Source organism: Halichoerus grypus, chromosome X (assembly GCF_964656455.1).
Source record: "Halichoerus grypus chromosome X, mHalGry1.hap1.1, whole genome shotgun sequence".
Taxonomy (NCBI): domain Eukaryota; kingdom Metazoa; phylum Chordata; class Mammalia; order Carnivora; family Phocidae; genus Halichoerus; species Halichoerus grypus.
Window position 1 is genome coordinate 100,290,439 of NC_135727.1, and position 72,089 is coordinate 100,362,527.

At 37.8% G+C, this 72,089-nt stretch overlaps 3 pseudogenes; 2 read left to right on the forward strand and 1 right to left on the reverse strand.

Annotated features, from left to right (window-relative positions):
- Positions 1-14,395: 14,395 nt before the first annotated feature.
- On the forward strand, positions 14,396-15,117 carry LOC144380433 (ferritin heavy chain pseudogene; annotated as a pseudogene).
- Positions 15,118-22,681: 7,564 nt separating this feature from the next.
- On the reverse strand, positions 22,682-24,904 carry LOC118531875 (protein SDA1 homolog pseudogene; annotated as a pseudogene).
- Positions 24,905-59,964: 35,060 nt separating this feature from the next.
- On the forward strand, positions 59,965-60,875 carry LOC118531874 (ferritin heavy chain pseudogene; annotated as a pseudogene).
- Positions 60,876-72,089: the final 11,214 nt, after the last annotated feature.

Genomic DNA, 72,089 nt, shown 5'->3' on the forward strand with positions numbered 1-72,089 from the left:
GGTCTCTGTGGATAGGTCTGATGTTATTCTGATGTTCCTCCCTCCATATGTAAGGAACCTCCTCTCCCTAGCTATTCTCAGGATAGTTTCTTTGGTTATAAGATTTGAAAGTTTCACTATTATATGTCGGGATGTTGAACTATTTTTATTGATTTTAGGGGTCCTCTCTGCCTCTTGGACATGAATGCTTGTTTCCTTCCCCAGATTAGGGAAGTTCTCAGCTATGATTTGCTCAAATATACCTTCTAGTCCTCTCTCCCCACCCCTTCAGGGATCACAATAATTCTGACATTGGAACGTTTCATGACATCATTAATCTCTCTAAGTCTATTTTCATGGGCTACTAGCTGCCTATCTCTGTTTTCCTCAACTTCCATCCTTTCCATCAGCTTATCTTCTAGATCACTGATTCTCTCTTCTGCCTCATTTACCCTGGCTGTTAGAGTATCCAGTTTAGACTGCATCTCATTCATAGCATTTTTAAGTTCGGCCTGATTATATCCCATTTCTGTCCTTGTCACTAATGCTTTTTTCAAGCCTATCTATTGACTTTATGATTGCCATCCTGAATTCTACCTCTGACATCTTGCTTGTATCCATACCCATTAGTTCTGTGGCAGAGGACATTGTCTCAGGTTCTTTTCTTTGTTGAGAGTTCTTCCTTCTAGTCATTCTGTTGAAGGATGGTTGAGCAAATGAACAGAGCCCAAAATATCAACCATGACCTAAGTAAAATGCACCCTAGAAAAAATCCGAAGCAGCCAGAGGCTACCACAGATAAACAAACAAAGCCAAGATGATCCAAAACAATAAAAAAAGGGGGGGAGAGATTATAATCTCTCAGGGTGGACAAAGCAGGGTGATCTGCCTGTTCCTGACTGATTTTTGATCTGTGTGTTAGAAGACACTATATCCCCAAATTGCAAGGAAATCAGAACGTATATATATATATATATATATATATATATATATATATATATATCAAGATAAAATTGAATAGAGTGAAAAAGAAGTTAAAAAGCAACTTAAAAACATAAGTTGGGAAATAAAACTCTATTTGAAATGGGAACAGGGTAAGGAAAAGAAAAAAAAAGAAAATAATCAAAAAAGAAATGTACAATTTTAGCCTGAAGTATAAACGAGTCATGAGGGAACACCTGGAGCTCCCTATATTATTTTCCCCTGGTGCTGGAGTTCTACAGTCCTGTGGGAAATAAGCTTATCATTCACCTGTTCTTCCAGTCTGTCTTCTGAGGGAGGGGTCTGCTGCTCGGCTTCTCAGGAATCTTTGCCTAGGTGGAGTTGCCCAGCCCCCCCTTGTCAGGGAGATGGGCTTAATGTGAGCTGGTCGTCTGTGTGGATTTTGTTCCCTGGTGGCTTTCTGCTTCTCTTTAGAGGATCAGAGCAAATATGGCTGTGCAGGAATCTCTGGCCCAGAGCCACAAGCTCACGGTTCCCTTTCTTCAATAACCCTCCAGGTCAAATCATCTCCACTTCTGTGCGAACCAAACACTACAGACTCGCACTATTCATGCCCACTGAAACTCTCCCGGGGGAGTTCCAGGGATCCACAAGCATCTCTGTGCTTTGTGACTTTGTAATTGCAAGCAGCCATGGGCTTGCACATGCACCCTCTTCCGCAGCTCCCAGGTCATGGCTGGGCGCTGCCCCAGTGTCCTTTCGTGGGCCACACCATTCTGAGAGCTGTTGCCCTGTCGTGGGTGCAAGCTGTTTTATATCTCCCCTGGGATGTTAAACAGCCTGCACCTTCTAGTCCTTTTGAGGGTGGTCAGGCAGAGAGCGGTCTCCCTACTGGCCCAGCTCATGGTTTATGGTGACTGGAGCTGAGAGTCCCTTCTGGGCTCGCAGACCATAACCAGTCTCCCTGCTCCAATGCCTGGGCACTCTATCGGTTCAGGCTCCCCCGTACTTTCTGAGCATTGTGGAATCCTGAGACCACAATGATCCACCTAGAATTCATCCCCTGTGCCCTTTTCAGAAAGGGATGTCTCTCACTGGAGCAGATTTCTAAGGGTCCCGATTTTTTGCTCCGGTGTTATATCACTTTCCGGTGGCCGGCTTATGGAGGCTCCCTCCCTCCTCCATTTATCTTCCAATATTTCCCCCGAAGATTCAATGTTTTGCACCTCCTACCTTGCAAAAAGTAGTCATTTTTCTGCTTGTAGAAATTCAGATAAATCTTCTTACATCTCAGGTTGAATTCGTGTGTATTCAGAATGGTTTGATAGATGTCCAGCTAAATTCGAGGGATCAGATGAAACAAGGTCCCCTACTCTACTGCCATCTTGCCCCCCTCTCAAGGTCTAAATTTTAGCTAACACTGACATTAACTAGCAAAGCCTAATATGCACGTACAAATGTATGCAGTCAATACACACATACACACCATGGTTTTCTAAGATGTTACTTACCATCACAAAATACAAATGGAATTATTGTTTTATAAAAATAGTTCTAATACTGTATTATTACATGTTTTCTCTTGTTCATTTGACCTAACAACACTCCTTTGCAAGAAGACAGTCAGAGATGCTCTACATCATTCATCTATGAAACAGTTTTATAAAACCAAGTGTCCTATACAGAGACTCACTCTGATGGACTGGTTTAATTTAGAATGTAATCTAACCAAATATATTTAACAGCATGGCTAGGACCATGGTTTATAAAACAGTGTCTCTAGGAGAAAAGAAAGTGGACTTTTGGTTCTGCAAAGAGTCTTATTATTCCTATTTCCATTTCCCCCTCCTACATTTGTAACAACTGAATAAACTGAATGTTTTTTCATCTTGTAGCTGTAACCTCTGTAGACAAAATGATTAACTGAAATACTCTGATATGATCAATATATTTACCAATCTGTAATGATATAGGAATTGATTTTCATAATTTGGAGAATAGTGAGTCTTGATAAATTTATAAACTTTTTTTTTCCTAAAAATTAGGAATTGCTAATGTGAAAAAAAAGAATTAAGGGGAAAGGGCCACATTGGGAAAACTGCATTTCTCTGCAGTGTAATTGAGGAATACATTTGATTAAGGACCAAATTAATGATTTAGGAGGGAATAAAAGCATTGATAATTGACAGAGACATGGTAAAATAGGGGAGGAAGCATTATCAGTACATTATTTTGGATATGGAACTGATACTTCCAGTTATCATTAATGTTTTTAGTCTTTGGTGGTTTGTTAGGATCTAAGGAATGCTAAGGAATGTATGAATAGCAGCAGGTAAAAGAAAATAATATTCCCTGCCACCAGAAGCTGCTCTCGGCCCAGCTTTCCCCTTCTACTCCAGGCCAAGGACTTTACCACACACAGAGTCAAAGTGATAGCCCTCAGGAATTCTTTTCAGCAGATTTCTCCCCGTCAATTTCCAGTTTCAACAGACTCATCCCTTTCAAGAGGGCTGTCTTTGGCCTTATCTTCCTTCCCAATCCACCAGTTACTCCACAGCACATCTTTAATTCATGTCCTGAAAAGTAATGCTGGTTTTGTCTTTGCACTCAACCCCTCTTCTAACACACACACACACACACACACACACACACACACACACGTGCTGTATAAATTTATATCACTTCCAACGGTTTCAAAGAATCAGCGCTTTTCTGGCAGGAGAAAATCAAGGGGTAACATTACTAATAGAAAATCAAGTCATACAGCTGACAGCATTATTAATGAGCCTTTCCTCATGGGTTGTTTGTCATGTAAGAAATCATAATTTAAGAGCACCACCTGCATTAGCAAAAGGAAAATGTTGATAATATTTTCTAGCTAAGTTATATATCTCAATCCACTAATGTACTTTATAATAAATGAAATTTAAGATCATTTTTGTAGAAAGCTACTAAATATCATATATTTCCTAGAAATCTGAAACTCTCTAAGTGGGTTTAACTGACCTTAAATACTCAAAGATATATTTGGAAAGTGTCAAAAGATTTTAAGAAAATAAGTCAAAAAGGTATTGTTTATTTTTCATGTATGAACAAGAACTGAAGAATGAAAATCCCAGAGTGAAGGTGATAAATGAGAATACAGAGGAAACACTTTACAGAACCATTATTTTGGAAATTGTGTCTTTCACTGAGTTTTAGTGCTGGCTGGTTGAGGTCATTATCATATTTTTATAAGAGGAAATAAGCAAATAAGCCATTGAGAATACAGAAAAAGTTTAGAAAACTAAAAAGTGAGAGCACATTACTTGTGTCAAATTATGAAGAATAATTATGACATTAAATATGTTTATTCTATAAACATACTGTGTTAATAATATAGTAAGGTATGGAATGATAAGGAAAGTTTTATAAGGTTTATGCTTTTTTTCCCCAAGCTGTTTGGAAAAACTTACACTTGGTTTTAGCAAAACAAAATATCTACAGCTTCATTCAAGACATTATGGCTCTTTAGGTTAACTAACATAATTCCATCAAATATATTTTCCCTAAACATAATCACTTTGTAGGGAAAAGTATGAGCAATTTCTATAGCAATTCTGTGGTAATTTCTATGTCCATGACAACAGAAGTAAAGATTTCCAATATTACTGAATACATATAAATGTTTCAAAATGAATATATTAATACATATACTATTGGCTATTAATTCATTAGCAACTAATTTTATATTGGTCATATGTACATTTTGTCAGTGAAAAAGTGAACAGAAACAGATACTTGAGCCATGAGATTAAAGTCAATGTCAGCTGCACATAGATCAATGGAACAGAATAGAGAGCCCAGAAATGGACCCTCAATACTATGGTCAACTAATTTTTGACAAAGCAGAAAAGAATATACAATAGAAAAAGTCTCTTCAACAAATGGTGTTGGGAAAATTGGACAGCCAAATGCAGAAGAATGAAACTGGACCATTTTCTTACACCATACCCAAAGATAAACTCAAAATGGATGAAAGACCGAAATGTGAGACAGGAATCCATCAAAATCCTAGAGGAGAACACGGGCAGCAACCTCTTTGACCTGAGCCATAGCAACTTCTTGCTAGGCACGTCTTCAAAGGTAAGGGAAACAAAAGCAAAAATGAACTATTGGGACTTCAACAAGATAAAAAGCTTTTGCACAGAAAAGGAAACAATCGACAAAACCAAAAGACAACCGACCAAATGGGAGAAGATGCTTGCAAATGACATTATCAGATAAAGGGCTAGTATCCAAAATCTATAAAGAACTTATCAAACTCAACACCCAAAAAATAAATAATCCAGTTAGAAAATAGGCAGAAGACATGAACAGACATTTCTCCAAAGAAGATATACAAATGGCTAACAGACACATGAAAAAATGCTCCACATGACTTGGCATCAGGGAAATTCAAATCAAAACCACAATGAGACACCACCTCACACCAGTCAGAATGGTTAAAATTAACAAGTCAGGAAACAACAGATGTTGGTGAGGATGCAGAGAAAGGGGAACCCTCTTACACTGCTGGTGGGAATGTAAGCTGGTACAACTACTCTGGAAAACAGTATGGAGTTTCCTCAAAAAGTTAAAAATAGAACTAACCTATGACCCAGCAATTGCACTACTAGGTATTTACCCCAAAGGATACAAACATAGTGATCCAAAGGGGCACCTGTACCCCGGTGTTTATAGCAGCAATGTCCACAATAGCCAAAATATGGAAAGAGCCCAGATGTCCATTGACAGATGAATGGATAAAGAAGAGGTGGTATATATATACAATGGAACATTACTCAGCCATCAAAAAGAAAGAAATCTTGCCATTTGCAACGATGTGGATGGAAATAGAGGGTATTATGCTGAGTGAAATAAGCCAATCAGAGAAAGACAATTATCATATGATTTCACTCATATATGGAATTTAAGAAACGAAACAGAGGATCATGGGGAAGGGGGGGAATAAAAGAAGACAAAATCAGAGAGGGAGACAAACCATGAGACACTGAACTCTAGGGAACACATTGAGGGTTGCTGGAGGGGTGGTGGGTGGGTGGATGGGGTAACTGGGTGTTGGGTATTAAAGAGGGCACTTGATGTAATGAGCACTGGGTGTTATATGCAAACTCTACCTCTGAAACTAATAATACAGTACATGTTCATTGAATTTTAAGAAAAAGTCAATGTCTGCTGCAATCATTCAGCATTTTGCACAAAGGTGGACATACAATAAGTCCTAAATACTTATACATTATATATATAGTGTGTTCATGCCATTCCAACTTGGTGTTCTCTAGGTGTATTTGAGAATTCCAGGGATCTGTTCTTGTGTTTACATCTAAATTAGAAATTCCAAAAGTATTTTCAAGATCATCTTGATTTCTTCCAAGTGCAATACAGCCACACAAACTCAGGGTCCACATTTGCATGTGTGCTCTGAATCATGTTGTGTGTGACTGCTGCTAGATCCATATGTCCTGGTGTAAAAAAGACAACTAACTGTCCCACATCCACCCTTATAGTCACATCAACTTATTTTATCAGCCACAAAGACTAAAATTTCCTTTTAAGGCAATGACTGGGAAATAAAAGGTAGTTTAATAGAATAAAACTTCAGCACCTGCAGTTATTGAAGTTATTGAGACTTTTAATGGTACTTCATAAAATCAACAAACTGTACCAGAATAAACTATCACCTTACTTTTTACAAGTTAATAAAAATTAACATAGACATATTTAAATGATGGCTTCCACTATCTGAAAGCAAAATTAAATTAAAAATACAGGAACCAAAGTGTGTCAGTTGTTTCAGTAAAGAAGAGTGGTTAAGAACTGAGATGGTCCATGAATATGAGGGTATATAGGCATGGTACTCAAAAGGGAACTTGAATCTCAGTATATGGAGAATAGACCTTAGATTGATTCTCAGTGAGACATGATAGTGTTTAAGAGAAAAAAGTATAATCTGAAGCATGACTGGAATTTCTTAATTTTAATTTTATTATTTCATAGTTTTATTTGTATATATTTATAAATTGTTAGTTTTACAGTTATAAAAGCATACCTTTAAGCATACAGATTTTTATACTTAGTTTTACGTTTATGCATATTAACGTAAAAGTATAAGAATAATTTGTCATCATTGGGTGTCTTTCATTTTTTTCCTTCTAAAGGAAATATAGTTTAAGCACATATTTAACATCTACTCCCACTCACTGTTTTAATTTGGATATAATGAGACTAAAGCTTTAAAAGTTTACTCAATCTTTAAATTCATACTTTTGAGTCCCTACTATGTGAAATTTAGCATTATAAAAGTCAGTCTTTGTCCTAAAGGAACTTATGGTCCAGCCAAGCTCTCCAAACCACTTAGAGAAGATCCAGTTCAGAGGGTCACTCTCTGCTATTTACAAGATGTGTGCTTGAGCATGTTAACATACTCTCTAATTCACAATTTCTTTATCTGTAAAATATGGGTGACAATAATAAAAATTAACTCAGAATATCTGTAATAATAAGATAATGTAAAGTGAACAGTCCAGAGACAGATAATATAGATTTTGGGTTGATACATCACTTTTCACTACCTCTCATGAAATTATTTGTTTATACATATGCATGTACACACACATACATATGAATACCCACATACACATATGCATTTATACACACATATGTATGCACACACATACACACACACATCCATATATATATATATATGGAGAGTGAGATAAACTACCAACCGATTCTACCTATGGTCAGTTTCTCTATGAATCATAGAGCCTACAGCATGTATTAATTTTTAAAGAAGAGATTACATAGAACACAGAATAGCACTTAGCTGTAAAACAGTGCAAATATGAGAAGTTTATAAAACAAGTATTTGTATTAGTACCTATAAAAATACCTGGCATAAAAAGATGCTCAATAGAAATACACAAATGAATAAATGAGAGCTAATCACAGACACTGAGTAAGAATTTATTGTCTAGACGTTCCTGGCTGGCTCAGTCAGAAGAGCGTGCAACTCCTGATCTTGGGGTTGTGAGTTTAAGCCCCACATTGGGTGTAGAGATTACTACAAAAATAAATAAACTTAAAAAAAAAAGAACTTATTGCCTACTATCAGTTGTGTAACTATTAGTTCTGCAACATTTTTTTAAAAGATTTTATTTATTTATTTGAGAGAGAGAGAGAGACCATGAGCAAGGGGAAGGGTAGAGGGAGAGGGAGAAGCAGACTCCCTGCTGGGCAGGGAGCCCAATGTGGGACTTGATCCCAAGACCCTGGAATCATGACCTGAACCGAAGGCAGATGCTTAACCGACTAAGCCACCCAGGTGCCCAGTTCTGTAACATTTTAAAGGATGACAGGAACTGAAACTCAAAACAAATAGTTTTCACAGATTATAATACTATAATACTAATTATTTGCTGACTCTGCATCTGCTATGAATAATACTGTGATGGTTAATTTTTTGTGTCAACTTGCCTGGTGCCCAGATATTTGGTCAAACATTCTGGGTGTACCTGTAAGGATGTTTTTGTTTTGTTTTGTTTTTGTTTTTTGTTTTGATGAGGTTAACATTTTAATTGAACAAGGATGCCCATTCTCACCACTTTTATTCAACAAAGTACTGGGAGTCTTAGCCAGAGTAATCAGTCAAGAAAAAGAAATAAACCATATCTAAATTGGAAGGAAGAAATAAAACTGTCTCTCTTTGCAGATAATATGATATTATATATAGAAAACTCTTAAAGACTCTACCTCAAAACTGTTAGAACTAATAAAAAAAATTCAGTAAAGCTGCAGGATACAAAATCAATATACAAAAGTCAGTTGCATTCCTATATATTAACAGTGACCTATCAGAAAGAGAAATTAAAAACAATCCCATTTATAATTACAACAAAATACTAGTAATAAATTTAACCAAGGAGGTGGAAAATTAGTACACTAAAAACCATAAGACATTGATGAAAGAAACTGAAGAAGACACAAATAATTGGACATTCTGTGCTCAGAGATTGAAAGAATTAATATTTTTAAAATGTACATACTACTCAAAGCAATGTAGACTCAGATTCAATGCAGTTCCTATCAAAATTCTAATGGTATCTTTCACAGAAGTAGAATAAACAATCCTAAAATTTGCATGGAGCTACAAAATAACCCAAATAGTCAAAGAAATCTTGAAAAAGAAGAACAAAGCTGGAGGTACCACACTTTCTGATTTCATACTGTATAACAAAGTTATAGTAATCAACACAATATAGTATTGACATAAAAAGACACATAAATCAATGGAATAGAATAGAGAGCCTAGAAATAACCCCACACAGAAATGGTCAATTAATTTATGACAAAAGGGGCATGAGTATACAATGGGGAAAGAAAAATCACTTTAATATATGGTGTTGGATAAACTAGAATTACACACAACACAATGGAGCTGGATCCCTATCTTAAACCATACACAAAAAATCAACTCAAATTGGGTCGAAAATTTAAATATAAGACCTGAAACCATGAAATTCCTAGAAGAAAACATAGGGGGTAAGCTGCTTGACATTAGTCTTGGTGATGACTTTTTGGATTTGACACCAAAAGCAAAGGCAACAAAATAAAAAACAAGAGGGAACATCAAGCTTAAAAGCTTCTGCACAGCAAAGGAAACAATTAACAAAATGAAAGGGCAACAGATGGAATGGGAGAAAATAGTTGCAAATCATATCTCTGACAAGGGGCTAATATCCAAAATATATAAAGAACTCATACAACTCAATAGCAAAAAACCAAACAATCTGATTTAAAAAATGACAGAGAAACTGAATGGACATTTTTTTCCAAAGACATCCAACTGTCCAACAGGTACATGAAAAGATGTTCAACATCACTCATCATAAGAGAAATGCAAATCAAAACCACAAGTTATCATCTCATACCTGTTAAAATGGCTATCATCAAAAAGACAAGAAATAACAAGTGGTGGTGAGGTTGTGGAAAATAGGGAACACTTGTGCACTGTTGACCACTATGGAAAATAGTATGGAGATTCCTCTATGGACAACAGTATGTTAATTCATCAAAAAATTACAAAGAGAACTACCATATGCTCATATAAATAGTACTATGAACTACTAAATACAATATGAACTACTATTCATATAAATAGAACTAGATCTAGTATTTCACTTCTGGGTATATATCCAAAGATAATGGAATCACTATCTCAAAAATGTATCTGCACCCTCATGAATCACAGCATTATTGCAATAGCCAAGGCATGGAAACAACCTAAGTATCCACTGATGGATGAATAAAGAAATTGTAACATATATACAATGGAATATTATTCAGCCACAAAAGGGGGGAATCCTGCCAATTGTGATAACATGGATGGACTTTGAGGGCATTATGCTAAGTGAGATAAGTCAGAGAGAAATACTGTATAATTTCACTTATAAGTGGAATCCAAAAAAAGCAAATTCACAGATACAGAGAACATACTGATGGTTGCCAGTAAGAGGGGGTGGGGAGTAGGGGAAATGGGTGAAGGTGGTCAAAAGATAAAAATGTCCAGTTGTAAGATAAATAAGTTTTGGGAATTTAATGTACAGCATTGTGCTTTGTTAACAGACTGTACTGTATATATGAAAGTTATTAAGAGAGTAAATCTTAAAAGTTCTCATAATTAGAGAAAAAATAACTATGTGAGGTAATTAATGTTAACTAAACTTACTGTGGTAATCATTTGGCAATATATATATATTATATATAATTGTAATATATATAAGTATAAATATATATGTATCAAATCATTATGTTGTACATCTTGGACTAATACAATGTCATATACCAATGTATCTCAGTAAAATTGGAAAAAACACTTTGCCTTAAAAAAATTTGAATTGGTAGATTGCCTTCCTTAATGTGGGTGAGACTTATCCAATCAGCTGAAGGCCTGAAAAGAACAAAACAGCTGACTATCCCTTGAGGGAACTCCTCCTGCCTGACTGCCTTCCATCTGGGACATTAGTATTTTCTTGCTTTCAAACTTAAACTGAAAATCAGTTCCTCCTGGTTCTTAATGCTGCTGGCCTTTGTACCTATACCATCATCTCTCCCGGGTCTCCAGTTTGCTGACTGTAGATCTTGGGACTTGTCAACCTCTGTAACTGCACGTGCCAATTTCCTTCTTTCCCCCAGAATTTATTTAGTTTTAATTTAAATTCCAGTTAGTTAACATACAGAGCAATATTAGTTTCAGGTGTACAATTTAGTGATTCAACACTTCCATCTAAGCCAATTTCTTTTAATAATAAGATATATATATTTTATTGGTTCTGTTGCCCTGGAGAACCCTAACACAAATACTGACCACAAACATTTCATTTTATGGTCCTATAATCCTATTTTTAAAAAACATAATCTGCTCTATACTGTTCCCATTCTATGTTTGTATTTAGTTTTATATTCCTCACTAAAGAAAAACTGGATGGAATGCTTTTGTTTATATATATGTATATTTCCTTTATGGAAATTTGAAGTCCCAGTCCATGCTTGTTTGTTGATTTTCTCTTAGAAGAGTTGGTTTTTATGTCTTAGGTTTCTCATAGTTGTAACATATCTTTTACTGTTATCTACTTCCCTAGGAGGTAATTATGAGGGATGAAATATCTGAGAAACACCATTGGCACCCCTTAGTATATGGTACACATAAAACTATTCAATAACATTATTTTAAATATTTATAGAGTAAAATTATAGGGATAAATTAATTACTAAATAATCTTGGGAATATAATGAGAAAATATTCTACAAAATCAAGACCTCTTTTATTTAAATAGATTCTTACACTGAAATCTACAATGGAATCTCCCAAGGAAATTTTTAAAGTCTACAATTATATTAAGATAAAGTACTTGTGGGGGCGCCTGGGTGGCACAGTGGGTTAAGCCTCCGACTCTTGGTTTTGGCTCAGGTCATGATCTCAGGGTCGTGAGATCAAGCCCTGCCTCCAGCTCGCGCTCAGCAATGAGTCTGCTTGGGGTTCCCTCTCCCTCTCCCTCCGCCCCTCCTGCTTCTCTCTCTCTCTCTCTCTCTCAAAATAAATAAATAAATCTCAAAAAAAGACAAAGCACTTGTGTTAAGCAAATATAGAATAAAATTTTATGTCATTGAGAACTTATCACATAGTTCTTTTCCATCTCTAGTGTGTGATTTTATCATTAAAATCAACTTATCAAGTAGACATTGTTATTATTCTATCTCCTTACAGAATCAACAATTATATACCCCTAAAACTGCTTAGAGAAATTTACATTGTGATATTTGATATTTGATCCTTTGCTTTCTTCATAAAAACTGATTATAAAATAGCATAAGCTTCCAAAGGGGAATAAAAAGACCAAAAAAAAAAAAAAAAAAGGTGCGTCAACTAGAGCCATGAGATTAAACCTTTCCATGAAAATAGGCATTTTAGGGCGCCTGGGTGGCTCAGTCTGTTAAGCATCTGCCTTTGGCTCAGGTCATGATCCCAGGGTCCTGGGATCCAGTCCTGCATCGGACTCCCTGCGCAGGGAGTCTGCTTCTCCCTCTGCCTGCCTCTCTCTCTCTCTCTGTCAAATGAATAAATAAAATCTTTAAAAAAAAAAAGTATTTTATCCTAACTTTATCTGAGAGCACTTATAATATTCTGTCACTCTATGTTGTATCTTGAGAACAGAGACCATGTTTGATTCTTCTGTATATCTCCAGCATCAAAGAGTGTCTGATATACATTTGGAGTATCTAAATGGTTGTTGAATTAATGCACAAATTGTTATAGATACCTAGATTGGTCTTATGTTCGCCACTATAAGATCCTTGAATTCTAAGAACATATAGTTTTTTATTTTTTTATTTTTATTTTTTAAAAATATTTTATTTATTTATTTGACAGAGAGACAGAGAGAGCACAAGTAGGCAGAGTGGCAGGCAGAGTGGCAGGCAGAGGGAGAGGGAGAAGCAGGCTCTCGCTGAGCAGGGAGTCCGACGAGGGGCTCTATCCCAGGACCCTGGGATCATGACCTGAGCCGAAGGCAGCCACTTAACAGACTGAGACACCCAGGCACCCCAGAACATATAGTTTTTTAGAATTTACATATACACATGTAATATGTTTTATGTATGCACTTGGGACAATAAGGGGTTGGGGGAAAGATGGTTGTTTAGTTTGGTCTGCTTCTCCACTAGAATGCAAACCCCAGTGGAACAGAAATTTGTCTCTTTGTTACTAATGTATGCCCAAATCACAGACCAGTGCCTGGGCAATATTAGGTAATCAATAAATATTTGCTGAATAAATGAATAAAAGGCAATTTGAGATCAGTGGTATTTCTTACCATTGTGGTTCATTCCACAGAATATAATTGAAGGAGTTTAAAAAAAAAAAAAAAAGGCTTGCTGAGTGGCAGTGAAAGTACAGGTGAGGTTGGAGGAATATATCCACATGGTTAGCAGTGCATTCTCTAAGAATGCACCTAAAACTTCTGTTTTCTGCGACAGAAAAGAGAAATCTGCATTTACCCAAGAGGAAGGGAATTGGCGAGCCAGGTGAGAGGGGGTGAGCAAATCTAGGATGTCAGTGAATAGATCACTGACGCTGTCCATACTGGGGTCCAGACAGGGCAGAAGGAATGTGTTACTAGGACTGCGCTGAAAGAGTAAGAGATGAGAGAGAATAAAGGGAGTGAAGAACAAGTGCAAAAAGAGTGGAAGACTGAGAGGTGGAAAGATTCGCTGAGACTTTGGAGGTGCTGCCCTGTTGGAAAAGACTGAACCTGATCATGAATAGGAGAGAAGTGGAGGTCCCTGAAACAATAAGGTCTAGGAACTGAGTGAGGAGGCTATCAGAAGTGTCATTAATATGGATGTTGAGTCACTGAGGATAGCTGCCATCCAAATAAAGCTTTGTGATACCAAATATTCCAATGGTTCCACACTGTATTTAATGAACAATCTCATCAGGACAATATTCCAGTACATTGCTCAAAGAAACCATGCATGTGACTAACTCAAAACGGTTGCACTTATATTCACGAGTAACATTTAAAAGTATTATATAGGCCACACGCTCAGCACAGAGTCGCACTGTCACCCAGCTCCTTGGAACCTGGAACAGCGCTCGCGCCCCGCCCCGCCCCAGCCCCGCCCCCTAGCCCCTCCAGAGCCCCCTCCAGAGCCCCCTTCCCACTGACCCCAACGACCTGCTAACGGATCCTCACCCCACGCCCCAACTCCCGGGTAACGGACCCACCTTCCGGTTCCAGCCCAGAGCTCGTGAGCCCCTAGCCCAGGAGCCTGCCCGCCTCCTGCCTCCCTCGTCGCCCACCCTGAAAAGGCGCCGAGGACCCGCCGCCACCGACTTTGGCCCCGCAGCCCTCGCTTGCGCACCGCCTTCGCCTTGATGCCCGGGCTGCCAGTCATGGCCACCGCGCCGCTCTCACAAGTGCGCCAGAACTACCACCCCGACTGCGAGGCCGCCATCAACAGCCAGATCAACCTGGAGCTCTACGCCTCCTACGTGTACCTGTCCATGGCTTTCTACTTCGACCGCGACGACGTGGCCTTGAAGCACTTCGCCCGGTTCTTCCTGCGCCAGTCCCGCGAGGAGACCGAGCATGCCGAGAAGCTGATGCAGCTGCAGAACCAGCGCGGCGGCCGCATCCGCCTCCGCGACATCAAGAAGCCAGACCGCGACGACTGGGAGAGCGGCCTGAAGGCCATGGAGTGCGCCCTGCACCTGGAGAAGAGCGTCAACCAGAGCCTGCTCGACCTGCACCAGCTGGCCACCGACAAGAACGACGCCCACCTGTGCGACTTCCTGGAGAGCCACTACCTGCACGAGCAAGTCAAGTCCATCAAAGAGCTGGGGGGCTATGTCACCAGCCTGCGCAAGATGCGGGCTCCCGAAGACGGCATGGCGGAGTACCTCTTTGACAAGCTCACCCTGGGCGACAGCGACAAAAAGAACTGAGTTGGGACTGTTTTCCCTATAGCCCAGGGTGCATGGTGACTTTCCCTGATCACCATGCCGAGCATGCATATTGCAGTATTGCCTTTGCAAAACGTTCCAGTTTTTTTCTTCCAGTTTTGCCATAAATAAATAAAGTTGTTTGGTTTCAATAAAGTTATTTGGCTCTTAAATAAATAAAGGTCTCTGATTGATTCATGTGTGCAAATGTCTCACCTTTTACGTTTTAAAGCAGGTATCTAGGCCACATGCAGCTCAGGATCTCCATGGATGGAGGGAGAAGGTATTCCACTGGACCCTGGAAAATACAAAATCAATCTTCCCCTTATAAATGATGTAGGCATGTGGGGGTGGGGTGGAATGGGGTGGGGTGGGGTCAGGTGGAGCCCTGGTGAATGTGGGAGCCAGTGCATGGTAAAAGTATAAAAACATGACCTGACAGTCACAGTTGGGGTTGCCTCTGGAGAAAGTGGAGGGAATGGGATCGGGCAGGCATTAAAATAAAGGGTTCTTAAATTTTACTTGAAAATTTTTAGTTTACTGATATATGCAAATGTTAAATTTTGTTAACTGGGTAGCATGATGGAGACACCAGAAGCCAGCTTGGCAGAGTATCTCTTTGACAAGCTACCCTGGGCGAAAGTGACAGTGTAACTGAGCTCACTTTCCCACAGACAGGGGAGTGAGTTCATAAGTCATCATGCTGGACATGCGTACTGCCCTTACAAAACATCTAAATATATTTTTTCCTTCAATTGTACCCTTTCTTCCAGTAAAGTAATGTGGTACCAGAAAACCAAAATTACCTTATTAGAAGAGCTGAAGAATACATGGTCAAGGCTGAAACTCAAATCTGTGATCCTGAACATGAAGTACAATAAATCCCCTTGAATGTTAAGTCAGTGAGTCTGGCTGCTTTGAAGAATGTAGGGGGTGGGGAAGAGTTGAAGCTGGAAGGCCAGTCAGGAGATACTATAGTTGGTCCAATGAGAGATATTGGTGGCTGAATTGGAGGGGAGGCTCACAAATGGAGGATGAGACACATTCTAGTTGGACTTGGATGAGTCAACAAGGTTTGCTCATGGACCAGAGGTGAAAAAGGAGAAATGAAAATAATCTGGGTTCTGATGTTTGGACTTGAACACCTGGGTTGACAGTAGTGCTATTTATTAATTTGGGGACTTTTGCCAGAGGCACATCTGGGTTGGAAGGGTGGGAAAGTCATATCATGTAAAATCTGAGATGCCTATTAGATATCCAAATAGAACTATCATGCAGGTAGCTGGAAAAAAATGAATCTGGAGCTCAGATAGGAAGTCAAGCTTGGGAATATACACATGGGAAGCATTGTGACTGGATAAATTCACTTAGAAAGAATGTAGAGAGAGTATGGAACAGCCCGCCCCAAGCCCAGGGCAGGTAACATTTAGAGAAGGGACTGAGGTGTTTGAACACCCAGACAGCTGCTGACCCCAACTTGACCATTATCTTATTCCAGACTGAATGGCCACTTATGTGCACTCCCACTGTATCCCCAAATCAGCCTGTTCCTGACCTCACTGTGGCCTCTGGATTGTTCCCTTCAGGATGTGGTGAAGATTTAGCCTTTTTTTTTTTTTTTTTTTTTTTTAATCTTCCTGGCTATGTGTAGAAAGAAATTACGTCCCAGTTAAAAAACCAAAAGATTTCCAAAGGAAAGGATAGATGTGTATTTGTATGATTTTCTTTTTTATGTTCCCCTTTCAAAACTGCCTCTTTCTCAGTCCATTCTCTATTTAACCAGATGAAATCATCACCCATGTAATCCCTAGTGCTATCTGAGAAAAACACTCAAAACATTGTGTTTCCTCTCTGCCATGTGTGGGTTACAAAGATAAAAGTTAAAAATTTACAGACTTTGTCTCTTATATTCAAAGACACATGGGTAGTTTTTTAAAGCCAGCAGATGGCTTTGAAGCATTTAGAAAAATATAACGAAGTTAAGGTAAGCAATAATTACATCCACGTTTCCCCATGGCTGTGCTTCAATACTTCCTTAAGAATGAGGATTATGGTTCTTTGAGTTCAGTTTACAGGAAACTAGCTATTGACCCTTTACTCTGTTTAGTCAAATTTAGTCTTTTTCCTTTATTTCCTTCTCTGCCTGTTTTGAGGACCTCTTCTCTTTCTGATTTGTCTCAGACCTTACAGGTGTGTGTGTACGTTGCTATTCTGTTACATACTGCTAATCTAACATATATACGAGGACTATAAGAAGTCCGTTTTTAGTCTCACTCAAAGTTAAATCCATCAGTTTTTCTCCTTTTTTGAACACCCAGTGTTATAAGTGCATGCTATATTTGAGGTACTATTTCAGATGCTTTCCAGATGTTGTGTTGTTGTCACATCAACCTTGTGAAGTATGGATCTTCCCTACTTTAAATATGAGAAATTGGGTTCAGAGTAGCGTCATTTTCTGGGACAGCACAGCTGGTAAGTGATAGGGCTAGAATCATCTGACTTTAGAAGGGGATAAACTCTGCATATTTTCTGCTCTGCTGTCATCTCAATTCCATGAGCTATGTAATCCACATTACATAGATTATTTCATTTAAGCAGTGGTACTGTGGGATGAATCTCTATCCCTATTTTATTAAAAAATGACAGGCTTATGGGTGGTGTTTGCATGTCCCTTGCAGGTGTTCAGACCCAGAGTTCATATTCTTCTCTGTTGCATCCAGCCCTGAATTACTTATTTCACACTTGGTGTTCACTAAACACACAGGTCCCTAATCCTCATACGTATCACAAACTGGCTGCTCTCTTTACTTTTATAGATCACAGTTAGGTTTCTTAAAAGGATCACTTGGGCTTTTTTACTTCCCTGAAAAAATGAATTTGTTTGCGTTAAGTTTTAGAAGCAGTAATACATCTGTAAGATTCAGAAATCAAAATATATCAAAAGATTTATGGTGACTCACTCATTCTGTCAATCTCCCCAGCCTCCCAAATATTTCAACCCAATGGGTGTTTCTGTGGAGGGATAAGCCCTTGGAGTTCTCTACTATGCTACTGACCCTGACATCACCCAATTCAATGATTTTAATATATTTACTGAGTTGTGCAACTAACATCACAATCTAATTTTAGAACAATTCATCACTACCCTCCCCCCAACTACAGTCACTCTGCAATACCACCCCCAGCCCCTGGCAAACATTGATCTATTCTACACATTTGCCTTTTCTAGACATTTAATATAAATGGAAGCATACAATGTGTACTCTTTTGTATTTCTTTCACTGGGCAAAATGTTTTTGAGGTTCATCCATGTTGCAACATATATTGGTACTTCGTTCTATTATTTATTGTTGAATAATATTCTACTGTATGGATATACCACTTCTCTTTATTTACCAGCTGAAAGACATTTGAGTTGTTTCTACTTTTAGCCTGTTGGGAATACTGCTGCTGTAAACAGTCACATACAAATTTAAAAGCATGTTTTCATTTCTCCTGGGCACATACGGGAGTGATATTGCTGTGGCATATGGTAAGCACATATTCAACTTTATAAGAAACTGCTAATCTAATCTGTTTTCTTTTCTTTAAAGATTTTATTTATTTATTTGACAGAGAGGAGAGAGAGAGAGAGCACAAGCAGGGGGAGTGGCAGGCAGAGGGAGAGGGAGAAGCAGGCTCCCTGCTCAGCAGGGAGCCTGATGCGGGGCTCGATCCCAGGACCCTGGGATCATGACCTGAGCCGAAGGCAGACGCTTAACGGACTGAGCCACCCAGGCACCCCTCTAATCTGTTTTCTAAAGTGTCTACATTATTTTATATTTCTATCAGCAATATGTGAGGGTCCAATTTCTCTACATAAAGATGTAATACATGAAAATGCCTTTTGGGGAGGAGTTAAGATAGTGGAGGAGTAGGGGACCCTAAGTTCGTCTGGTCCCTGGAATTCAGTAGGTAGTTATCAAATCATTCTGAACACCTGCAAAATCAATCAGAGATCTGAGAAAAGAAATGCTGCAATTTTACAAACAGAAAAGTGACCAGCTCTTGGAAGGGAGGAGGTGCAGAGACTTGAATCTGGAGATAGATAGATAGATAGATAGATAGATAGATAGATAGATAGATACTGCAGCGGGGAGGGAGCTGGCTTAAGGAGGCTACCGCAAAGTATTATAAGTAATGGAGTGAAAAATTGGAACTTGTAGAAATCTGCTACAGTGGGGGACGTCCCTGGCTTAAAGGTGCTCAGGTAGCTAAGTGGGGCAGAATCCCAGGTGGGACAGCGTGGTCTCAGTATCCCGTGGGGTCACAGGAAGAATGGAGATGCCTGAGTGGGGCAGAGTTCCCATGTATAAGAGCAGGGAAGCCGGCTGAAAAGAGCGAGTCTAGGTGCAGGCTTTCTGCTCTATGTTGCTATAAACTGTGAAGTGCTGCACGATTTTGCGACATCTCTCCTAGCAGGGGCCCAGCAAAAGGCAGAAGCAATGGTGAGACCCCCCTCCCTCCCCTGGGAGGAACAGTGTGGGTCTGCACTGCAAGAGTCCTTATAATTTGGAGTCTTGAAACTCAGTAGTGTGCCTGAGATAAAAACGCTTGGTCACAGCCTGGGCGAACACAGAGTTCCCATGGAAACCAGGGAGACAAGAGTGATTGACTGCTTTTCTGTGAGGGCTCACTGAAGAGTAGGGGGTACAAACTTTCAGCTCTGGGGCTAGAGAGTGGGGTGCCACCATTTTCATCCTGCCCATTGGTGCTTAAAGCCTTCAGGGAGCAAAAGAGCGCCACACAGTGGAATCTGGGGCCTCTTACACTGAGCCTGGCCCCCTGGCAAGGGAGGTGCTTTTCCACAAGGGTAAGGCACCTGAGAATCAGCCCAACAGGCTCCTCCCGCAGAAGACCAGCAGGAACAACTGGCTAGCACCAAGTTTACTGATCATAGAGAAATGCAAAGCTTCAGCTTTTGGGGAAAACAATATATAGCATTCCTGGGTTTTTTTTATTCTTTAGTCTTTCAGTATTATTTTTTCAGCTATTTTCTTATTTTTTAAATTCTTTCTTTATTCTTTTTAAGTTTTTATGTATATATTATATTATATATATTTTACTTTTGGTTTCCTTTCATTGTATTTTATTTTATTTTTGTATATATATAAGTTTTTTGTCCTTCCTATTTTGGGATCTGGTTTCTTTTAACAAGCAGACTAAAACACACCCAGGATCTAGTTTTTTGTTTTGTTCTGTTTTGTTTGTTGTTTGATTTTTTCTTATTTTGTTTTGTTTTTGTTTTTTCTTTTTTTTCTGTTGTTGTTGTTATTGTTGTCTTTTCTCTTTCTTCTATTCTTTTCTGGACAAAATGACGAGATGGAGAAATTCATCCCAAAAGAACGAACAGGAAGTAGTACTCACTGCCAGGGATTTAATCAATAAGGATATAAGTAAGATGTCTGAACTAGAATTTAAAACAATGATTATAAAGATACTAGCTGGGCTTAAAAAAAGCATAGAAGACACTAGAGAATCCCCTTCTGGAGAAATAAAAGAACTAAAATCTAGTCAGGACAAAATTAAAATGCTCTTACTGAGATGCAGTCCCAAATAGAAGCTCTAAAAGCAAGGATAAATGAGACAGAAGAGAGAGTCAGTAATATAGAAGATAAAATGATGGAAAATAAGGAAGCTGAAAAGAAGAGAGAAAGACAATTACTGGATCACGAAGGGAGACTTTGAGAACTCAGCAATTCCATAAAGCGAAATAATATCCAGATAATAGGGGTCCCAGAAGATGAAGAGAGGAAGAGATGGGCAGAAGGTTTATTTGAACAAATTATAGCTGAAGCTTCCCTAATCTGGGGAAGGAAACAGGCATTCAAGTCCAGGAGGCACAGAGATTCCCCCCCTCAAAATCAATAAAAATATGGCAACACCTTGACATATAATAGTGAAGCTTACACATTTCAAAGATAAAGAGAAAATCCTGAAAGCAGCTCAGGACAACAGGTCCTTAACTGACAAGGGCAGACACATAAGGCTGGCAGCCAACTTGTCCACAGAGACCTGGCAGGCCAGAAAGGACTGGAATGATACATTCAATGTGCTAAATGGGAAGAATATGCAGCCAAGAATACTTTATCCAGCAAGGCTGTCATTCAGAATAGGAGAGATAAAGAGTTTCCAGGACAAACAAAAACTAAAGGATTATAACAATTCCTTTTTTAAAAAAGATTTATTTATTTATTTTAGAGAAAGAGAGTGCATGCACATGAGTGGGGCGAGGGGCAGAGGGAGAGGAAGAGGGAGAGAAGCAGACTCCCTGCTAAGTGTGGAGCCCGCCCTTAAGATTATAACAATTATCAGTAATTAACAAAATAAGAAGGTAGAAAATTAGTAAATATATATAAGACCTGATCAAATCTATCAACAAATTTGACCTAATGGACATTTATAGACTACTCCCCCCAATAGCAGAATACATATTCTTTTCCAATGTACCTGGAACATTCACTAAGATAAGACTATATGCTAATGCATGAAAGGAATCTCAATTAATTTTGAAAAATATTAAATCATACACATATTCTCTGACTACAATGGAATTAAATTGAAGTCAACAACAAAAAGCTACCTGCAGTCCTCCAAAATTGGAAAGTTAAATAGCACACTTATAAATAAGCCATGGCTCAGAGAAAAATTTGCAGGGAAATTAGAAACTCTTTTGAACTCAATGACCAGCAACACACAAATATAAAAAATAATGTATAAAAATTTGTGGGGCACAACTAAAGCAGTGTTTAGAGGGAAATTTATAGCTATAAACAATAAAGAAAAGTAATGAAGCAAAACACTGGTTCTTTTAAAAATCAATCAAATTGATAAATCTCTAGATTAGACTGTTCAAGAAAAAGAGGAAAAAAACATAAATTATCAATATCAGGAATGAGAGATAGTATTATTACAGACCATACACTCCTTTACTGTATAATCAGGGAATATTACAATTCTATGCCAACATATTTTATAAATTTAGATGAAATGGATAAATTCCTTGAAAGACAAAATTACTCAAACACAAGAAGAAATATAAAATCTGAATAGATGTATATTGAATTTTAATTGAATTTGTTATTAAATTCCTTTCCACTAAGAAAATGCCAAGGACAATTTTCTTCACTGATGAATCCTATCACACATTTAAATAAGAATAATAATTCTGTGCCAAATCATTCAGAAAATAAGGAAATGTGACCACTTCCTAACTCATTTTATGAGTCCCACATTACCACGGTACTAAAACCAAGCAAAGTCATTATAGGAAGGAAAAATACTACAGAAAAAATCCCTCATGGACATTCAAGGAAAAATTCTTAACACTGTACGCCAAATCCATCAATATATAACAAAGAATAATACATTATGAACATTTATGGTTTAACCCAGGAATGCTAGATTGATTGATATAACATTCAATAATCAATCAGTTTAATTCAGGATAATAACAGTAATGGAGAAAAATGAGACCATCTCAATAGATACATAAAAGCATTTCACATAATTTAATATATATTTACAATAAAAACTTTCAGCAAACAGAAAATAGAAGGCAACACCATAAACTTGATAAATAGCTACACAAGCTAACATTATTATTATTATTATTTTTAAATTGCTACCAAGTTTACTATGTTTTTCACAATATAGTGCTTCAGGACTTTTTAATGTAAATAAATATTTTTGATTAACTAATTTTCAAAATAATGATACAAATTTAGCATTCTTCTTGGAATGGAAAATTTGCTTGGAGATTACTTCATTCTTTTTCTCTTTTTCAAAAGTGCATCTCGTAGTGCCAGCTGCTTTTCTTGGAAGGAACACTTGTTTTTTGACCGGACATTATGGCAAATCACATCATCATAAAGTTCTTCTGTTTTTTCTTCTCTTTATTTGTGGAACTGGAAAATGGGTTCATTTTGGTTTTCTTCCTCACAAATTCTTTTCGATCTGTCTTTCCAGCCATTGCCATTGCTAGTCTTGTCTCCTTGTCAGACTTTGGCTTCTTATGAAGGCGTTCAATGTCCCGAAGAGAAAGTAACTCACCCCTGGGATCCTCATCACTATCAATTTCAATATATTTCCTCTTTTGGGCTTTCCCTGGGGCAGCGTCAAGTTCTTTCCTCATTTGGGCCATGCGGATTTTCTGGAAGTCTTCCTGAGTTAAAACGTGGCTCGTGCTAATGGCTGCAGCTTTGGCTTTCCGCTCCTCCATGGGCATGCTGTTGAGCTTCTTGGATATTTCTTGCTGTTCTTCATCAGAAGAGCAGTGCACATCAACCCACTCACCATCGGCATCTGCCTCCTCACTGAGATTAGTACTTTCCCACCCATCTTCATCGTTTTCAGCATCCTCTTCTTTTTCAACTTCTAGAATTTCTGCTCCTGGAATGTAATTTTTAGCATCTAATTCTCCATATTCTTGCACTCTTGCTTCTATGGAGGCCCCTGTAGGCTTACCCCGGAATTTCTTCTGCAACATCTTAGGATTCAGTGTTCGGAAGAGTTGAATCAAAGTTCTAGCAGACATCATCACATTCTTATCTCTGTGTGTTTTATACTGAGCCAGGTCTTGGAGAAGTTCTTCAGTCACGGCTAGAGGACATCGAGCTCTTATCTCTTTTATAGCATTGATTCCTACTGTCATGACCTCCCCAGAGTTCTTGTCGGTGACAAAATTGTTGGCCACAGTCATGAGCACTGACTGAATGATCTCTGGGGGTACTAAGTGATGAGATGCTTGGGCAGCAAACAGAAGGATCTTTGTTACTTCTCTTTGGTGGGGCTGCAGAAACCTTTGCACAAATGGATAGAAGTTAAAGAGAAAAAGCTTGTGAACTCCCACCAATCTGGAGATGAGGTTCAGGAGCATCATTTTCACCTCAAACCTCTCCATAGAGCTCTCTAGCTGCTTTAGTAGTTTTTCTGCAAAATCTTGGGGATCATGAATCAAATGAATAGCTGAAAAGTTAAAGACCTCTGGTTTTTTCTTCTTTTTTTGTTTCTTGAGCACTTTCATAGCCTTTTCCAACATTTTCTTGTGTTTGGAGCTTTTCTTCCCTGTGGCATATTGCACTAGCAGGTCTCTTGCTGTTGGTCCTTCATCCTCAGATTCTGAGTCGCTGTCCTGTTTCTCCTCTTCATCTTTCCCAAGGAAAAATGTCAAAGCAGCAACTAATATCTTGGTGACCTTAGAGAAACATGCAGTTGTGATCACATTGACAGTTTTGGCATCATTCCAGATGTTTCTTCTGTAGAGTTCAATCATCACATCCAAAGATATCTTGGCTGCAGTTGCATTGCTGTCTCTTAACATGGTGTACATGAAATTCTGCAACACTATATTCACTTTATTGTTCTTGTGTTTTGCATTTATATTCTTGATATCAGTGACAATATGTGTGTATAAAGTCTTTCGCAGAAGCTTATCATGGCAACGCAGAAGCTCAAAGAAGAGTTCTAGCAAACTTGATGGATTGATGAGATTCTTATTTCTCAGCAAGATCAAAGCTTTGCAAAATGTCATTCGAAGATCTGAATCCAAGACAGTGTGATTATAGGAGAGAAGATCTTTCAGCTCTTGAGGAAAATTACTTAAATGTTCTGGATAGCAGTGACCAATCTGTGCCATAAACATCACCAGCTCTGCCAGTTCTTTGCTAGGTTTGTTTGGTTGTAATTTGAAAATCTCCACATTGGATTTGTAGTGATTATACTGCTGTAGAAACTCCTCGACGTAGGCTGGCAGATCTCGCTTGATCAGATTCTGTAGCTGCGGCAGGTTGCTGGGCAGCTTGTTATTGTTTCTGTTAGACATGTTGGCTGCTGACTGGCTCCGCAGGGAACAGTTTTAAGAAACCCCACACCGCCGGCAACCACCAACCGTGTCGGCTGCGTGTGTTAACATTATTTTTTATGGTGAAATATTGGGTACTTTCCCCCTAAGACTAGAAACAAGGAAAGCAAGCCTGCTCTCATCACTTCTAATCAATATTTTTAGGAGATACTAACCAGCTAAACAAGGTAACAGAAAGGGGGAAAAGGTATCCAGATTGGAAAGAAAGAAGTTAAACTCTCTTTATTGACAGACAACATGATTTATGTATAACTCTAAGGAATTAGTTCTAATAGCTACTAAATTATATCTACAACCAAAAGAGTTCAGTATATAAGATCAATACACAAAAATCAATTGTATTCTATGCTAGTAAACAATGAACAGTTGGAAAATTAAAAAATGGAAAAGTTATCACTTAAAATTGTATTAAAAACATGAAATAATATGGGATAAATTTTACAAAGTATATATAAGTCCTGTATACTAAAAATTATAAAACTCTGCTTAGTGAAATTAAAGAAGACTAAATAGATGAAGAGATATAGGATAAACAGATTGGAAGACTAAATATTATTTAAATGACAATCCTTCCTAAATTGGTCTATATATTCAACGTAGTTTCAATCAAAATCTCAGCAGGACTTTCCAAAGAAATTGATAACTTAATTCTAATATTTATATGGAAATTCAAAGGTGTCAGGGTAGCCAAAACAATTTTGGAAAAAAAAAAAAAAGCAAAGATGGAGGACCCATACTGCTTTACTTCAATACTTGCATGAAAGGAACATGAAAGCAACAATAATCAAAACATTGTGGTATTTGATGGTGTAAGAATATACATTTAGATGAATGGAACAGACTAGACCCACATACATATGGTTGGTTGGGTTTCAATGTCAATTCAGTGGGGAAAGGATAATCTTTTCATCAAAAGTTCTTGAACAATTGTCTATCAATATCAATAAAGATGAACCTCAACCCTTAACTCATCATATAAACAAAAATTAACTAAAAGTAGATTATAAAACTACTCATAAAATGTAAGCTATAAAACTTCTAGAAGAAGGTATAGCAGAAAATCTTTGCAAACACGGAGTAAACAAAAATTTATTACATAGGACACAAAACCCACAAACAGTAAAAGAAAAAGTTGGTCAAATGGATTTTAATTAAAATTAAAAGACAAGTTACAGACTGGAAAAGAATATTTATAATACATATATAGGACAAAGGACTTATGTGATGGTTAATTTTGTGTCAACTCGATAGGGCCAAGGAGTACCCAAGTATTTGGTCAAACATTCTGAATGTGTTTGTGAGGGTATTTCTGGATAAGCTGAACACTGATAGACCGAGTAAAGCAGATTCCTGCTCCCCCTCCTACCTGCCAATGTGGGTAAGCTTCATCCATTCAGTTGAAAGCCTGAATAGAACAAAAGGGCTGACCCTACGTTGAATAAGAGTGAATTTTTCTTGCTTTTGAATTCAAACTGAAACATTGGCTCTTCCTGGACATTAAGCCTGCTGGCCCTCTGACTGGAACTATATCATTGGCTCTCCTGGGTCTCCAGTTTGCCAACTGCAGACCTTGGGACTTGCCAATCTCCATAATTTCATGAGCCAAACATTACAATAACTAAATAAATATAAATACAAATATAAGTATAAATACAGACATACCTCATTTTATTGTGCTTTGTTTATTGTGCTTCACAGATAATTGTGTTTTTTACAACTGAAAGTTTGTGGCAATCCTTCATGGAGCAAGTCTATTGGTACCATTTTTTCCAATAGCATTTGCTCATTTTGTGTCTCCATGTCACATTTTTGGTAATTCTCATAATATTTCAAACTTGTTCATTACTGTTGAATTTGTTATGGTGATCTGTGGTCAGTGATCTTTGATGTTACTGTTGTAATTGTTTTGGGGCACCATGAACGATATAAGATGGAGAACTTAATCAATAAATGTGTGTTCTGACTGCTCCACGGACTGGCAGTTCTCCCATTTCTCTTCTCCATGGCCTCCCTATTCCCTAAGACACAACAGTATTGAAATTGGGCCAAATATAAAAAAGAATGAAATCTTTCCATTTGCAATAATGTGGATGGAGCTGGAGAGTATTATGCTAAAGTGAAAGTCAGAGAAAGACAAATTTAACTCATGATTTTACTCATGTGGAATTTAAGAAACAAAACAAACAAACATTAGAGGGAAAAAAAAGAGAGGAAAACCAAAAAACAGGTTCTTAACCATAAAGAACAAACTGATGGTTACCAGAGGGGAGGTAGCTGGGGATATGGGTTAAACAGGTGATGGGGATTAAGGAGTGCACTTGTGATGAGCACCAAGTATTTCATGTATAAGTCATGAATCACTAAATTCTACACCTGAAACTAATATTACACTGTATGTTAACTAACTGGAATTTAAATAAAAACTCGGAAGAAAAAAAAAGAAATTGGGCCAATTAATAACCCTACAATAGCCATTAAGTGTTCAACTGAAGGAAGAGTCATACATTTCTCTCTCTAAACCAAAAGCTAGAAATGATTAAGTTTAGTGAGGAAGGCCTACCAAAAGCCAAGACAGGCCAAAACCTAGGCCTTTTGTGCCAAACAGTCAAGATGTGAATGCAAAGGGAAAATTCTTGAAAAATTAAAAGTGCTCCTCCAGTGAATACATGAATAAGAAAGTGAAACAACCTTCTTGCTGATATGGAGAAAGTTTTAGTGGTCTGAATAGAAGATCAAACCAGCCGTAACATTCCCTTAAGCCAAAGCCTAATCCAGAGCAAGTCCCTAACTCTCTTCAGTTCTATGAAGGCTGAGAGGTGAGGAAGCTGCATAAGAAAAGTTGGAAGCTAGCAGAGGTTGGTTCATGAGGTTTAAGGAAAGAAGTCGTCTCCACAGCATAAAAGTACAAGGTGAAGCAGCAAGTGCTGATGGAGAAGCTGCAGCAAGTTATCCAGAAGATCTAGTTAAAATAATTAGAAAAGGTGGCTACACTAAACAACAGATTTTCAGCATATAAAAAACAACCTTATATTGGAAGAAGATGCCATCTAGGACTTTCATAGCTAGAGAGGAGAAGTCAATGCCTGGCTTCAAAGCTTTAAAAGACAGGCTATCTTGTTAGGGGCTAATGCAACTGGTGACCAAGTTGAAGCCAGTGCTCATTTACCATTCCAAAAATCCTAGGGCCCTTAAGAATTATGCTAACTCTACTCTGCGTGTGCTCTATAGATGGAACAAAGCACAGATGACAGCATATGTGTTTACAACATGGTTTACTGAATAAGCCCACTGTTGATACCTACTGCTCAGAAAAAAAGATTCAAAGTATTACTTCTCACTGATAATGCACTTGGTCACCCAAGAGCTCTGATGGAGATGTATAAGATTAATGTTTTCTCATGCCTGCTGACACAACATCCATTCTGCGGTCCATAGATCAAGGAGCAATTTTGACTTTCAAGCCTTATTATTTAAGAAATACATTTTGTAAGGCTATTATTTGCCATAAGATTATGATTCTTCTATTGGATTTTGGCAAAGTAAATCTTCTGTAAAGAATTTACCATTCTTAGAAACAACATTTGTGATTCATGGGAAGAGGTCAAATATCATCACTAACAGGAGTTTGGAAGAAGTTGATTCCAACCTTCATGGATGATTTTGAGGGGTTCAAGACTTCAGTGCAGGAAGTAACTGCAGATGTGGTGGAAAAAGCAAGAGAACTAGAAGTGGAGCCTGAAGATGGGACTGAATTGCTGTAATCTCATGATGAAACTTTAATGGATGAGGAGTTGCCTTTTTTTTTTTTTCTTTTTAAGTAGGCTCCATGCCCTGCATGAAGCCCAATATGGGGCTTGAATTCATGACCCTGAGACCAAGACCTGACCTAAAATCAAGACTCAGACACTCAACCAACTGAGCCACCCAGGCACCCCGAGGACTTGCTTCTTATGGATGAGCAAAGAAAGTGGTTTCTTGAGATGGAATCAAATCCTGGTGAAGATGCTGTGAAGATTGTTGAAATGAAAAAAAAATTAGAATATTACATAAACTTAGTTGATAAGACAGAAGCAGAATTTGAGAGGACTGACACCAATTTTGAAATAAGTTCTACCATGGGTAAAATGCTATTAAATAGCATCATATGCTACAGAGAAATCATTCATGAAAGGAAGATGAGGCAAACTTCATTGTCTTATTTTAAGAAATTGCCACAACCAACCCATCTTTGAGCAGCCACCACCCTGATCAGTCAGCAGCCATCAATATCGAGGACTAGCAAAAAGATAATAGCTCACTGAAAGCTCAGATGATGGTTAGCAATTTTTAGCAAAAAAGTATTTTTATTTTTATTTATTTCTTTAGCAATAAAGTATTTTTTTAAAGATTTTTACTTATTTATTTGACAGAGAGAGAGACAGCAAGAGAGGGAACACAAGCAGGGGGAGTGGGAGAGGGAAAAGCAGGCTTCCTGCTGAGCAGGGAGCCCGATGCGGCGCTCTATCCCAGGACCCTGGGATCATAACCTGAGCCGAAGGCAGACGCTTAACAACTGAGCCACCCAGGAACCCCAGCAATAAAGTATTTTAAAAATTAAAGTATATATATTGTGTTTTTAGACATAATGCTGTTGCACACTTTATAGACTATAGTATAATGTAAACATAAACGTTTACATGCACTGGGAAGCCAAAAAAATCATTCAACTCCATTAATTGCATACTTGCTTTATTGTAATGGTCTCGAACTGAACCTACAATATCTCTGAGGTATGCCTGTATACGACATTTTATTTCTCCATTCATCCATTAATAGATACTTAGGTTATTTCCATGTGTTGGCTATCATAAATAATAGCAACATGCTGGATCATATGGTAGTTTTATTTTTAATTTTTAGAGGAACCTCCATACTGTTTTCCATAGCAGCTGCACAATTTATATTCCTACCAACATTGAACAAATGTTCCCTTTTCTTTATACCTTCACCAACACCTGTTATTTCTTGTCTTTTTGATTCTAGCCGTTCTAACAGGTGCTAAGTGATATCTCATTGTGATTTCGATTTGCATTTCCCTGATGATGAGTGATGCTGAGCATCTTTTCATGTATCTGTTGGCCATCTGCATGTCTTTTTGGAAAAATGTCTATTCAGACCCTCCTCCCTTAATTTTTGTGAAGGATATAAGCCTCATGTGGTGTGGTTAACACACCACAATATTACACAGAGTATTCAGAATCTGCTTATATGATTACTTTTACCAGTGTGTTGTGTATTTTCATACATTTTCATGTAACTAATTAGCATCCTTTCATATCAGCTTGAAAAAGTCCTTTTAGCATTTCCTGTAAGGCAGGCTGAGTGGCGATAACTCCTTCAGCTTTTGTTTGTTTTGGGAAGTCTTTATCTCACCTTTGTTTCTGAAGGACAACTTTGCCATGTAAAGTATTCTTGGTTGGATATTTCTTTCTTTCAGCACTTTGAATATATTTCCCATTCTCTCCCTACCTGAAAGATTTCTGATGAAAACTCTGCTGATAGCCTTATAAGTGGTTCCCTTATATGAGATTTTGTTTTTTCTCTTGCTGCTTTAAAAATTCTCTTTTGCCTTTGATTTTAGACAACTGTATTATAGTATTTCTTAGAGAAAACAATTTTGGAAATTTTGGGGTTGATCTATTAGTTGCATGAAATTGGATATCTAAATCTCTCCCTAGTTTCGAAAGTTCTTAGCCATTATTTCTCCAAATAAGCTTTCTGCTCCTTTCTCTTTCTCTTCTCCTTCTGGAATTTCAGTGATGCATACATTGTTTCTCTTAATGGGATCCCATAAATCCTGTCTTCATTCCTTTTTATTCTTTTTTCCTTTTTGTTCTCTGACTATATAATTTCAAATATTCTGTTTTTGAGTTCACTGATTCCTTCTTCTGTTTAATACAGTCTGACGTTGAAGCTCTCTAGTAAATTCTTGAGTTCAGTTATTGTATTCTTCAGCCCCCAAATTTGTTTCTTTTTTATGTTTTCTCTCAGTGAAACTTCTCATTTTGTTTTTGTATTATTTTCCTGATTTTGTTGAATTGTTTATGTGTGTACTTTTGTAGATCTCTGAGCACTCCCAGAACTATTTTTTTCATGGATAGCTATATAATTGCTGATCTTTGTGAGAGGAGAGAGACTAGGGTCTCCTACTCCACCATCTTGGTGACATCACTTCTCCAAGTCATCTTTCAAATAACACTATACCACTTCATGGGTAGTGTGAGTATCTTATAACACAATAATCCTATTTCTTTCCTCCTGTCCTCTGTATCTTTGATGTCATTCCTTTCATTTATATATAAACAAACATAAACATGTATATGTTGGCTGATACACACACACACACACACACACACATATGTAAGCACCCACAACTGAATACATTGTTGTTATTATTTTAAACAGTTATCTGTTAGAGCAATTAAGAATAAAACAGAAGTTTTTATTTTACCTTCCCTTATTCCTTCTTCAATGCTCTTCCTTTAAACAGATCCAAGTTTCTAACCTATATTATTTTCTCTTTCTAAAGAATTTCTTTTACTATTTTTTGAAAGACAGGTCTACTGGCAACAAATTCTCTCAATTTTTGTCTAAGAAAGTCTTTATTTCTCCTTCTCTTTTGAAGGATAATTTCACAGGGTGTTTGTTTGTTGGGGTTTTTTTTTTCCTCTTTCAACATTTTATTTCTCTACATTTTCTTCTTTGCATAGTCTCTAAGAAGTCTGATGTGATTATTATCTTTGTTCCACTATTGGCAGGGAGCTGTTTTCCTTTGGCTTCTTTCAGGATTTTTTTTTTTATCTTGGATTTTCTGTAATTTGAAAATGATATGCCTAGGTCTACTTTTTCTTGGCATTAAGCTGCTTAGAGTCTTCTGAGCTCTCTGGATATGTGGTTTAGTGTCTGACTTTAATATGGGGCAAATTCTCAGTCATTATTGCTTCAAATATTTCTTTAGCTCCTTTCTCTTTTTCTTTTCCTTCTGGTACTCCTATTATACATGTTACAACTTTTGTAATTGTCCTTGTTCCTTGGATATTCTGTCCTGTTTTTGTTTTGTTTTCAGTCTTTTTTCTCTTTGCTTTCAGTTTTCTGCTTTTTTTTTTTTTTAGTCTTTGTTCTCTTTGCTTTTCAGTTTCATTTTTCAGCTAAGAGATTCTTTTTTCTGCAATGCTCAATGTAGTAATAAACCTTCCAAAGGCATTCTTCATTTCTGTTGCAATGTTTTTCATTGCTACCATTACTTTTTGGTCCTTTCTTAAGATTTTCATCTCTGCTTACATTACCCATCTGTTACTGCATGCTGTCTACTTTATTCATTAGAGCCCTTAGCATATTAATCGTGGTTATTTTAAATTCCCTGTCTGATAATTCCAACTCACCTGCCATTACTGGTTCTGATGCCTCCTTTGTCTCTTCAAATTGTATTTTTTGTCTTTTAGTGTACTTTGCAATTTTTTTTGATTGCCTGACATGATATACTGGATAAAAAGAACTGCTATAAATAGGCCTTCAGGGGGCGCCTGGGTGGCTCAGTCGTTAAGCATCTGCCTTCAGCCCAGGTCATGATCCCAGGGTCCTGGGATCGAGCCCCGCATCGGGCTCCCTGCTCAGCGGGAAGCCTGCTTCTCTCTCTCCCTCTCCCCCTGCTTGTGTTCCCTCTTTCGCTGTGTCTCTCTCTGTCAAATAAATGAATAAAATCTTTAAAAAAATAAATAAAATAAATAAATAAATAAATAAATAAATAGGCCTTCAGTAATACAGTGCTAAGGGGGGTGGGTAGGGGAAGCATTCTATAGTCTTACGGTTAGGTCTCAATCTTTTAGTGAGACTATGCCTCTGGATTGTAAACTTCACAAGTGTTTCTTAGTTTTTTCTCTCCCCTTAGGTGGGACAGGACCTCTACAGTGAGCTGGAGCTTAGTATTTCCCTTCTCCCACATGTCAGAAGATGTACATTCTCTACAAGATGGCAATTCAATTGGTAGGTATCTGGCAAAGAGAAACTCTCAAGTGCACATGGACACAAGGTCCTACAAGGATATACATGGCAAAATATTTCTGTAATAGCAAAATACGATGACAACAATAACAACAACAAATAATACCCAAACAAAACAATAGAAATCCATAAAAAATAGATGGTAAAACAGGCATAAAATTACTTTGTATAAAGGAGTCAAGATATTTGTAAGTAAGGGCTATATATACCTACATGGGTAAATTTTATAGCCCCAAAAGAGCAAGTTGCACAAATAACATCAAAACAACTTCTGTAAATATTAAATACACCCTAAACAACACCAACTACACAGATGGAAAAAGTGTGAAAACACAGACAGGAAACAAAAACTACACTTTAAGGTAATGGTTACCTCTCTGGAGGAAGAACTTAGAGAATGCCATTGAGGGGGCATGCAAAAGAAGCTTCTGACCCAAAAATATTTAATTTCTTTAAAAAAGAAAATGAACTGAAGCAAGCATGACAAAATGTTAACATTGAATGCATCTGGGTAGGGGATAGATGGGTAATTTTTATATTATTATCTATATTGCTTTTGCACATTAGAAGCAGTGCATAGAAAGACAAGAGAAGTCACATCATCCTTGCTCTGGAAGTGTGTCAGTTATGGACTGTACTACGAGGTGCTGTAAATATCAAAGTGGAGTCTATTTTATTGAAAATTCCCCAAAATACTTGACCTTGGGGTTATGTTTTCAAGGAAGGTCTTGTGGGGTGACAACTATCAGAACACATTTGAGAAGCACTGCCTTATTATTAGATGGCAGATACCATCAGGAAACATTAAATGTCATTATTAGTCACAACACACAAATGAAGACACAGATGTAAGCTTCTAAAGTTGGGACTGTCATACCCATCCTTGAGGCTTCCCCTTTACCCACTTTCTCCTCACTTGATGGTTGAAATCAGGCAATTTAGATCTGTAAGTAGTTCAAAGTCAGGAGTGTCAGGGATCCTCAATATCACCACTAATGTCAGAGGTTCATTAGAAGGACTTATGCAAAAAAACTCATAGAACTCAGTATATAGTTGTACTCAGGACTAAGATTTATCACAGCAGTGCAATAAGGATACAGGGCCAGAACTTAAAGGGAAAAGACACAGGTGGAGTCTGGAGGAATCCATGTGCAGGCCTTCTTATGCTCTCTGCCTCCCATGAAGGCTCACACAGAGCATCCTCTTCCCCTCAGCAATGAAAATGCAGCAACATGTGTGATGTTTCTGCCCAGGGAAGCCCTGTGAGACTCATTTTAGGATTTTTACTGGAGGCTTGTCACAAAGGCACCCTTTGCCTATCAAGTAGCGAAAGTCCAGACTTGCAGAAGGAAGAGAGGTACTCAGAATAAAACATATTGTGCAAACAGTCTAAGCATAACAGACATCTTTGTCAATTAGGGAGTGTTAAGAACTCTCCTGATTCTGGCTCAAGGCAAGACTGAAGCAGTAACAGTATCTGTTGAAGAATTTATTTACACTAAAACTCAGCAGACAGTCTTCTTACACAGTATTTATAACAATAAATACGCTCATATAAATCCATGCTTTCCTTGGATAGTTCTTAGTTTTCAATGTTTAATTTTACTTGACATAATTCAAAGAACCAGGGCCAAGGATAAGAAAAGACTTTTTGGTTATTTTTCTAGATGGAAACAGAAACATATTAGAGAACTTCAGGAACAACTAATGTATTTCAGTCACAGAGCCCAAATATGATTATATTTGTTCATCCTAAAATTTCACATTTTAGTGAGTAGCTTTCTTTATTTAATTTTAATTTTAAGACTTTCCAAATTAAACTTTACATACTATCTTCTTAAAAGGAAAATTCAGCATTGTTAAAATTCAACTTTATTTTTCTTCTTTCAGTTGTAGATTAAATTTCAAACAAATTGGCTTTCTTGCTTCTAGGGTTGTCTTTCTACCACTTTATTAAAAAATAAAAATTGTTGTTTATTTCAATGTTGTATATTATACTAATCACAAAGATATTGATAGGGGAATATAATGAATTATTAAGTACTGACTTGATAGAAGGAAAATTACCTTTAAGTTATACCATAATCCCAAGAGATTATAAAAAATGAAACCATAAAAATCTAGAGGTAGCTCTTCTTTTCCTCTTCCTTTTCCCTTCTTTTCCAGAACAACTCAGTCATAAAGCCATTAGGCAGAGACAACCAGGAGAGGCATTTGCACCAGGATAGGGAAAGCCATGGTGGCTCAGAGTGAGGTAAGATAAGCATCTGCATAGGAGGAAGGTCTACCATGGGTGATGGAGATTAAACAGGGTGAACAGGGGCGCCTGGGTGGCTCAGTTGGTTAAGCGACTGCCTTCGGCTCAGGTCATGATCCTGGAGTCCCTGGATCGAGTCCCGCATCGGGCTCCCTGCTCAGCAGGGAGTCTGCTTCTCTCTCTGACCCTCCCCCCTCTCATGTACTCGCTCTCTCTCTCATTCTCTCTCTCTCAAATAAATAAATAAAATCTTTAAAAAATAAAAAATAAAAAAAAAATAAACAGGGTGAACAGGGTGCCCAGACATGAGGGTGGACTGGCTCAGGGTGTCAGAGACTGGGTAGGATGAAAAAGGAGTCCACATAGTGGCATCCAGCTGCAGCAGCCCTGTAGTCCCAGTGGGGTGAGGAAGTAGTTGTAAAAGAGGTGCTGGTGATGGCAAAGGGAAATTTGTGCATATAAGGAAATGATCAAATGAGTGAAAGTATTGAGGATAATGAGATCCAGGAAGAAAATGAGATGAACATTGTAGTGATGGATTGAAATTGGAGATGTCAGTGTGAAGTAATGTTTTTCAGTATTATAGATGTACATGGATAGAAACACAGATATAAATGTTTATGTGTATATATGTGTGTGTATGTATCTGTGTGTATGTGTGTGTACAAATATTGCCTACCTCTGTCCAAACAGAGGGAATGAGAGCAGCAATACCATAATACTAATAATTGCACGAAGCATGCAGATCTTGGTTTCCAAATACTATTCTCCCCTAAGGGAATCAGGGTTTCTTGGAGAAATGGCTGATTCTAAAACCGGGAAAGAGAAAGTACAAATGAGCTTGGGACATCTTATCATAGCATTAATAAGTCAAAGAACGATGGATGACATGTCAAAAGGACAGAGAAGCCCACTTACAGGGACTCAAGCCTCAAAGTACCTCGCTAAGAAATACAATTCCTATCTTTTGCCTAATTTTCTATCAGGTTGTATATGAGTTTATCATACAGTTTTTTCAGATTCTTTACCTACTCTGTAAACTAATCCTTTCTGGGATATATGTGTGGAAAATGTATTTCCTCATTTGTGGCTTATCTGCCACAAATGTCTGCCAAAATTTGTCTTTTGGGTTTTTTTTTAAATTTTTATTTAAATTTCCATTAGTTAACATACAATGTAATATTAGTTTCAGGTGTACAATATAGTGGTATGTGTGGAAAACGTCTTTTCCTCATTTGTGGCTTATCTGGTCACTGTCTTTAAGGTATCTTTTGATAAACAGTCATTATTAATTTTAATAGAGCTGAATTTGTCAATTTTTTCCTTTATGGTATGTGCTTTGTGGGCCTTGTTTTATAATGTTTTTCTACTCCACATTATAAAGATTGTGTGCTATATTGTCTTCAAAAGATTAAAAGCTTTACCTTTTACAATTGGTCTTTAATCCACATACTGTGTTTGTTTATGTATGGAGTGATACAGAGAGACAATTCCTTTATTTGCCTAAGGGTAACCAATCATCCTGTCACCATTTACTATCCTAAGGAATAGTCATTTCTTTTCCCACCTGAGTATTCTAACCCAACACCAGTACCACATTGCCATAATTACTATAACCTTATGATAAATCTTAGTATCGGTAAAGAAAAAAAGAACTCTCCTGAAACCTCAACTCCCAGACACTAGCCAAGGGCCAAGTTTAAAGGCAGGCCTTCCTAAGGATACCAGTCTCAGATCTACTATGTTAACTCTTCTCTGCAGAGGACAATTGGCAGAGACCTCAGATAATGGAATCAGGTATTAAACAATCTGATGGGAGAGAATGATGAGGTGAAGCCAACAAGCTGAAACCTACTAGGGAAAATGAGAGCTTTGCATTAAAGTCCATAAGACTGATTACTAGAGAAGACCCAGCTTGACAGCAATTAATGTGAAAAAAAACCCACAAAAGTTTGCTCCTTAATATGAATTAATAGTGTTAACTGAGCCATTGGAAAAACTAATGGAATCTTATTATAAATTAATGGGAGTGTCATGTCCAAATTAATGGACAGAGAACTCCCATGGTATTCTGAAATAATCAGACATCATTTGGAAAATGAGTGCATTTCTAAGGTTCTTATTATAATACAAATATGAATAAATAAGAGCAGTACAGTGGGTAGTGTGGGTCGCTAGGGCGACACTGATATGTGAGCAGTCTTAACATTTTTGAAATGAGGTTTTGAAAATTTTTAAATGAGTCATAGTTATTTTCTTTTGCTCCATTTGGCAGAATTGAGAACAACAGTGGCAACTTTAGGGAAGCAGATGCAGTGACAATATAAAAAGGAATTAGAAGAGCCCAACTCTGGAATTAGCCGACTCAGGCAAGAATGTGTTTCCCAATAATGGAAGCATTCGCATAGCTGAAGGAACATGTATCTCTATACTGGATAAGACACTGAACTGGAAGACCTATAGAGTCTCTTTCCACTCTAAAATTCTTGACCCTATGGTTTTATTGATTTAGACATTTTTCACTGTGCCTATGGCTTAGATGCTGCTGAACGGAAAGCCAAAGTAAAAGCAAGCATGATCTTTGCCCAGTGTCTCTGAATTTGACTCTGAGTGTTGCAGCAAGAACCATGGGTACACTCACAAGCACTGAGGGCTCATTTCATAACATTTCCTCATAGACACAAGGCCCTAAATATGGAGACAAAAATGTCATTGGCAATATTCAAGCTTAAAATTTCTACCTATAGAATTTTTTTTTTTTTTAGAGAGAGAGAGAGGGAGCTCATGAGCGGGGGTGGGGGGATGGGAGGGGTAGAGTGAAAGGGAGAGAGAGAGGATCTTAAGTAGGCTCCAGGCCCCTAGTGCAGAGCCCAACACAGGACTCAATCCCATGATCCTGAGCCAAAATCAAGAGTCAGATGCTTAACTGAATGAGCCACCCAGGTACCCCTTCACCTATAGAATTAATCTTCAAGGATTATATGACAAACATCAAAACACTACTTCAATGAGGGAACCTATTAGATTTTAGATATGATTTCAATAAACATCAGGAAATGCCATAGTACTAACTGGCCAGAATCCCTCACATTTCACCATTAAAAATTAATTTTTCTCTATCTTAAAAATATGTTGATTTTCATAAAACCCCTACTAAAAAGAAACATCCAGGACTTCCAGGGAAGACAGTGGAGTAGGAGGATCCTAGGCTCACCTCGTCCCATGGTTACACCTAGATAACATCCATATCAGAGTAAATAAATCAGAAAATGACCCAAAGACTGGCAGAATAGACTTTCCATAGCTAAATGTAAAGAAGTGGCCACACAGAAGAGGGTAGGAAGGTCAGAAGAAGAGACATGGTCAAGAGCCAAACTTGTGGGACTATCGGTGGGAGGGAGGGAAACCACAGGTGCAGAGAGGAGAGAGGAAATCCCACACCAGGGGACCTAAACTGGAAAGACAAATGTCCATAATATTTGGCTTTGAAAACCAGAGGGGCCTAATTTTGTGAGTTCCTATAATCAGCGGAGCTTAATAGCAGAAACTTTAAAAATCAGTGGCTGTGCTCTGGGAGAACCGGAGGGCAACAGGAAAGACATTCTATGATCATGGATTTGGAGAACAAGTATTGTCAACGTATCCTTGCTACCCACAGCAATCTACAGATTTAATGCAATCCCTATCAAAATACCAATAGCATTTTTCACAGAACTAGAACAAACAATACTAAAATTTGTATGGAACCACAAAAGACCCCGAATAGCCAAAGAAATCTTGAAAAGGAAGAACAAAACTGGAGGTATCACAATCCCAAATTTCAAGATATACTACAAAGGTGTAGCCATCAAAACAGTATGGTACCGGCACAAAAACAGACATATAAATCAATGAAACAGAATAAAGAGCCCAGAAATACACCCATGATTATATGGTCAATTAATCTTCAGCAAAGGAAGCAAGAATAAGCAATGGGAAAAAGTCTCTTAAACTAATGGTGTTGGGAAAACCGGACAGCTACATGCAAAAGAACGAAACTCTACCACTTTCTTACACTATATGTGAAAGTAAACTAAAAAATGGATTAAAGACCTAAATATGAGACCTGAAACCATAAAAATTGTAGAAGAGAGTACAGGCAGTAATTTCTGACATCAGTGGTAGTAACATTTTTCTAGATAGGTCTCCTGAGGCAAGGGAAATAAAAACAAAAATAAACTATTTGACTACATTAAAATAAAAAGCTTCTGCATAGCAAAGGAAACAATCAACAAGACTAAAAGGTAATCTACTGAATGGGAGAAGATATTTGCAAATGATATATATGATAAAGGATTAGTATCCAGAATATACAAAGACGTTATACAACTCAACACTAAGAAAACAAATAATCCAATTAAAAATGGGCAGAAGACATGAAAAGACATTTTTCCAAAGAAGACACCCAGATGGCCAACAGACACATGAAAAGATGCTCAACATCACTTATCATCAGGGAAATGCAAATCAAAACCACAATGAAACATTACCTCACACCTGCTAGAATGGCTAAAATAAAAAACACAAGAAATAACTAGTGTTGGTGAGGATGTGGAAAAAAAGGAACCCTCTTGCACTGCTAGTGGGAATGCAAACTGGTACAGATACTATGGAAAACAGTATGGAGGTTCCTTAAAAAATTAAAAATAGAATTAAATACTGGGAATTTATACAAATAATATGAAAACACTAATTCAAAAAGATATATGCACCCCTATGTTTATTGAAGCATTACTTAACAATAGCCAAATTATGGAAGCAACCCAAGTGTTCAACAATAGATGAATGGATAAAGAAGATACGGAGTGTGTGTGGAAGATTACTCAGCCATAAAAAGAATGAACTCTTACCATTTGCAACAACATTGATAGATCTAGAGGGTATAATGCTAAGTGAAACGTCAGAGAAAGACAAGCACCATATGGTTTCACTCATATGTGGAATTCAAGAAATAAAAAAAATGAACAGAGAAAAAAACAAAAAAAAAAACCCAGAATTTTTACATAAACATAGAGAATAAACTGATGGTTACCAGAGGGGAGGTTGGTGGGGAGGACGGTGAAACAGGTGAAGGGGTTTAAAAAAATAAATAAATAAAATAAATGTCTGTATAGTGGCCCATTGTATGATATATTACAATCTATTTACCAAGCCTGTATTATTTGACACTTAATTCTATATATTAACACATGAAATTTGGCCTATCCCAAAAATCAAGGTTACATAGATAATGTTTGTGTTTTGTTTCATGTTTTGTTTTATCTCAGAGACATTAGTGGTAAATTTTCAGTTAAAGGAGGACATAATTTTTAAAGCCAGTAATCCCAGGCAAAGAGCATATGACTCTCCAGAATATCTCATGAGGTCCACTTCTGTTTAGTCTAGTTTAATGAAAGGGCTTAGAAAATTGATTCAAGTGACTGACTAGTGGAAATAAGCTTAGGAAATGTTAAGCATCTATGATTTCTTCATTTAAACAAAAGCCTTGGTTGGACTCCAGAGGGAAAGCAAGTCATCTTTTGAAATGTAGCTGATGTAAAGAAGTAAAGAAATGTTATAATAAAATACCTGCATTTGTTGGCCTTAGTTGAGCTCGAAGGATCAAGCAATTGACCCATGTAAGTGGGACAGAGATCCCACTGTCTTTACTAGTACCAGCAGAGACACGTGTTGTAACCATGGTTTTCACATTTAATAAGGTAGTGTACAAAAACATTAGCTTTCCAGGGTTCTCTAAACTTTTTGTCTCATGTAAAAAAAATACTGAGTTGCATAAGAAAATATTGAGTTTGTATCAGTAAGAAAAAAATTAGTTATATCCCCACATGTATATGTACATTTTATTTATATTCTTAACTCCCTTGACTTATTCTTATTCAAACTACTTCCTTGAAACAACTAAAACCCTAGTCACTACCAGCTCTCTACCTATTCCACAGCTGTGCCCTGCTAATGCATTTGGCTGGAATAAAACCCACAGCCATGCAGATGGGTTTCTGTTTAAATTCAAGTTGCAAACCTCATGTAGGCCCTTAATGCAGCTGGGCCATTAGACTCTTCTTCCCTAATCTAGTCATTCCCCTTCAAGTGTATCTCAAACCTTAGTGTGAGATCACCTGGGCATCTTGATAAATACATTTTTTGATCTTGCCACGTAGCATGAGAGCCTGTGTTTCTAACAAGCTTCCAGGTAAGGTACAACACTGGTGACCTTTGAATAGCCAGGTTCTAGATGACTATTTTGTACCATAATATCTCTCTTCAAACTTCTAACACCTCCTCCCCTACTTCCAGCTAGTGGCTTGCTTTCCACTGTACTGAAAGTCATAGGGATCAGAAGAGGATTTCACAGACTCCACTACCTTATCTACTCACCTGCCAGCATCTGGACCTTCTCACCTGTTAGGCATCTCAAATATAACTTGCTTAAAAATGAACTTCCTTATTTTTTAATTTTATTTTCAAAAATATTTATTTATTTTATGTCATTTTCTTGTGGTATGAACTCTTAACATGAGACCTACCCTCTTTTTATTTTTTTTAAGATTTTATTTATTTATGAGAGAGAGGGAGAGAGGGAGCGGGTGTGCGAAAGAGTGAGAGAGAGCATGAGCAGGGGGAGTGGGAGAGGGAGAAGCAGGCTCCCCGCTGAGCAGGGAGCCCGATGCGGGGACTCGATCGTGGGACTCCAGGATCATGACCTGAGCCAAAGGCAGAGGCTCAACCAACTGAGCCACCCAGGCGCCCGAGACCTACCCTCTTAATAGATTTTTAAGTGTACAATGCAATACTGTTATCTATATGCACAATGCTGTACAGCATATCTCTAGAAATTATTCATTTTGCATAACTGAAATTTTATACCCATTAATTGCCAACTCTCCATTTTCCTCTCCTCCTAGCCCCTAGCAACTGTCATTCTATTCTTTGATTTTAAAAGTTTTACCATTTTAGATACCCTATACAAGTAAAATAATGCAGTAGATGTCCTCCTATGCCTGGCTTATTTTACATAGCATAATGTCCTCAAGGTTTATCCCTGTTGTCCAATATTGTTGGATTTCCTACTTTTTAAGGCTGAATAGTATTCTTTGGTAGGTATGTAACACATTTCTAAAAATACATTCATCTGTAGATGGACATTTATGTTTTTTCTAGATCTTCATTACTGTGAATAGTTCTATAAAGAACATAAAAATGCTAATATCTCCTCCAGTTCCTGATTTCAATTCTTTTGAATAAATACACAGAATTTGGATTGCTATATCATATGGTAGTTCTATTTTGAATGTTTTGAGGAACCTCCATATTATTTTCCATAGAAGCTGCACCACTTTCCATTCCCACCAAGTATATAAGGGTTGCAATTTATCCACGTCCTTGTCAACATTGTAGTCTTTTAAAAAAATTTTAATTATCACTGATGATTAGTGACATTGAGCATTTTTTCATACTATTGGCTATTTGTATATATTAATTGGGGAAATGTCTATTCAAATCTTCCCATTTTAATTAAATTTAATTCCCATCTTGAATTGTAGGAGTTCCATACATATTTGGGAATAATTGCTTATCTGATATATGGTTTGCAAATGTTTTCTCCCATTCTGCAGGTTACCTATTCATTCTGTTGATTGTTTCTTTTGCTGTGTGGGGTTTTCAGTTTGATATAGTCCCACTTGTCTATCTTTGCTTTTGTTGCTTATGCTTTTGTTGTTACATCCATGAATTTGTTGCTGAATTTGTTGCCAAGAGCAATGCCATAAAGCTTTTCCCCTATCTTTTCTTCTAGTTTTACAGTTTTGGAAATAGACAACCTGAACAGATCTATACCTGGTGGGAAGGTTGAAACAGTAATCAAAAATCTCTAAAGAAAGAAAAGCCCAGGGCTGGAGGGCTTTGCTGATAAATTCTACCACACATACAAAGAAGGTATAACACCAATTCTTATCAATTGCTTCCAATGAATTGCAGATGATAGAACATGTCTAAAGTCATTTTACGAGGCTAGCATTACCCTGATAAATCCAGAAAAAGATCCCAGAACAAAGAAGAACTATAGACTAATATCCTTGATGTATATGGATGTAAAAATCATGAACAAAATACTAGCAAACTGAATTTAATAGCATATTAAAAGGATCATACACCATGAACAAGTGGAATTTTTTCCTGGAATATAAGGATGGCTCCACATATGAAAAACATTTAAATTAAAGAGGTGATTAAGTTAAAATGAGGATGTTAGAGTGGGTCTAATCTAATGTTACTGGTTTTCTTAGAAGAAGAGGAAATTTGGATACATATAGACCTCAGGGATAGGCATGCATAGAGGAAACACCATGCGAGGACATGGCAAGAAGGTAGTCATCTGCAATCCAAGGAGTGAAGCCTCAAAAGAAACCAACCCTGCCAACACCTTGATCTTGTACTTCCAGCCTCCACAACTGAGAGAAAATAAACTTCTATTGTTTAAGCCATCCAGCTTACAGTGTTTTGTTATGGCAGTCCTTAGAAACAAATACACTTCCAGTTTTGCTTGTCCACAACATCTATTTAACCTCTTCATGATTATGTAAAACATCTGAAGGTATTCTGTATAGAAAAAATGAAGGAATGGGGGCCATCTCCTACTGTTTCATAGTCAGTGCTGCCAGCAGTGATTTAGGCTTAGCAATCAGTTTGAATCCAAAGATATTGCATTTAATAATCAAATTGCTTTTGGGTGTGTATACGAGGAGAAAGGTGAGAGATGTAGATTAAGGCTGTCCATTCATTGTTGCAAACTGCAACGAATCAGGAACATCAAACACAGAAAGCCAATAGCCATGAGACATACCTGAGAGGGATCAAGTGTTAATTCTGTCAAAAGTGGGCAGAACCTGTAACATATGTCCTCTCTCAACTTGCAGCTTTCAGCAGGAATCACAAGTTAGGAATGCTATAGTCTCTGCAGGAATACAGAGCTGGTCAGCATCTCGATTTCATGGTCCCATCAGAGAACAAGCCCTTTCCCATAAGCATGCATATGTGAACCAGAGAGCCCAGCAGCATCCATAATGTTTTTATAGTTTAGGGCCTCACTGATGAGTATTCCAAATCTGCAACAAAGACCCAGAATCTGATTTTGGTTCACTGAGTAAAGCAACTTTGCAGATTTTGGTTCCACACAGCTAGTGCTGAGGCTTAAATAGCCCATGGTAGACAGTATCAGCTTTTAGTCAGGTCCAGGCAATCAAGATCTATGAATTCAGTATTCTTAAAAAAGCTTAGATGTTGCAGGGCCAGACTGCCAGCTTTGTTCCAAATCCAGGTGACAATCAAGGCTTGCCTAAGCCCTGTCAGTCTTGGAGTTGAACTTGACCCACTAAAAAATATACAGGCCGGAAAATCATCAGCTTCTAAGGGTCAGACATCTGATTTCATAAGAGCTCACTAACAAGTAAAACTGCATTCTAAAACTCCAAAAATGTATCTCCACTTAGAGATTGCTTCTCTTTCATGTTGTCTCTCTTTTACCAGAGACCCCAATAGGCAAAACTCACAATAATTTATTGTTTTCAATCTTCAAAGAACTCAAATTCCAATCAGCCCACCAGTGGCTAAAAGTAAGAATGTCATGTTTGACTAACCCATTTTTTTAAGCTTTCCCTGAGTGGGATGATCCCTGCAGCATTTATATAATTATAAGCATACAGTATTTTATATCAATTTATTGATACACCCTGATGCAATAGCCATAAACACATATTTAAAAACTGTTTCTTTTTCTCATTGCAAACTCACTCAACCCCCTAACAAGAAATTCAGATTTACAGGTTTAACATTGCAGATCCCTGAGATACAGACTAGAATGTGGTGTGGGAAAGAGTAGCAGTTAGCTGCTATTTTGGTAGCAGCTAAGCCAAAGAAATGGCTAGAGTGTTCCTCTCCCTCCTTTTTTCCTCAAAGTTTATCTAAAGCTTTGCTCCAGTCCTGGGAACTGAATTTAACCATTTTTCTCCCACTTGGAGGAAAGAAAAATACAGACTTTTAACATTTTTGGCTGGCCCAAGCTTACCTTTGGAAATGAGGGGGTCCTTTTTCCTGCAGTCTGGAGCAAGTACAAAAACCAAAGGCTTTTTACACATTTTTTTCAGTTAGCCTTCATGGCCAAATTAGTAAGACGATCCAGCAGGTCAACTCTCCTGGTGTTGGATCTATCACAACAGAGAATAGCTCAACTGCTATTTTCATACTAGAGATGACTCCATAGCCACCCAGGCACCAAAGGGTTGTCATCTCCCACTCCTTCATTCTTCCATTTCCCAAACCATGCTTTTGCCATATTTCAGTGAGTCAGGGTCGTTCGAGGATATCTTACTGCTGCCACCACTATGGTGGGGGTCTCCGGGATCACTGCCAGGTTTGATGATTGACAAGGAGGACTCACAGGACACCGTAAATAGTCATACTTAAGGCTTTAACTTATTATAAGGAAAAGCTACAATGAAAAATAAGCAAGGGGAAGACACATGGCACAAAGCCAGGAGGAAACCAGGTGGAAGTTTACAAAAGTCCTCTTCCAATGGATTCACACAGATCACATTTAATTCCTCCAGCAACAAGGTGAGACAACAGATGTGAAATGCTGTCTACCAGAAAAGCTCTTTAGAGACTCAGTGCTCAAAGTTTGTATTGGGATCTGGACATGTAGGCACCCTCTGCTTAGCAAATACCAAGATTCCATACAAACAGAAAGATCACATGTGTTCAACATAAACAATATTGATTTCACACTTTTGGCACAATGAGGCATTTTTATCAGTTAAGGAAGGATGGGAACACTCCCAAAATTGAAGTTCCCAGACACTAGTCAAGGTCTAACATTGCAAGGAGGTCTGATATAACTAATTTATGCATAGTAGGTATAACTTACTCAAACAGGGCACTTAACCTCTACCCACTCGTAGAATAAGCCCGATACAATAACATCTGTATTTAAAGTACATAAGCAGCAACTAACAGGCTTTTTGTAGGTTAACAGACAATAGTTTCAACTCACCTAATAAAAATCATACTTCCAACCATGTCAGAAGACTTGAAGTAGCCAAAGTGTGATATTAGGAATTCATTTTTCAATAACATTAGAGAGGAATTACATTTTTAATTTTTAAAAATCTTTATTGAAATATAATTCAAAAAACATAAAGTCTGACCATTTAAAGTAAAAAATTCAGTGGTTTTTAGTATACTCACAGAATTATGAAACCATTACCAAAATCTAATTTTAGAACATTTTCATCACCTCAAAAAGCAACCCATTAGTAGCCGCTCCCCATTCTCCCTGACCCCAGCACTAGGCAACCCCTAATCTATATTCTGTCTCTATAGATTTGCCTATTTTGGAAATTTCATACAAATGAGGTTTCTTTAGGCTGGCTTCTTTCAGTTTTGCTTAATTTTGAAAGTTCATCCATGTTTCAGTATATAGCAGTACTTCATTCCTTTTTATTGCCAAGTTTTCTATACATGGATAAATCGTATTTTGTTCATGCATTCATCAGTTGATGGCATTAGGTTTCTTTCCGATTTTTTATTATTATTGATGCTGCTATAAACATTTATGTAGTTTACATGTGGAAGTATGTTTTTATTTCTCTTGGATAGATATCTAGAAGTGGAATTGCTGGGTAATATGTTAACTATATGTTTAGCATTTTAAGAAACTGCCAAAATGTTTTCCAAAGTGGCTATACTATTTTGTATTCTCACCAGCAATGTACAAGTGTTTCAATTATTCCATGTTTTTACTCACACTTTTTATTTTCTCTTTTTTTTATTATAGCCATCTAGTGTATGTAAAGGTGTATCTCATTATAGCTTTGATTTTAAATTCCCTTGTGACTAATGATGCTGAGCATCTTTTTATGTCGTTACTGGCCATTTGTAGATCTTCTTTGTTGAATCTCATTCGTCTATTCAAATCCTTTGTCCATTTTAAAATGGAGTAATTTATCTTTTCATTATTGAGTTGTAAAAAGTTATTTTTTAATATATTTTGGATATAAGTCCTTAGCAGATACATATATTTTTTTAAGATTTTATTTATTTATTTGACAGAGAGAGATAGCGAGAGCAGGAACACAAGCCAGGGGAGCGGGAGAGGGAGAAGGAGGCCTTCTGTCGAGCAGGGAGCCCGATGCGAGGCTCGATCTCAGGACCCTGGGATCATGACCTGAGCTGAAGGCAGACGCTTAACAACTGAGCCACCCAAGGGCCCCTCACATACATGTTTTGTAATATTTTCTACCATTGTGTAGATTATCTTTGACTTTCTTAATGGTATTGTTTATAGCACAAAAGTTTCTAGTTTTGATGAATTTATATTGCTTTGTTGCTTGTGCTTTTGCTATCATATCTAAGAAGTCATTTCTTAACCCAAGGTTATGATGATTTACTCCTATGTTTTCTTCTAAGAGTTTAATAGTTTTAGTTCTTATATTTTGGTTTATGATCCCTTTTGAGTTAATTTTGTGTGAAGTGTGAGGTACGGTTCCAACTTCATTCATTCATAGGTGGATATCCGGTACTCTTAGCAAAGTTTTTGAAAAGACTCTTCTTCCCCAATCAAATTGTTGGTACTGTTGCTTAAAATCAATTGACCAGGGGCGCCTGGGTGGCTCAGTCGTTAAGCGTCTGCCTTCGGTTCAGGTCATGATCCCAGGGTCCTGGGATCAAGTCCCACATCAGGTTCCGTGTTCTGCGGGAAGCCTGCTTCTCCCTCTCCCACTCTCCCTGCTTGTGTTCCTGCTCTCGCTATCTCTCTCTCTGTCAAATAAATAAAATCTTAAAAAAAAAATCAATTGACCATAAAAGTAAGGGTTTATTTCTGGACTCTCAATACTAATAATATGAGTATCTTTATGCCAGCACCACACTGTCTTGATTACTGAAGCTTTTTACTAAGTACTGAAATTTCAAGATTGTTTTGTGTATTCTGAGTTCCTTGCATTTCCATATGAGTTTTAGAATTAGGATACATCTTGATTCCTACAAAAAGGCAGCTGGGATATTGACAGGGATTGCATTGAATCTGTAGATTAATTTGGGGAACACTGCAACTTAATATTAAGTCTTTATATCCATGAACATGGGACGTCTCTACATTTACTTAGGTATTCTTTAATGACTTTTGACAATGTTTTATAGTTTTTAGTGTACGATTTTACACTTCTTTTGTTAAATTTATTTCTAGGTATTATTTTTGATGCTATTGGAATTGAAATTTTAACATTCCTTTTTCAGATTGCTTATTACTAGGGTATGGAAATACAATTGATTTTGGTAGATTAATCTTGAATACTGCAGCCTTGCTGAAATCACTTATTATTTTTAATAGGTTTTAGTAGATTCCTTGGGAATGTCTATGTACATGATTATGTCATTCACAAACAGAGATAGGTTTATTTCTTCCTTTCCAAATGGGATGTCTTTTTTTTTTCTTTCTTGCCTAATTACTTTGTCGAGACCCTCTTGTAAAATGCTGAATGGAAGTGGTGAGAGCAGAGATCCTTCTCTTGTTTCTGATCTTAAGGGAGAAGCATCCAGTCTTCTTCCATGAAGCATGATGTCATCTGTGGGTTTTTCTTAGATGCACCCTTTATCAGGTTAAAGAAGTTCCTTTGTATGCTTAGTTTGTTGAGTGTTTGTTTTGTTCGTTTGTTTTACTTTTGTTTTTGTTTTATAATGAAAGACTGTTGCATTTTGCCCTTCCCATATAGTGAGAAAATCACAAATATTTTGTCCTTTATTCGACTAATATGGTGTATTACACTGGTTGATTTTCTGATGTCAATCTAACTTTGCATTCCTGGGATTAATCCCAAATGATCATGAAGTATAATTCTTTTTCTATATTGCTGGATTCAGTTTGCTAGGATTTTGTTGAAGATTTTTTTCATCTATATTCATAAACAATAATGATTTGTCGTTTCCCTTTCTTGTGATGTCTTTTTCTAATTCTGGCACTGTAGCATTTAAAATTTTCCCACTTTATGTAGGTCACTCTATAATAATTTCCATCTTCCTCAATATCACTCTGCTTCTTGTATCTCTAGGTACAGAAACTTGAGAGAGAGAGAGAAGGAGGGAGGGAGAAACTGATAGTGAAGGAAAGAGAATGAAAATCAAGGAAAGAAAGGTAATATATAGTCCCAGATATGCCAGGCATATTATGATATATCTCTAAGTAATTTTTACTAGTTAAATTCAATTTTGTGTCCTTATCAACAGCTCTTTTACCAGTGACTTAAGCTCTCCAGAACTCTCTGAATTCCATTTCATCAAAAGAGGTTTTTTTTTTATTATGTTATGTTAATCACCATACATCATTAGTTTTTGATGTAGTGTTCCATGATTCATTGTTTGCGTATAACACCCAGTGCTCCACGCAGAACGTGCCCTCCTTAATACCCATCACCAGGCTAACCCATCCCCCCACCCCCTCCCCTCTAGAACCCTCAGTTTTTCAGAGTCCATAGTCTCTCATGGTTCTTCTCCCCTCCAACTTCCCCCGCTTCATTCTTCCCCTCCTGCTATCTTCTTCTTCTTCTTTTTTTTTTTTAACATATAATGTATTATTTGTTTCAGAGGTACCCGTCTGTGATTCAACAGTCTTATACAATTCACAGCACTCACCATAGCACATATCCTCCCCAATGTCTATCACCCAGCCACCCCAACCCTCCCACCCTCCACCACTCCATGTATCATATGACCTCACTGATATGAGGAATTCTTAATCTTAGGAAACAAAAAGAGAAGAGGTTGACCATAGCCTATTCTCTCTCTTTTACACAGCTCTATCTCTAGCCCATGTGTGCATGCTCCCAAAACAACACAATGACCACCATTATCACCACCACTCCCTCAAATCTCAAATTCATACTGTGCAGAATTTTGCCTGAGGCGAAACTTGAGCACCTCTGGAGAGCAACAGGACATGTCTATCTTTTTCCAATTTGTAGTATAAACATATAAACCCTCCCTAGTGAAGGGGCAAGTGCAGGTCCTGGTAAAATCATTCTGAAGATTTTGATGCAGATCTAATCAAATTAAAAGAAACATTAAGCCAAGTTAGAAAGGAAAAATTATGTTACTCAAGGACAATCTTAGCCTGAAGGATGAATTTCTATATCTTCCCTAGGGCCAAGTGGTTGGGAAGGTAATTGGCAAGAAGAACATTTGATTTTTATTTGGCTACATTGTATAACCACCTGGTTCTAGCCATGCAGAAACAGACCTCTCAAAGGCCCAAAACTTGGGTAGTTGGTTCAATACATTCTGGCCCAGAGCCTACCAGGAAAACTTGTTCTATACCATGTTTTTGATGTGCTTTGGCAAAACAGAGTGGAAACAGAATTCCACATAAACCTCTATTTCAAATGACCGGCCCAGCCATGGTTCTTAAGCCAACCCACTGGCCTTTCTCTGGGATCAATCCTCAATAGGAGTAGATTTCCTTCACTATGCTTTAGAGTCCTCAACTTCTTAGCTTTGCCATAAAGTAAATCATAAAACACATCCTGACTTTCTACAGAACCCAGCAGCTTCTGATATTTTTCATTTCTCTGTTTGCAGTACCTTGGAGTTGATACAAGTTTCTTTGCCAGTGCTCACTTTTTAGCTTGTCTCCTCTAACCCAATTCCAAGGTACTGCCTGGGCCATGTTTGCCTCTGTAATTGCTCTGTCCAATACCATAGGCACTAGCCACATGTGTCAAGTGAGTCCTTGAAAAGTGACTAGTCCAAACTACAACACACTGCAATGTAAAGTATATATTAGATTTCAAAGACTTAGTTTAAAAAGGAACATGCAGGGGCGCCTGGGTGGGTCAGTTGGTTAGGCGACTGCCTTCGGCTCAGGTCATGATCCTGGAGTCCCTGGATTGAGTCCCGTATTGGACTCCCTGCTTGGCAAGGAGTCTGCTTCTCCCTCTGACCCTCCCCTCTCTCATGTGCTCTCTCTCATTCTCTGTCAAATAAATAAAATCTTAAAAAAAAAAAAAAGGAACATGCAAAGTATTTCATTAATTTTTATATTAATTACATCTTGAAATTTTAATGTTTTAGATTTAGGTTACATAAAATATATTATTAAAATTAATTACACCAATTTCTCATTACCTTTTGTAATGTGGCTACTAGAAAATCAAAAAAATTAAATATATGGCTTGCATTTGTGGCTATTATATTTCTCGTGGACAGTGCTGTTCTAGACTCTCTTAGTTCTAATAACTAGACACTCCCTTCAGAAATTGTATCTTTCAGTGACAAAGTAATTTTGCATTAGGTAGACTTGGATTTACTTCCTAGTTCTGCCACTAGCTATATAACTTTAGGCAATTTATTTATCTTGGGTCTTGGTCTCTTTACTTGTAAAATGGGATTATTAATACTTACTAATTTTACCTGTATATATGGTTTCATTTAATAGATTTGCTGTTTTAAAGTTCAAAAGATAAGTCTGTGTACAGATCAGTGCTTGTCAAGTGGTAGGTAGGCAGGTTCTCATCATCTCTTCCCATCCTAAGTCTATATAGTTAACAAAGGGACTTTTCAAATCTTAAGTCTCCTTACTGCTTGATTTGTCCATAAATCTTTTGCAGTTCCTAGTCTCTGATCTGGTCTTTTTGCACAAGGCTGTTCTCTAAAATGCACTACAGGTTCTCCATAAAAACAACTTCCTATAAAGAGTACTATATATTCAGGAGACACATGCAAATGAAAGTAATTTTGCATGATAGAAGATTTCTTTTAGGTTAATTTCTGTTTAGCCCATATGCCACTCCAGAATTTTACAAAATGCTGCAGGTACCAGTGATTTAATTATCTTCAGGTTTTATTTTATGCTACAGATTTTTTCCCGACCCAGAAAAAATATTAACTCATTTTCTCTACACAGGCAGGGTGAAACATAAATACCTAAATATTATAATCTCCTTTCCAAAAGGGAAAAACAATCATCAAATTCCCCTATCATTCCTTACCGACAGTGAAGATAAGGACAAAAGATTACACAAAAGTGATCAAAATAGAAAATCTGCATTAATCACTGTTTTTTTGCTAAAAGTTAATACTTCAAGTCAACAATTTTCAAAAGGTTAACATGTATTACTTTTATTTTTTTTATTTTTTTATTTTTTTAAAGATTTTATTTATTCATTTGACAGAGATAGACACAGTGAGAGAGGGAACACAAGCAGGGGGAGTGGGGGAGGGAGAAGCAGGCTTCCCGCAGAGCGAGGAGCCCGATGTGGGGCTCGATCCCAGGACTCTGAGATCATGACCTGAGCCAAAGGCAGACGCTTAATGACTGAGCCACCCAGGCGCCCCCCCCCTTTTTTTTTTTTAATGTATTACTTTTAAAAAGTACAAGTATATTCTGAAAGTATTTTTTATCCACATTTCGATGTGGAATATGTTAGGCTTTTCAGTCTGTATCACATAACACTTTTATCTAGAAACTAGGGAAAAATTAAACCATCTACCAATAGTTCTCAACAGAGTTAAGATTTTTGTTACAAGAAGTACTTATCCTTGGTTTAATATCTTTCAAGGGCATCTGTAGATGTCATTCATATTACCACACATGAATGTATACTTATTTGAATATTTCTTTGTAAATGCTTTTAGGTCATATATGTGACTGTGTGTATGTGTGTATGTATCTGTATACACATGTTGCTGTGTTTCCCTGGCTAAAATCCTAGTTTCTTCTCTTCTGTACCTATGACTTAGTTGATTTTTTAAATTAAGGTATAATTTACACACAATGAAATCCACATTTTTTTTTTATGTATAGTTCTGAGAGTTTTGACAAAAGCATACAATTGTGTAACTACCATCCATCACTCCCACAAATCTCCCATCTTGTGTTCCCTTGTAGTAAACCTCTCTCCCTATCTAGAGAAAACTCATCTGTTTCCTGGGCCTACAGTTTTGCCTTTTCCAGAATGTCATATAAATGAAACCATATAGTATATAGCCTTTTGAGTCTTCCTTCTTTCACTTAGCATAATGCAGTAGAGATTCATCTGCAGTGTTGCTTGGGTTAGAAATTCATTCCTTTTTATTGTTGACTAGAATTCCATTACATGGAAACAACAGTTTGTTTATCCATCTGTCAGTTGAAGGGATATTTGCTTTTTATAGGTTTTGGCAATTACAAAAAAGCAGATATAAACAGCCACAGAGAGGTTTTAGTGTAAAGATATATTTCCATTTCAGTTGAATAAACACTTAGGACTACGATTGCTGAGTCAGATGGTAAGTGTATGTGAATCTTTATAAGAAACTGCCAAACCATATTCCAATATGACTGTCCCATTTTTCACTCCCATCAGCTATATATGAAAGTTCAAGGTGGTCTGCATCCTTATTGATGGTGTTTCAATTTTAGACATCCTCATAATTGTGCAGTGAAATTGCACTGTGGTTTTAATTTGAAATTCTCTAGTGTCTGATAATGTCTATCTTTTCATATGCTTATTTGTCATCCATATCTTTTTTTTTTTTTTTGTAAAATGTATGTTCAAATCTCTCACCTACTTCACCCACCCCTTTTTGTCTTATCATTGAGAGTTCTGTATATACTCTGGATACAAAGTTCTTTATCAGATACGTGATTTGTAAATATTTTCTCCCAATCTGTGCACTGCCCTTCATTCTCTTAAAGAGAACCTTTAACATAAGTTCTTAATTTTAATGAAGTCCAATTTATCATTTTCTTCTTTTATGGACCATGCTTTGGTTCTGTGTCTAAGAAATTTTTATCTCACCCAATATCTCAAAGATTGCCTCCTACCTTGCTCAAGAAATTTTATAGTTTCATGTTGTGCTTTTAGATGTATGATCCACACTGAGTTTATTTTTATATGCTGAAAGAAATGAATTAAGTTTAATTTTTATTTTTTGCATATAGATGTTCACTTGTTACAGTACCACTTGCTGAAAAGACTGTCTTTCTTTATTGAATGGCCTTTTCATTTTTGTCAAAAATTAAATGACTATACAGATATGAGTCTGTTTCTATTCTATTCATCTATACTTCTGTTCCATTCATCTCTGTATACTTTTGTCAGTATCACACTGTTTTGATTATGGTAGTTTTATAGTATGGCTTGAAATCAGACAGTGTGTCTTCACACTTTGTTCTTTTAAAAAGTTGTTTCAAGGGGCACCTGGGTGGCTTACTTGGTTAAGCCACCGACTCTTTATTTCAGCTCAGGTCTTGATCTCAGAGTCGTCGGTTCAAGCCCCAGGTTGGGCTCCACAGAGCCTACTTAAAAAAAATTGTTTCAGTTATTCTAGTTTCATTGCCCATGCATAGTAATTTGATACTTTGTCTCTGTCTCAAAAAGTCCTGCTTAGGTTTTTTTGTAATTATGTTGAATACACAGATCAGTTTTTGGGGAAACTGACAATATTAAGTATTCTAATTTGTAAATACAGTGTATCTCTCCTCTTGTTTAGGTAGTATTTGATTTTCTTCAACAGTGTTTTGTTGTTTTCAATGTACAAATCCTAACACATTTTCTATGATTTATAACTAAGCATTTCATGTGGGCCTTCTGGGTACAATTTAAACAGAACTTTAATTTTTTTCCTATTTAATTGTTCATTGCTAGTATACAAAAATAAGATGGATTTTTGCATATTGGCCTTATATCCTGAGATCTTATTAAACATTTATTAGTCTCAGTAGCTTCTTTGTACACACTTCAAGATTTTCTATGTAGACAATTAAGTTATCTGCAAGTAGAGCCAGTTTTATTTCTTCATTTCCAATTTGTGTACCTTTTATTTCCTTTTCTGGCCTTATTTCACAAGCTAGGACCTCCAGCTCAATGTTAATTAGGAGTGATGAGAATGGACATCCTTGTTTTACTGCTGACCTTAGGGTGGAAGTCATTCAATCTTCCACCACTAAATATGATGTTAGGTGTAGGTTTTTCAAAGAAGCCCTATATCAGGTTGAGAAAGTTTCTCCTATTCCTAGTATGCTAAGATTTTTTTTTTTAAAAGCAGAAATGGATATTTGAATTTGTCAAATGCTTTTTATGAATCTATTGAGATGCTTATATGACATTTCTTCTTTAGTCCGTTAATATGATAAATTACATTGATTGTTTTTTTTAAAGTTCACCTAGTCCTGCATTCCTGAGATGAAACACACTTGGTCATATTATGCCATTATTTTGTACATTATTGGATTCAATTTTCTAACACATTATTAAGAATATTTGTGACTATATATATATATATTTAAAGATTTTGTTTATTTGTCAGAGACAGAGAGAGAGAGAGCATGTACAAGCAGGGGGAGCGGCAGGCAGAGGGAGAGAGAGAAGCAGGCTCCCCACTGAGCAGAGAGCTCAAGGTGGGACTCCATCCCAGGACCCTGGGATCATGACCTGAGCCAAAGGCAGATGCTTAACTGACTGAGCCACCCAGTCGCCCTATTTGTGCATATATTTATGAAGGAAACTGGTCTGTACCATTCTTGTAATTTTTTTGTCTGGTTATCATATCAGGGTAGTGCAGGCCTCAGAAGATATACTGGGAAGTATTCCTTCCTCTTTAATTTTCTAGAAGAGCTTGTATGATTTACTTGCTTCTTATTTAAATATTTAGCAGAATTCATCAGTAAAGCCAGTGGGTCTGAAGTTTTCTCTGTGGGAATATTTTAACTAAAAATTCAATTTAATTAAAGATAGAGGGCTATTTAGGGTATATATTTCCTGTTGAATGAACATTAGTACCTACATGTACACAACATGGTCACTGTGGATTTGTTTTGGTAACTTTTGTATATAAGATTTTTGTATCTCTGTTCATACATTAGATTAGCCTGTAGTTTAATTTCATCTATGTTGTTAAATTTATTGGTATAAAGTTGTTCATTATTAAAGAGAATACTGCTGACAACAAATATGTGGAGGTTTTCCCCATACCAACTAATTCTCCAACTTTTCCAAAAACCGATTAGCTGTCCTAAAATTCAATTAGGACACTAACTACCTGGAATCGGCACAGATCCCACAGATTAAGGACTCAATCCCACAAGACTGCCCCCCCACCAACCACTTCAGGCACTAATTGCAAATCTAAGCTGGAGGTTCCCATGATATCCTCTTCAGCTTTGATAATTTTCTACAATGTTTCATAGAATTCAGGAAAACAGTTTACTTACTAGATTACCATTTATTATAAAAAGACACAACTCAGAATCAGCCAGATGGAAGAGATGCATAGGTCAAGGAATAAGGGGAAGGGGCATGGAAACTCTAGGTTTTTTACCTTCCCAGGACCTCCATGTGTTCACCAACTTGGAAGCTTTCTGAATCTCTTCAATTAGAGTTTTTATGGGGGCCTTATTACCTAGGCATATTAATTAAATCAGTTAATTAACCTCTAGTCCTTCTCCCCTCAAGTCAGGAGGAAGGGCTGAAATAACACGGTTAGTTCCTCTGGCAAACAGTCCTCCATCCCTAGGGGCTTTCCAAAAGTCACATCATTATCATAAATTCAGGTGTGGTTGAAAGGAGTTTGTTATGAATAACAAAAGATGGTCCTTTCATCTTTATCACTCCAGAGTTGTTTCAGGAGCTAGGGAAAAAAACCAATTATTATAACAAAGATGATTCTACTGCTCTTATCGCTTAGAAAATTACAAAGGTTTTAGAACCTCTGATGAGGAACTGGGGATGAAAAATCAAAATATATATCTATATAGCAATTATATTCCCTCATCATCCTTTGAATGAGTATATGATCTGTAGTAATATCTCCTCTCTCTTTCCTGAAACTGGTAATTTGTGTCTTCTCTCTCTCTTTTTTTCCTGATTAGTCTGTCTAGAGATTTATTTTTTTGTTTGTTTAATTTTCTCAAAAAACCTGCTTTGATTTCATTGATATGACCTATTGTTTTTATTTATTTTTGTTATGTTTTCTATTTCACTATTTTCTGCTCATATCTTTTTGTTGTTGTTCAGACAGCTTTATTAATATGATAAAAATCACATTTCTACAACATGAAAGAGCTAAAATTTAAAATCATTTCTACCTGTCTCTGAATCTGAAATGATTAAATATCTTCATCTTGAGGAGTTTTCCCTAGACCCAGACTCCTGTTTTACCTGCTACCTCTGGTCAGTGACCAGAGATTTCTCCCTCTTTTCACAACCTTATTCTTTCAACCTCTTTATAAAATTACTCCTTATGCTCAGGTCCTCTTACTTTGGGGAATCTCCAGTACACTGAGCAACCTTCCTAAACATTAGGACCCAATTTTCCTCAATTTACTGAAACAGTTTAACTCATAACTTACTCATTTTAACATATGTATAAAAACAAACTCTGCTCATATCTTTATAATTTCCTTCCTTCCACTTGACTTGGGTTTATTTTGGTCTTCTTTTTCTCCTTTTTAGGTAGAAGGTTAAATAATGGATTTGAGACCTTTCTTTATTTTCTAATATAAGAATTTTTTAAAGCTTTCAAAAATTAGCATGCAAACACTGCTTTAGCTACATGTCACAATGTTGATATGCTGTTTTGTTTTCACTCAAGTCCAAATAATTTCTAATTTCCCTTTGACCTCTTCTTTGACCTTTAGGTTGTTTGGAAATGTATTATCAACTTTTGAATATTTAAATGTTTTTCAGATATCTTTAGGTTAATAAGTTCTAATCCAGTTTTGTTGTGATCAGAGAACATATTATTCATGATATGAGTAATTTTATATTTATTGAGATCTGTGTAGTGGACTAGAATATGGTCTGTCTTAGTAAATGGTCCATGTACACTTAAAAAATGTGCTATGGAATATGTTTCTAAACTTTCTTAACTCTGACTCTATGATTTTTCTTAACATAAGTATGATTTCTTCTTTTTCATTCTTTTTCTCCTACTGATTATCACAAATAATACCAATGGTTGCCTGCAGAGGAAACTCTGTGGTTTTTGAACTGTGTAGAAACACTGCTTATTCAGAAAGTAGAGTTTCATTTTTAAATGGTTTTTGAAGAAGATAATTGAATCATGGTGGTGAACTAAACACAAAAATTATCTACACACACACTAGAAAGGGTGCCATTAGGAGACCAAAAATTGTGAGGAATTCTAGAAAAATAGGAGAAGAGGCTATTAGATTGGCTAATTCAGAGAAGTTGCAACACCTGCAGTAGAAAACCTGGTCATATTCAGAGAAACTCTAATGCCAGAGTAAATGAAATTGCAGCAGTGCAGAGGCTCCAGGGTCAGCTGTGAGATGAAAGAGTTATTCTATGAACAGCAGCCCTAATTTTCCTGTCCTGCTCTGACTCTCCCCCACTCTCACTTAAAGTGAGAAGTAAGCACCTGTATCATCTGACACCTTTAATATCCCAAAACTACACTCCAAAGACAGTGAATGAGCTTAAGACAACTACAGATCTTCACAGGAGAGAAACACCAGGACATATCTACCCAGAAGGAAAAAACATTACTCTTCCAATGTCAAAAATATATTTATTTTGGTAACAGGGAGGGTCTCTATCCAAGCTCCATGCTTTATACCCACAAAGGAGAAAACCATTGAATAAGTGACACACCCTGCCCTTTCATTCTGAGAAGCATATTGGTGAAATGAACATCATAACTACAGATCAGATCTTTGCTAATTACCTAGGCTAATTAAACAAGCCATTTATTCCTAAATATAAGCAAACAAAGGTTTGGCAGATATGTGACAAAATTAAAAGTGAAAATCATGAGCAAATGAAATATTTGTGGGGGGAAAAACAGATATAATACAGGAAACAGAAGAGAACTTCACCAAAAAATTTAAATTCATATTCTCAAAAAAAATTTTTTTTTTAAGATTTTTTATTTATTTGACAGAGAGAGAGACAGCTAGAGAGGGAACACAAGCAGGGGGAGTGGGAGAGGGAGAAGCAGGCTCCTGGCTGAGCAAGGAGCCCGATGGAGGGCTCGATCCCAGGACTCTGGGATCATGACCTGAGCCGAAGGCAGATGTCTAACAACTGAGCCACCCAGGCGCCCCCATAGTCTCAAAATTTTAAGGGAAGAAAATTAGTTTATAAAATAAGAAAATGCAGGGGCGCCTGGGTGGCTCAGTTGGTTAAGCGACTGCCTTCGGCTCAGGTCATGATCCTGGAGTCCCGGGATCGAGTCCCGAATCCGGCTCCCTGCTCGGCAGGGAGTCTGCTTCTCCCTCTGACCCTCCTCCCTCTCATGCTCTCTGTCTCTCATTCTCTCTCTCTCAAATAAATAAATAAAATCTTTAAAAAAAAAATAAGAAAATGCTGCTATAGAACAATTAAGAATAAGATAAACTTCTTGCAAACTAGAAAAATTAATGCAAAATTAAAAACGCATTAGAAGCCAGGCACTCAGCAGTTTCCCTCTCTTACGCAGGCTCTGACAGAACCTGAACCCAGTGCTTGTGGCCCACCCCCTTCTTTCATCCTTCACTTCCTTCTCCCCCTCCCCCACAAAACGGATCCTCCCTCCCCCTCCCCCACCACTTCTGGGTAACGGTTTCCAACTACTGGCCCCATCTCAGAGCTGTTGCCACCTGGCACGGAGCCGGTCTGCCTCCGGCCTCTCTCTTCATTCACACTGGGAAATCTCCGAGGCCGCCACCGCCTTCGGCCCCGCCGCTGCCCGCTGCGCAGCCCTCGATTACGCGCTGCCTTCACCGTTATCTTGGTGCCCGGGCCGCCAGCCATGGCCACCGCGCCGCTCTCACAAGTGCGCCAGAACTACCACCCCGACTGCGAGGCCGCCATCAACAGCCAGATCAACCTGGAGCTCTACGCCTCCTACGTGTACCTGTCCATGGCCTTCTACTTCGACCGCGACGACGTGGCCTTGAAGCACTTCGCCCGGTTCTTCCTGCGCCAGTCCCGCGAGGAGACCGAGCATGCCGAGAAGCTGATGCAGCTGCAGAACCAGCGCGGCGGCCGCATCCGCCTCCGCGACATCAAGAAGCCAGACCGCGACGACTGGGAGAGCGGCCTGAAGGCCATGGAGTGCGCCCTGCACCTGGAGAAGAGCGTCAACCAGTGCCTGCTCGACCTGCACCAGCTGGCCACCGACAAGAACGACGCCCACCTGTGCGACTTCCTGGAGAGCCACTACCTGCACGAGCAAGTCAAGTCCATCAAAGAGCTGGGGGGCTATGTCACCAACCTGCGCAAGATGCGGGCTCCCGAAGACGGCATGGCGGAGTACCTCTTTGACAAGCTCACCCTGGGCGACAGCGACAAAAAGAACTGAGTTGGGACTGTTTTCCCTATAGCCCAGGGTGCATGGTGACTTTCCCTGATCACCATGCCGAGCATGCATATTGCAGTATTGCCTTTGCAAAACGTTCCAGTTTTTTTCTTCCAGTTTTGCCATAAATAAATAAAGTTGTTTGGTTTCAATAAAGTTACTTGGTTCTTAAAGAAAGGTCTCTGGTTGATTCGCGTGCCAATCTTTCGCCTTTTAGGTTTTAAAACAGGTATCCAGGAGTCTCTCTATCCACCCAACCCCATCCACATGCAGCTCAGGATCTCGGGAGATGGAGGGAGAAGGTATTCCATGGGACCCTGGAAAACACAAATCAATCTTCCCTTTGTAAACGATGTAGGGGCAGGGAGGTGGTCGGGTGAGGTGAGGTGGGTGGTCTGGGGCCCCGGGTGTCAGTGGGTGAATATGTATGGTAAAAGTATAAAAGAACATGGTCTAGAATTCACAACAGTGGTTGTCCCTATGGAAAAAGTGAAGAATGGGATTAGGCTGGTATTAAAGGGAGTCTTCAACTTCACTTGAAAACTTTTAGCTTACTAAAATATGCAAATATTAACAATTGTTGCTTCTGGGTAGCAACATGGGGGTCTTAGAAGCAGGAATGGCAGAGTATTTCTTTGACAAGCTTGCCCTGGGCAACAGTAACAGTGTAACTGAGCCTTAGGCTGGCTTCCCATAGACAGGGTTGGTCACCCTGCTAGACATGCATATTGCCCTTACAAAATATCCAAATACAATTTTCTCCTTCAATTGTACCCTTTCTTCCATTAACGTAGCAGGAGTATCCAAAACCCCAAACTACGTTATTAAAACGGCTGAAAAATACAAGGTCAAGGTTGAAGCTCAAATTTGTGATACTGAATATGAAGTAGAATAAATGCCCCTGAATGTTAAGCCACTGAGTCTGACTGCTTTGTCAAATGTAGCGGGTGGGCAAGAGTTGAAGCTGGGAGGCCAATCAGGAGATACTGTAGCAGATCCAATGAGAGACTCTGGTGGCTGAACTGGAGTGAAAGCTAAAGAAACGGTGACAACAAAATTCTAGTTGGATTTGGATGAATCAACAAGATTTGCTCATGGACCACAGGCGAAGAATGAGAAATGAGGAAAATAATTTAGGTGTTTGTACTTGAACACCTGAGTTGATGGTAATGCTTAGTTATTAATTTGAGGATGTTTGCAGGGGGATAGGAGGGGTAGGGAAGGCATGTCATGTAAAATCTGAGATGCCTATTAGATATGCAAGTGGAACTGTCATGCAGGTAGTCAGAAAAATGAATCTGGAGCTCAGGTGGGATGTCAGGTTTAGACATAAACATATGAGAGACATCAGTCACAGATGGTGTTGAGGTCATGGGACTGGATAAGCTCACCAGAGAGTGTAGAGAGTGTGGCACAGTCAGCCCCATGCCCTGGGCAGCTACCGTTAAAGGATGGGTTGAGGTGTTACAACTCCCAGAGGGCTACTGGCCCCACCTTGACCATTACCTCATTCCAGACTGTGACCATGTGTGCCCATGCCCAGTGTCCCCAAATCAGCCTGTTCCTGATATAAGTGTGGTTTCAGGTTGCTCCTTTCAAGATGCAGAGAGGAGTTAGCCTATTACCTTGTCTTCATGGCTATGGGTAGAAAGAAATTATTTCTTAGTAAAAGGATTTCCCAAGGAAATGATAGATGCTTCTCTATGGTTTTTTTTTTTTTTTTTTTTTTTTCTGCTTCCCTTTAAAAACTCGTCCCCTCTCTCAGTCCACTCTCTGACCGGATGAAATCTGTACCCATGTAAGTCTTTAAGGCTGTTCATGTCTGGGAAAAAATACTCAAAACATTTTGTTTCTTCTGCACCATGTATACTTTACAAAGATCAAAATTTAAAATTTATGGATTTTGTATCCTATATTCAAAGACATATGGGTAGCTTGATCTCTTTAAAGCTAACAGATTGCTTTGAAGTATTTAGTAAAATATGAACTTTAGCTAAGCAGTAATCTGCTTTCACATTTTCCCATGACTGTGCTTTAATACTTTTTAAAAATGAGGATTATGGCCCTTTAAGTTTAGTTTCCAGAAAATGTTATTACCCTTTATTCTTCCTAGTCAAACTTGGTCTTTTCACTATTTCTTTCTCTGCCTACTTTGAGGACTTCTCCTCTCTCTGGGTTTGTCTCAGATTTTACGTATTTATTTATATATTTTAATATGTACCCGTCCCATAGATATGAGGAAGCACAGGGCAAGCATCTATTTGTGTGTTTAAAACTATCAGTTCACTGAGGATCTTTCTTACTTTCCTGTTTTGGAGAGGCATTTTGCTGTAATGGTTTCTTAACCTCAGATTGCCTGGGTTCACATCCCAGTTTAGCCACTCATCTTGGGTGAATTTGGATACATTATTTAATTTAGCTAACTATGTCACCTTGCATACTGAGAAGGGAAGAAAACAATCTTCTGTGGCTTCTTTGGACTTCGGGCATGACCAGGACTCAGCAAGGAAGAACTGTGTTTAGGCTGCCCCAAGCTCAGGGCGAGAAGTGAGTTTTACTGTGACAACTTTCTGTGGTAATCCTCCTATTTTGTCTAAACCAGCTTTCCTTTTAAATGGCCTCCTAGAACATGTTTTGCTTATTCTTCCCAAATCCAGTTTGCCTGATACTTCTCTTTCCATCTTGAACTACTTTTCACTCCTCAGAGATGGATAAGAGCAAAAGGATAAAGACCTCACTCTGATTCTCACCATATATATGGATGTTCTGACATGAAGAGGTGTAGAATGGGGTGAGAAATAGAAAAAAGAACCATATTAGAGCTACTGATAATATAAACATTAAAATTTATAAAAACACCATGAACTTTAGCAGAGGTTCTTAAGCTTTTCTGCCATTAGAGTCACCTATGGAGCTTTTAAAAATCTTGAGGCACAGGCCACATCTCAGAACATGTACACTAGAATCTCTTGGGGCAGGATCTAGACATCCCAGGCTACGAAAACCAGTATGAGTGCCTTGCTACTCAAAATGTGGTCTATGAACCAGACGTGTCAGCCTCATTTGAGCATGTGATACAAATGCAAAATTTGAAACCCCATTCTAGAACTACTGAATCAGAATCCACATTTTTAACAAGATCCTAGGTGATGAATATGCACACTGAAGTGTGAAAAGCACTGGTTTAATTAACATCCTGGTACTCAAACACACCTGCCCTGTGGAATCACCTGGGGAGCTGGAAAATAATAATGCCTCAATCTACACAACTCACTAAGTCATATAATCATGCAAGTACTGGACCAATGACACAAAAAATTTACTCTAACTTCAATAAGAGTTATTGAATCAATAATTACTGATCATGGGCCGCCTGGCTGGCTCAGTCGTTAAGTGGCTGCCTTTGGCTCAGGTCATGATCCCAGGGTCCTGGGATCGAGCCCCGCATCGGGCTCCCTGCTCCGCGGGAAGCCTGCTTCTCCCTCACCCGCTCCCCCTGCTTGTGTTCCTTCTCTCGCTGTGTCTCTCTCTGTCAAATAAATAAATAAAATCTTTAAAAAAAAAGAATTACTGATCCCACACATACACACTTTTACCCATTTTGCTGTTTTATCACAAACTGGTTTGTTTTATAGCATGGATTGTCAAACTATGGCCCACAGCCAAATCCAGATTTTTGCATAAAGGATATTGGTCTGTAGTTTTCTTGTGATACCTCTATGTGCTTCTGCTCTCATGATAACATTGGCCTCAATGAATGTGGAGATATTCCCTCTTATATTTTTCAGAAGAGTTTGTGAAGAATAGGTATTAATTCTTTAAATATCTGATGGAGTTCACCAGTGAAATCAAAAGCCTGGGCTTTTGACTGCGAAACGTTTTTAAATTACTAATTTAATCACTTTGCTTCTTATATAGGTCTATTCATATCTTCTAGTTCTTCTTAAGTCTTTTTGAGTCAGTTTCTGAAGTTTGTCTTCCTAGGAAGTTGTACATTTCATCTAGGTGGCATATCTAGTTCTGGTTCACAGTATTCCCTGTTTGCTTCTATAAACGAGGCAGTGATGTCCTTCTTACATTCCTGATTTTAATAATCTGTCTTTTCCCTTTTTTTCTTGGTCAATCTAGCTACACATTGTCAATTTTGTTGATTTTTATTTTTATTATTTTTTTAAAAGAATTCATTTATTTATTTGAGAGAGAGAGAGAAAGAATGAGCAGGGGGAGGGGCAGAAGCAGGCTCCATGCTGAGCAGGACCCTGGGATCATGACCTGAGCCAAAGGCAGCCCCTTAACTGACTGAGAAACCCAGGTGCCTCCAATTTTGTTGATTTTTAAAAGAACCCCACTTGGTTTTTTTTTTTTTCTCTATTGTTTTTCTGTCCTACATTGCTTTTACTTCTGCTCTAATCTTTAACATCCCCTTACTTCTGCCTGCTATGGGTTTATTTTGCTCTGAACTTTCTCTTTTTTAAATTTAGAATGTTAAGTTATATGAGATATTTTTTTAATATATACCATTTGCAGCTACACATTTTTCTCACATCACTGCATTTGGTGCATCCCATAATTCTTGGTATGCTGTGTTTCTTTCGCATTCATCTCAAAGTATTTTCTAATTTCCCATGTGATCTCTTCTTTGATCCACTGGCCATTTAGAAGTATGTTGTTTAATTTCTACATATTTGTGAATTTCCCAAGTTGTCTTCTGTTACTGATTTCTAATTTTGTTCCATTTTGGTCAAAAAACATTCTTTGTATGACTTCAATCCTTTTAAATTTATTGAGGCTCATCTTAGAATATACTGTATCCTGAAGAATATGTCATGAGTGCTTGGGAAGAAGTATTCAGCTGTTGTTGGGTGGAATGCTCTATAGATTTTTGTTAGGCCCACATGGTTGATAGTTTTAGTCAAATCTTCTACTTCTTTGTTGCTTTGCTATCCATTATCAAAAGTGGGAATTGTCATCTCCAACTATTATTTCATCCTTTAATTCTGTCGGTTTTGTTTCATGTATTTGAGGCTTTCTGGTTATATACATGTACATTTATAATGTTATCTCTTCCTGATGATTTGAACTTTTTATCACTATAAAATGTCCCTCTTTGGGGCGCCTTGGTGGCTCAGTCAGTTAAGGATCTGCCTTTGGCTCAGGTCATGATCTTGGGGGCCTGGGATTGAGCCCTGCATGGAGCTCCCTGCTTGGTGGGGAGCCTGCTTCTCCCTCTCCTTCTGCCATTCCCCCCTGCTTGTGCTCTCTGGCTCTCTCTATCTCTCTGTCAAATAAATAAATAAAATCTTGAAAAAAATAAAAATAAAATGTCCCTCTTTGCCTCTAGTAAGAGTTTTTGTCTTCATGTACATTTTTTTCTGAAATTAGTATAGCCACTCCCACTCTCCTTTGGTCACTGTTTGCATAATGTAACTTCTCTCTTTTTACTTTTAAACTATTCATGTCTTTTAATATAATGTGTATCTCTTGTAGACAGTATATAGTTGGATATTCTTTTTATTCATTGTGACAGTATCTGTCTTTTTTTTTTTTTAAGATTTTATTTATTTATTTGACAGAGAGAGACACAGCGAGAGAGGGAACACAAGCAGGGGGAGTGGGAGAGGGAGAAGCAGGCTTCCTGTGGAGCAGGCAGCCCGACACAGGGCTTGATCCCAGGACCCTGGGATCATAACCGAGCTGAAAGCAGACACCCAATGACTGAGCCACCCAGGCGCCCCAACATCTGTCTTTTGATTGTTTAATCTATTTACTTTTAATGTTATTATTGATATGGTTGATTTATATCTGCCATATTGCTATATGTTTCCTATGTATCTCCTGTCTCTTGTGTTTCCCTCTTCTTCCTCTACTCCCTTCATTTGTATGAAATAGATATTCTCCATTATACCATTTTAATTCATCTGTTGGTTTTCTTTCTTATGTTTTAAAGTTATTTTTTAGTGATTTCTCTAGGAATCACAATATGTATTTTATCACAATCTACTTCACCTTAATACTAATACATTCCAGGAGCACCTGGCTGGCTCAATGGGTAGAGCATGTGACTCTTAATCTTGGGGTCATGAACTCAAGCCCCACATTGGGCCTAGAGACTACTTAAGGAAATAAAAAAATAAAGAAAATACAAATACATTCCAGTAAAACACAGAAACTTTGTTCCAGTATAGCTCCATTCTTTGTATCCTCCATTGTGCTATTATTGCAATATACATCTGTATGTTATAAATCCAACAATACATGGTTTATTTTAATTATTGCTTTAGGTAATTCTCTTTAAAAACAATTGCTTTGTGTGTATTCTAGTAACTGCCTGGTGTTATTTCCTTTCAGATATAAGAACTGTTTTAGATTTTTTTATAAGACAAGGCTGTTAGCAATGATTTTTATCAGCCTTCATTTATCTAGGAACATCTTTATTTTGCCTTCATTTTTAAATGATAATTTTGCTTAATATATTAGTGTTCTTGGTTGACTTTTTTTCTTGCAGCAATTTGAATATCCCACTGCCTTCTGGCCTCCATTATTTATTTATTTCTAAAGATTTTCTATTTATTTGAGAGAGAGCACAAGAGACAGAGCATGAGTGGGGGAGAGGCAAAGGGAGAGGGAGAAGTAAACTCCCTGCTGAGCAGACAGCCCAACTTGAGGCTCCATCCCAGGACCCCAGGATCATGTCCTGAGCAGAAAGCAGACAACCAACTGAGCCACCCAGGTGCCACTGGCTTCCATTATTTTTGATGAGGAGTCAGCTTAAGTTCTTACTGTGGTTCCTTTCTATGTGTTGAATATTTTCTTGCTGTTTTCAAGATTTTCTCATTGTCTCTGTCTTCCAGAAATTTAACAATGATGTATCTAGGGGTAGATTTCTATGTTTTTCCTAATTGGATTTGGTTGATCAGTTTGAATTATAGGTATTTATCCTTAAATTTGGGAAACTTATGGGGTGCCTAGGTGGTTCAGTCAGTTAAGCATCTGCCTTCTGTTAAGGTCATGATCCCGGGGTCCTGGGATGGAGCCCTGCATCAGGCTCCCTGCTCAGTGGGGAGTCTGCTTCTCCCTCTCCCTCTGTCTCTGAGCCCCACTCGTGCTCTCTCTCTCTCTCTGTCTCAAACAAATAAAATCCTTTAAGAAAATTGGGAAATTTATATACATTATTTCTTCAAATACTTTTTCTGCCCCTTTATTCTTTTTCCTCTCATTTTGGGACTCCAATTATGCATATGTTGGTGAGCTTGGTGGTGTTCTACTGGTCTCTGAGTCTTGGTTCATTTTTCATTCTATTTTTCCTTTATGATTAAGATTATATAATCTCTAATGATTTACTTTCAATTTCATGGATTCTTTCTTTGCCAGCTTGCCTCTGCTGTAAAGACTCACTGGGGAATCTTTTCATTTCAATTATTGTACTTTTGTAGTTCAAAACTTCAAATTTATTCTTTTTTATATTTTCTATATTTTTCTTCTTTGACAAATCATTGTATTCAAACTTTCCTTTTAATCTTTGAATACTGTTTCCTTTATTTCTGAATATATTTATAAGAGCTCCTTTCACATCTGTGCCATCTGAGTCTACTATTTAAGCTCCTTCAAAAAGTTTCTACTTATTGCTTATGTATTAGTCAAAATTTCTTATCTCTTTGCACATCTTACAATTGTTTTTGAAAAGTGGACATTTTAGATACTATACTACAGCATCTTCAGATTCTGTCTGGATTTCTTCTGTAGAGTCTCCCTTGAAGTGTGTGGCTGCTGATGTCTCTGCTCATTTTTTTTATTCTTATTTTTATTTTTAAACCTGGCTACCTACAGGTCATCTGTGTGTCACCACAGCATAGTGCTCAGCATTTGAATGGTCAGATTTTGTGCTTAAACACCCTGTCTTAGTTAGGTTGGGCTGTGATAACAAAGTACCATCAACTGATGGCTTAAACAAAGCCACCATTCTGGAGTGCTCACAGTTCTGAAGACTGGGAAGTCCAAGATCAAGATATTGGCAAGGTAAGTTTCATTGAGGTCTCTTCTCTTGGCTTATAGATGACAGACTTCTTGCTGTGTCCTCATGTGGTAGAGAGGTGTCTCTTCTAATAAGAGCACTAATCCTATATAATTGGGCTTCACACTTATGATTTCATTTAACCTTAATTACCTCCATAAAGGTCTTATCTCCAAATACAGTCACATTGGGGATTGGGGCCTTAACATATGAATTTTGGGAGGGACACATTCAGTCCATAACATAACCTGAGCCAGTAAGACTTTCAGCCTTTGCTGATGGATCTGCATACATAAAATGGGGAATGCACTCAAAGTTCAGGAAGTTTACAAGTCTGCCATGGCTTTTACTTCCTTGGTACGCAAGGCCTCACATTCAGCCATAGACAACTGGGGCCTTCTCTGGTCTTTCTGGAGAGAAAAAGCCTTCCAAATAGCCTTCCAAAATAGCTGGGCTATGTGGTAGCTTATTAAAGTCTATGATGGCTGTCTTGTTGCCAGATCTCTCTGTTAAATTTTTGGCTGATTTTCCTATTTGTAATTCACACCAACCCATACTGCAGTCCTAGGTTAGCTGTGATACTGGTCTTCCTCAACTGTTTGCCATGGAGTTAGCTCTTGCTTTTAATATTACCCCTGAGCATAGATTTTTCCATGTTGTATGTCAAATCAACCCTCTCCATCATCCAGACCATTGGTCCTCATGGCCTGCTGTTTCCTAGAAGAACTACTATACCACAGAGCAGGGGACAGGGAGGCAGAATAGGAGCAGTCCAGGCTACAAATGCCACAAAATCCCAGGTTTTTTTTTTGAATACACATTCTCAATTTGTTTGCTTTTTGTCAATTTCCATAGTACTAAAATAGTTATTTTTGACAATTTTGTCCAGTTTATCATTGCTTTTTGGGAAGAGAATTTGCTAGATCCCTTACTCAGCCATTCTCAAAGTCTGTTTTCTAGATGGCTACACTAATAAAGTGTGGAAAGATGGAAACAGTCACTGTGGGCCTACCATTGGTTACCATGTTCAAGTGCCATCTAGTTGATTCTAATTTGGATACTTAAAAAATACTAGGTGAGAGGCGCCTGGGTGGCTCAGACGGTTAAGCATCTGACTCTTGATTTTGGCTCAGGTCATGATCTCAGGGTCATGAGACTGAGCCCTACATCAGGCTCTGCCCTGGGCATGGAACCTGCTTAAGATTCTCTCTCCTAGGGCGTGGCTCAGTCGTTAAGTGTCTGCCTTTGGCTCAGGTCATGGTCCCAGGGTCCTGGGATCGAGCCCCACATCGGGCTCCCTGCCAGGCGGGGGAAGCCTCCTTCTCCCTCTCCCACTCCCTGTGCTTGTGTTCTGTCTCTTGCTGTGTCTCTGTCAAATAAATAAAATCTTAAAAAAAAAAAAAAAAAAAGATTCTCCCTTCTCTTCTCCCTCTGCCCCTCCCCACCCCCTCTAAAAAAAATACTAAGAGAAATCTACACTTTCTATTATATGAAATACACAGTTCTATAATGAAGTAAAATTTAAATTCATTGCTATCCTAGTCATTTTTTTTAAAAAAAGCACTCACTTTTTGTTTTTCATTTATTTCAAAATGTTCTTTGGAAAAAGAATACTTTTAAAAATTCTTTGGAAAATATAGACTTAAAAAAAAAGTCTTGAAATGTTTGTAATGTGCCTTTTCTAATCTTAGAAGTTATAAGGATTATATAAGGATATATAAAAATTTTATATATAAATCCTTATATAAGATTAAGAAATTTTCTAAGCTCATTACACTAAGAGGGACTAAATTCTGGTGGTATTATATATATGCCTTCAAAGTAGAAAGAATTTTTATTATTTTTATTTATTTTTTAAAAAAATTATTTGAGAGACATAGTGAGAAAGCAGAGCAGGAGGGGGGGCAGAGAGAGAAGCAGGCTCCCCGCTGAGCAGGGAGACCCATGTGACTCGAGGCTCCATCCAGGGAACCTGGGATCAGGACCTGAGCCGAAGGCAGACGCTTAGCTGACTGAGCCACCCAGGCACCCCAGGAAGAATATTTAGAAATATGTAATTGAATTGTAGCTTAAATTTACTTGTATGGAAAAATAAAAAGAATTCCCCATAAGTGTGTGCGTGTGTAGCTATTGCCCTTTTTTTTTTTTTTAAAGATTTATTTGTTTTAGAGAGAGAGAGAGAGAAGGAGAGAGAGAGGAGAGAGAGAGGAGAGAGAGAGCAGGGGCAGGGGGAGAGAGAGAGGGAGAAACCTTAGCAGACTCACTGCTGAGCACAGAGCCCAATGTGGGCTTGATCTCACAACCCTGAGATCATGATCTGAGCTGAAACCAAGAGTCAGACACTTAACTGAGCCACCCAGGCACCCCTAGCTATTGCCTTTTTATTGTATAGGATATCTTGGGTGTGCAGTGATTGTATGTGATATCCCTATATATCATGAAGAATCATTTCCTTTTTCAGGAGAGTGGAACGAGATTAGATGTGTTAAAGTGTCACAGTATATTTAACTTAACTACATTCGGAACAAAATTATTTTTAGTATTCCTTGGAATGAATTATGGCTAAATTCACCTTAATTTCTTGATAGTGTTTTGTCAGCTCTTCTTTTCATACAAGTAAGGGTTCCCTGGGTTTATATTACTAGGTCAGTTGGAGCTTTATTTATTTTTATTCAGGGGGACAAAGACTGGTAGTCTGGAGACTGGATTTTGATTTGGTTGCTGGTGTCCAACAGCAGGATGCCTGGAGGCATTCACTTATAATACCAAATATAAGGGGGCACCTAGGTGGTTCAGTTGGTTAAGCATCTGCCTTTCACTCGGTCATGATCCCAGGGTCCTGGGATTGAGCCCCACATTGGGCTTCCCTGCTCAGCGGGAAGTCTGCTTCTCCCTCTCCCTCTGCCCTTCCCCCACGCTCATGCACTCCCTCTCTCTAATAAATAAAACCTTAAAAAAAAAAAAATCAACGAGTATAAGTAGTGGATCACTATTACTATATTTAAACACTGATGGTTGGCAGGAATGTGCTAAAGTCTGAATCTAACCAGGAGTTATGTCTCTGTTCCTGCCCAGGGCAACTGCTACTGAAAAGACATGCTCATACAAGGAAGAAGACAGCAGAGGTGGTGGTTTGGAGCTAAATGTTACTTTGCTGCTGACTCAGGGGAAGAAGTTTAGAATGTTGGCTATGTTTTCTAAAGAGCACCTAGCAGTTTTCACCTTGTGTATTAAGCTTCTGCATGTTTTTCAAATTATAATTTTATGCTTATGATTTTATCTCTTCCTAGTTTTCCTCACAGGAGAAAAAGCCAATTCAGTATTGAAACGCTACCAAAGAGCGAATTGACTTTTTGAAGAAATAAGACGGGGCAACACTGGTTGTGAATGCAAAGAAAAAATCTGCACATCTAAAGAAGCAAGAGAAGCTTTTGAAAATACTGAGAAAACTCTAAGTACATTGGCAATTTTTAAGAAACGTTCATAGCTTTGCCTACCTTTTGGATGTATGTTTGCAATCTGCATTCCCAAATTGTGTGCATTGTTATCAGTT